Source organism: Rutidosis leptorrhynchoides, chromosome 11 (assembly GCF_046630445.1).
Source record: "Rutidosis leptorrhynchoides isolate AG116_Rl617_1_P2 chromosome 11, CSIRO_AGI_Rlap_v1, whole genome shotgun sequence".
Lineage (NCBI taxonomy): Eukaryota > Viridiplantae > Streptophyta > Magnoliopsida > Asterales > Asteraceae > Rutidosis > Rutidosis leptorrhynchoides.
The window spans coordinates 319,699,823-319,771,911 of NC_092343.1; the positions used below are offsets into that span (position 1 = coordinate 319,699,823).

The 72,089-nt window shown below is 35.7% G+C and overlaps 1 pseudogene; it reads right to left on the bottom strand.

Annotated features, from left to right (window-relative positions):
- Positions 1-25,039: 25,039 nt before the first annotated feature.
- LOC139878086 (5S ribosomal RNA) lies at positions 25,040-25,162 on the bottom strand (annotated as a pseudogene).
- Between the last annotated feature and the right edge of the window lie 46,927 nt (positions 25,163-72,089).

Genomic DNA, 72,089 nt, shown 5'->3' on the forward strand with positions numbered 1-72,089 from the left:
AAGGCAAATGTGGTAGCCGATGCCTTGAGCAGGAAGGACAGAGAACCCATTCGAGTAAAATCTATGAATATAATGATTCATAATAACCTTACTACTCAAATAAAAGAGGCGCAACAAGGAGTTTTAAAAGAGGGAAATTTAAAGGATGAAATACCCAAAGGATCGGAGAAGCATCTTAATATTCGGGAAGACGGAACCCGGTATAGGGCTGAAAGGATTTGGGTACCAAAATTTGGAGATATGAGAGAAATGGTACTTAGAGAAGCTCATAAAACCAGATACTCAATACATCCTGGAACGGGGAAGATGTATAAGGATCTCAAGAAACATTTTTGGTGGCCGGGTATGAAAACCGATGTTGCTAAATACGTAGGAGAATGTTTGACGTGTTCTAAGGTCAAAGCTGAGCATCAGAAACCATCAGGTCTACTTCAACAACCCGAAATCCCAGAATGGAAATGGGAAAACATTACCATGGATTTCATCACTAAATTGCCAAGGACTGCAAGTGGTTTTGATACTATTTGGGTAATAGTTGATCGTCTCACCAAATCAGCACACTTCCTGCCAATAAGAGAAGATGACAAGATGGAGAAGTTAGCACGACTGTATTTGAAGGAAGTCGTCTCCAGACATGGAATACCAATCTCTATTATCTCTGATAGGGATGGCAGATTTATTTCAAGATTCTGGCAGACATTACAGTAAGCATTAGGAACTCGTCTAGACATGAGTACTACCTATCATCCACAAACTGATGGGCAGAGCGAAAGGACGATACAAACGCTTGAAGACATGCTACGAGCATGTGTTATTGATTTCGGAAACAGTTGGGATCGACATCTACCGTTAGCAGAATTTTCCTACAACAACAGCTACCATTCAAGCATTGAGATGGCGCCGTTTGAAGCACTTTATGGTGGAAAGTGCAGGTCTCCGATTTGTTGGAGTGAAGTGGGGGATAGACAGATTACGGGTCCGGAGATTATACAAGAAACTACCGAGAAGATCATCCAAATTCAACAACGGTTGAAAACCGCCCAAAGTCGACAAAAGAGCTACGCTGACATTAAAAGAAAAGATATAGAATTTGAAATTGGAGAGATGGTCATGCTTAAAGTTGCACCTTGGAAAGGCGTTGTTCGATTTGGTAAACGAGGGAAATTAAATCCAAGGTATATTGGACCATTCAAGATTATTGATCGTGTCGGACCAGTAGCTTACCGACTTGAGTTACCTCAACAACTCGCGGCTGTACATAACACTTTCCACGTCTCAAATTTGAAGAAATGTTTTGCTAAAGAAGATCTCACTATTCCGTTAGATGAAATCCAAATCAACGAAAAACTTCAATTCATCGAAGAACCCGTCGAAATAATGGATCGTGAGGTTAAAAGACTTAAGCAAAACAAGATACCAATTGCTAAGGTTCGATGGAATGCTCGTAGAGGACCCGAGTTCACCTGGGAGCGTGAAGATCAGATGAAGAAGAAATACCCGCATCTATTTCCAGAAGATTCGTCAACACCTTCAACAGCTTAAAATTTCGGGACGAAATTTATTTAACGGGTAGGTACTGTAGTGACCCGAACTTTTCCATGTTTATATATATTAATTGAGATTGATATTTACATGATTAAATGTTTCCAACATGTTAAGCAATCAAACTTGTTAAGACTTGATTAATTGAAATATGTTTCATATAGACAATTGACCACCCAAGTTGACCGGTAATTCACGAACGTTAAAACTTGTAAAAACTATACGATGACATATATATGGTTATATATATAGTTAACATGTTTTTATTATAAGTATGTATCTCATTAGGTATTTTAACAATGAGTTATATACATAAAAATGAGACTATTAATTTAAGAAACTCGAAAATGATATATATAACGATTATCGTTATAACAACGTCTTACTAGGTACATATGAATCATATTAAGATATTGATACACTTGGTTAATTATGTTAAATGATAAGTAAATATATTATTAAGTGTATTAACAATGAAATACATATGTAAAAATAAGACTACTAACTTAATGATTTCGAAACGAGACATATATGTAATGATTATCGTTGTAACGACATTTAACTGTATATACATCATACTGAGATATATTATATATCATAATATCATGATAATATAACAATTTAACATCTCATTTGTTATAATAAACAATGGGTTAACAACATTCAACAAGATCGTTAACCTAAAGGTTTCAAAACAACATTTACATGTAACGACTAACGATGACTTAACGACTCAATTAAAATGTATATACATGTAGTGTTTTAATATGTATTCATACACTTTTGAAAGACTTCAAGACACTTATCAAAATACTTTTACTTAACAAAAATGCTTACAATTACATCCTCGTTCAGTTTCATCAACAATTCTACTCGTATGCACCCGTATTCGTACTCGTACAATACACAGCTTTTAGATGTATGTACTATTGGTATATACACTCCAATGATCAGCTCTTAGCAGCCCATGTGAGTTACCTAACACATGTGGGAGCCATCATTTGGCAACTAGCATAAAATATCTCATAAAATTACAAAAATATGAGTAATCATTCATGACTTATTTACATGAAAACAAAATTACATATCCTTTATATCTAATCCATACACCAACGACCAAAAACACCTACAAACACTTTCATTCTTCAATTTTCTTCATCTAATTGATCTCTCTCAAGTTCTATCTTCAAGTTCTAAGTGTTCTTCATATATTCTACAAGTTCTAGTTACATAAAATCAAGAATACTTTCAAGTTTGCTAGCTCACTTCCAATCTTGTAAGGTGATCATCCAACCTCAAGAAATCTTTGTTTCTTACAGTAGGTTATCATTCTAATACAAGGTAATAATCATATTCAAACTTTGGTTCAATTTCTATAACTATAACAATCTTATTTCAAGTGATGATCTTACTTGAACTTGTTTTCGTGTCATGATTCTGCTTCAAGAACTTCGAGCCATCCAAGGATCCGTTGAAGCTAGATCCATTTTTCTCTTTTCCATTAGGTTTATCCAAGGAACTTAAGGTAGTAATGATGTTCATAACATCATTCGATTCATACATATAAAGCTATCTTATTCGAAGGTTTAAACTTGTAATCACTAGAACATAGTTTAGTTAATTCTAAACTTGTTCGCAAACAAAAGTTAATCCTTCTAACTTGACTTTTAAAATCAACTAAACACATGTTCTATATCTATATGATATGCTAACTTAATGATTTAAAACCTGAAAACACGAAAAACACCGTAAAACCGGATTTACGCCGTCGTAGTAACACCGCGGGCTGTTTTGGGTTAGTTAATTAAAAACTATGATAAACTTTGATTTAAATGTTGTTATTCTGAGAAAATGATTTTTATTATGAACATAAAACTATATCCAAAAATTATGGTTAAACTCAAAGTGGAAGTATGTTTTCTAAAATGGTCATCTAGACGTCGTTCTTTCGACTGAAATGACTACCTTTACAAAAATGACTTGTAACTTATTTTTCCGACTATAAACTTATACTTTTTCTGTTTAGATTCATAAAATAGAGTTCAATATGAAACCATAGCAATTTGATTCACTCAAAACGGATTTAAAATGAAGAAGTTACAGGTAAAACAAGATTGGATAATTTTTCTCATTTTAGCTACGTGAAAATTGGTAACAAATCTATTCCAACCATAACTTAATCAACTTGTATTGTATATTATGTAATCTTGAGATACCATAGACACGTATACAATGTTTCGACCTATCATGTCGACACATCTATATATATTTCGGAACAACCATAGACACTCTATATGTGAATGTTGGAGTTAGCTATACAGGGTTGAGGTTGATTCCAAAATATATATAGTTTGAGTTGTGATCAATATTGAGATACGTATACACTGGGTCGTGGATTGATTCAAGATAATATTTATCGATTTATTTCTGTACATCTAACTGTGGACAACTAGTTGTAGGTTACTAACGAGGACAGCTGACTTAATAAACTTAAAACATCAAAATATATTAAAAGTGTTGTAAATATATTTTGAACATACTTTGATATATATGTATATATTGTTATAGGTTCGTGAATCAACCAGTGGCCAAGTCTTAATTCCCGACGAAGTAAAAATCTGTGAAAGTGAGTTATAGTCCCACTTTTAAAATCTAATATTTTTGGGATGAGAATACATGCAGGTTTTATAAATGATTTACAAAATAGACACAAGTACGTGAAGCTACATTCTATGGTTGAATTATCGAAATCGAATATGCCCCTTTTTATTAAGTCTGGTAATCAAAGAATTAGGGAACAGACACCCTAATTGACGCGAATCCTACAGATAGATCTATCGGGCCTAACAAACCCCATCCAAAGTACCGGATGCTTTAGTACTTCGAAATTTATATCATATCCGAAGGGTGTCCCGGAATGATGGGGATATTCTTATATATGCATCTTGTTAATGTCGGTTACCAGGTGTTCACCATATGAATGATTATTATCTCTATGTATGGGGTGTGTATTAAAATATGAAATCTTGTGGTTTATTGTTATGATTTGATATATATAGGTTAAACCTATAACTCACCAACATTTTTGTTGACGTTTTAAGCATGTTTATTCTCAGGTGAATACTAAGAGCTTCCGCTGTCGCATACTTAAATAAGGACGAGATTTGGAGTCCATGCTTGTATGATATTGTGTAAAAACTGCATTCAAGAAACTTATTTTGTTGTAACATATTTGTATTGTAAACCATTATGTAATGGTCGTGTGTAAACAGGATATTTTAGATTATCATTATTTGATAATCTACGTAAAGCTTTTTAAACCTTTATTGATGAAATAAAGGTTATGGTTTGTTTTAAAATGAATGCAGTCTTTGAAAAACGTCTCATATAGAGGTCAAAACCTCGCAACGAAATCAATTAATATGGAACGTTTTTAATCAATAAGAACGGGACATTTCAATGTGGTCTCATCCCCCTAACCATAGCTGATAAATAATAACCCACACAATAAGGTATACTTACAGCGCTTTGTGGGTCTCGAATACACATATGGTAAAACAAATCATGTTCATTTACCTTTTCCTTGTTCTTACCTCTTTGTGTAATTGAATTAGCTAAAAACCTATGAATTACTCTTAATTCAGCTCTATCTATATCCAAATAAGAGTAATTTCCCCCTTTGAATCGGTGATGGCTTGTCATTTGACTCCATACACCATGTGTATCAAAATTTTCATCTATCTTTCTACCATTTAGTATCAACCCTCTACAATCGGCAGATGCTAACTCCTCAGGCGTATATATACGTAAAGCCTGAGCCATGTCTAGTAAAGACATGTGGCGCATCGAACCTCCTAACAAAAATCTAATAAAATATCGATCGGTTAAACTAGCTACCAGATCATTTAATTCTATACTACACAACAATTCTTCACACCATACTTTATATACAGGTCTACGCATGGTGAATAAACGTACCCAGTCGTTAAAAGTAGAATTACCATACCTCTGTGCAAGTAATTTCCTAATTGGCCCGGCCAAATCTACAGCTTCTAATGGTCCCCATTCTATGACCCTAGGTACCTCAACAACTTTAGAATGAAGAGTATGCAAACCCCTTTGGTATTTTGGATAATCAATCCAAAGTCTGTCAAATCTCAGGTTCGGGTGTAAATCTTCCAAGTGCATATCAGAAAATGTCATGACTGGATGAGGTATATCTTGTTTATAGTAGTTATCCACCTCCTGTTGTTCCGCATTCTCAGCAGGAGCATTGCGAGCTTGGGATGAAGATTCACCCCTTTCAGTCTACAAAACACATCAAACACAATTTTTGTGCATCCAAATATGCATTAGTGTCAGCAAAATCATCAATCAAAATAATTACAATGACATGATCAATTTATATCAAACTTAATCTCATTTTCATATTTTCATCAAATCTACACTTTTTCAAATAAGCATATACGAAAATGTTCGCCAAGTTCATAAGCATTCAACTCAAATAACATGTCAAAATAATCATCACTAGCAATTAAACAAGTTTCAAATGGCATTATCTCTCAAAAATCAAGTTCATGAATTTTTAGACTTGAAAAAGTCCACTTTAATTCTCAAAATCATGTTTAGGCTCAAAGTTTGGATCATTTAACTACCTAAACATGTTACACTACTTAATTTAGCAACAATTCATGACAAAAATCGGCCATAACCTGTTTATATCAAAAAGCCCCAAATTTGCTCAAGAACACAAACCCTAGATTACTCAAAATTTGAAGTTTAAGGCTTCTAATCATGTTAAATAGCATCAATCTAGGTTATACAAGCATAATACATAAACAATTTAAGCATAATTGCACTAAAAAGCATCAAAATCAAATTGGGTATAAAATTGCTCAAGAACACTAATTTTCGGATTAAATGGTGTTTAGGTGTAGAAATTTACCGTTTTTCTTGAGTAATTCCTTGATAGCATCCTTCTTAACATGATTTTAGTAAAAGATTTGATGATTAACGGTTAAAAATTGTGATTTTGGGAGGTTTTTTTCGGGTTTTTCGGGTTTATTTTTGCAGAATTTGTGGGTGGTAGTGTGGACTGATCTGTACTGGCCCTTTTATTTTTTTCTGTATTTTTGGAACTCCGCGAGTCGCGGTGTTTTTCCCTTTCAAACTCCGCGAGTCGCGGAGTTTGTATTTTTTTTTTTATATATCTTATACTAATTAAAACAATTAAGTAATTAATTTTAAATTTTGTTTCCCTTGTTATTTAGGACGAGGTCGTTTTGGATCGATGTCCTAGTCCGTCCTTCGACAAAATTTTAAAATTTGTCTTTTGTAGCGATTGTTTTAAAAGCTAAGATTTTTGGGGTTTTTTTTTTTGTTTTTGGCATACTTTAATTCAATAAGATTAAAAATAATGATAATAAAAGTTCTCGTCCCTCCCTTGGGTAAAGCAATTTCGGTTCAAAGACCTAGTCTTCAACTTACGACGAATTTTAAAAATCATATTTTTAACTTAATGAGATAAAGTAAATTTTTGTTTTTAAATTCACACAATTTAAATATAAAATTCAAAATTAATATTAAAAATTCACACCAAACTTAAAATTTAAAATGCATAAAAATAAAATTCATATTTTAAAAATTAAAAATTCACACCAAACTTAATTTAAAAATTCATATTATAAATTCACACCAAGCTTATATTAATTTTTTAAATATTTACAATTTTAACTATTTTGTTTTTACAAAGTTTACAATATTAATTTAAGATTTATATATTAATTTTAAAAACATGGTAAAAATAAAATTAAAAATCTTTTTGGCTTTTTATCTCACTTTAATCAATCAAATATTATCAAAAATATGCGCCCCTCTTTTCGGTAAAGTAATTTCGGTTCCAAAACCTAATTTAACTCATGACGAATTTTTGAAATATTTTGGGTTGATTGTTTAAAGATATTTATACCTTAAGAATAAACGTTAAATTTCGCAGTGATGTAATAAATTTTTGAATGATATCAATAATTTCGGTCGCCAAACCTAATTTTATTCAATACCAATTTAATACTTTATAGCGAACAAATTAGCGTTTATTATCAAAAGGTTAAAAATAAAAATAAAAAATAAAAACTGTACAAACATACCTGTGAAATAGATTTCTTAGTTATATGATCTATCCCATTCATAAGATAGTCAATTTAATTGGTTTTCTATGGCTACATAGGCGTAACCTCGAGCATTCAGTGTTTTTTCTTCTAAACATATGAACGGTCCGTCTCTGCATAAAGTAACAAATTCGGTGTTTGAATAGGTTTGATTATTTGAACATTTACCTCCATGTGACCATTTTCTGCATTTGTGACATCTTTCTAGGTGTCGTGCTCTTCTTTTTGCTGCGGATTTTGATTTTCCTTTACCAAATTGTCACTTATTATCTTCGCATCTGGATTCTTTTCTAACTCCGTCCAATCTTTCTCTGATTACTGATACTATTTCACTCGGTAGTGTGTCATTATTACGTTTAGTGATCAAAGCGTGTAGCATTAGACCATGGTTTAGTTCACAGGCAGTCTTCATTTTGTAAAAACCTAAAAAAAATAAAAATTCAGAATGGGGGGAGAAGACTAGTTCTTTAGGGTCTGCTAGGGAAAGACCATTCGGGTTCCATTTTCGAGAACTACACGAAAACAGACAATCTAACTCTAATAGAAATACATAAACCCCCTATACTTAGTTGAAATTGTGATTAACATTATTTTCAATTGAATCTTCAACAACTTGTATATCTTTGACTTTTACTTCAATCCATTTGTTGATTTCCTCCGTAACTTTCACAAATTCAACTAACATATCCTTTTCTTTTGACGATAAATTGGATATTAATCGGTTATATAACTTAAAGTTTCCTTTAATCTTAGCATCGTGAATCCGTTTATAAAGTTTCTTCGTTGAACTGTTAAAAATGGGTTCTTCTAATTTCGTATCATCAACGGCATTCTTTGTGATTGGATCATCATTAAGTGTTTCTTCATCTTCCCCACACTTATGCATTTTTATTGGTCTAACAGTTTTGGTTTGTGGAGATCTAAACTTTCGGTTCACAAAGGTGATCGATGTATCACCATCCCTAAGTGTCATTCTACCTTCTCTTACATCAATGAATGCCTCGGTGGTTGCTAAAAATGGGCGACCTAGAATTAGAGGAATATCAAGGTTTTCCTCCATATTAATCACTATGAAGTTTGCAACAAAGGTCAAACTTCCCACGTTAACAAGTAAATTATTTGCTATTCCAACCGGGTGTTTAATGGTTTGGTCAAATGATTGAACACCTATTTTGGTTGGTTTTAATTTACCCATGCCTAATCTTTTGTATAAGGAAAGAGGCATAATATTTGCACTTGCTCCTAAATCTACGAGTCCATTATATACAGCACCATCATTAAGTAAGCAAGAAATGATAAATTCACCCGGGTCTCCTGCTTTAGTAAGTCGAGTTGGTTTGTAAACCTTTTTCGGGTGTTCTTTCCTTGGTTCTTTCATTTCTATTTGAATTTCTTGTTCACATTTTTCTTCGTTTCTTGGAATGGGAGGTTTGTATAGGAATTCTTCTTCATCACTCAAATTTGAATCCTCCCTATATTCCAATTTTGATTTTTCATATGTTGTTGATAACATATTTATGTTTTCATTTTGAAGGTTTTCTTGGGAGGTGAAATTATGATTAACTTCATTGTCAACTTCCATCGGACCATGTATGTAATGTTTAACTCTGTGACCATTAACTTTAAATTCAATCCCATTTGAATTTATTAATTCTATCGTTCCGTATGGGAAAACTCTTTTGACTATGAATGGTCCAGACCATCTTGATTTCAATTTTCCAGGAAATAGCTTGAATCGTGAATTGAAAAGAAGAACTCTGTCTCCTTCTTTAAATTCTTTTGAACTTCTGATTCTTTTATCATGCCATTTCTTCGTTCTTTCTTTATAGATTAACGAATTTTCGTATGCTTCATGTCTTAATTCTTCTAATTCGTTTAGTTGATTTAATCGTAGACGTCCATCTTCATGTAAATCAAGATTACATGTCTTCAAAGCCCAAAATGCTTTGTGTTCAATTTCTACTGGAAGATGACATGCTTTTCCATAAACAAGTCTAAAAGGTGTGATTCCAATTGGAGTTCTGTAGGCTGTTCTAAAAGCCCAGAGTGCATCCTCCAATTTAATGGACCATTCCTTCGGATTTGATCCTACGATTTTCTCTAGAATACGTTTTAAAGCTCGGTTGGTATTTTCAACTTGTCCACTTGTTTGTGGATGATATGCGGTGGAGATTTTATGAGTTACTCCATATCTTTTAAGAACTTTCTCAAGTTGATTATTACATAAATGAGTACCCCGATCACTTATTAAAGCTTTCGGTGTTCCAAACCTTGCAAAAAGACGTTTTAAAAAGTTGACTACAACTCGTGCATCGTTAGTTGGGAGAGCTTGTGCTTCCGCCCATTTAGATACATAATCAATGGCTACGAGTATATATAGATTATTATGAGATTTTGGAAATGGACCCATAAAGTCAATACCCCAAATGTCAAATACTTCACATACTTGTATGACATTTTGTGGCATTTCATCACGTTGACTTATTTTTCCGGCCCTTTGACAAGCATCATAGGATTTGCAAAGAAGGTGTGAGTCTTTGTAAATTGTAGGCCAATAGAATCCAGCATCATAAACTTTTCTTGCTGTTAGTTGAGGCCCATAATGCCCTCCTGTTAGTCCTGTGTGACAATGGTTTAAAATTTTACTAGCTTCATCTCCGAATACACATCGGCGTATTATTCCATCTGGACAACTTTTAAACAAATGTGGATCTTCCCAGAAATAGTTTTTTATATCACTGAAGAATTTCTTTCGTTTTTGGTACGATAATCCTTTTTCAAGGAATCCACATACTAAATAGTTTGCATAGTCTGCAAACCATGGGATTTCATTATAATCTATCTTCAATAGATATTCATCAGGAAAGTTGTCTTGTATGGCTGATTCATTTAGAACTGCTAATTCGGGATTTTCAAGACGAGAAAGATGATCAGCGGCGAGATTTTCTGCTCCTCTTTTATCTCGGATTTCAATATCAAACTCTTGTAAGAGTAAGATCCAATGGATTAATCTTGGTTTAGCATATTGTTTCGAAAATAGGTATCTAAGAGAAGAATCGTCGGTATAGACCACCGTTTTTGCTAGAACGAGATATGATCGAAATTTGTCAAAAGCAAAGACAATAGCAAGGAGTTCTTTTTCAGTAGTTGTATAGTTCGTTTGTGCTCCTTGTAACGTCTTACTAGCATAATATATAGGTTGAAATCGTTTTTCAATCCTTTGTCCTAAAACGGCTCCCATTGCAAAATCACTTGCATCGCACATTAGTTCAAATGGTAGATTCCAATTTGGTGTTATCATGATCGGCGCATTAGTGAGTTTCTCTTTAAGAATATTAAAAGATTTGATACACTCATCTGAAAAGATCAATGGAGCATCCTTTTCTAGGAGTTTATTCATAGGAGTGGCAATTTTAGAAAAATCTTTTATGAAACGTCGGTAAAAACCGGCATGCCCTAGAAAACTCCTAACTCCTCTAACATTGGTGGGATGTGGAAGTTTAGCAATTACATCTACTTTAGCTCTATCCACTTCAATTCCTTCTTTTGAAATTTTATGTCCAAGAACGATGCCCTCTTTAACCATGAAATGGCATTTCTCCCAATTAAGTACTAGATTTGATTGTTCATATCTAATAAGCATTCGTTCCAGATTAACTAGACATGATTCAAATGTATCACCGAAGACTGAAAAGTCATCCATGAAAACTTCCATGCATTCTTCTATCATGTCGTGAAAAATCGCCATCATACACCTTTGAAAGGTTGCTGGGGCGTTACAAAGTCCAAATGGCATGCGTTTGTAAGCAAAAGTACCATAAGGGCACGTGAATGTGGTTTTCTCTTGATCTTCGGGTGCTATTGGAATTTGAAAATATCCGGAAAATCCATCTAGAAAACAATAGTAACTATTTCCGGCTAATCTTTCCAACATTTGATCTATGAAAGGTAAGGGAAAGTGATCTTTTCTGGTGGCGTCATTTAATTTTCTATAATCAATACATACACGCCATCCTGTTACAGTCCTAGTAGGAATAAGCTCATTTTTTCATTTGTAATGACAGTCAGGCCACCCTTCTTAGGCACGCATTGAACTGGGCTTACCCATAGACTATCAGAGATTGGATAAATTAGACCTGCATCTAGCAGTTTAATAATTTCTTTTTTAACTACATCTTGCATATTAGGATTTAGTCTTCGTTGGCGTTGCACATACGTTTTATGACCTTCTTCCATAAGGATTTTATGTGTGCAATACGAAGGACTTATTCCTTTAATATCATGAATCTTCCATGCAATGGCTGGTTTATGAGCTTTCAACACAGAAATGAGTTGTGATTTCTCATTTTCAGTAAGAGAAGACGATATTATTACAGGTAATTCAGATTCACCATGTAAATAATCGTATTCCAAATGGTTTGGAAGTGGCTTTAACTCTAATTTTAGAGGTTCTTCTATCGATGATTTATATCGATATCTGTCTTCTTCTTTTAGCATTTGAATTTCTTCTGTTGTTGGTTCATATCCATTAGCTATAAGTGTAGTTAACATTTCAGCTTCATCAATTTGTTCTGTTCCTTCTCCTAAAGAACATTCTCCTGTTCCTTGTAATTCTGGAAATTCTTCTAATAATTCTGCATGTGAATCTATAGTTTGAATATAATAACATGTATCATTTGCAGATTGTGGTTGTTGCATTGCTCTATAAACTGAAAAGGTAACACTCTCATCCTCTATACTTAGGGTCAGTTTCTTACTGAACACGTCTATCATTGCTATAGACGTGTTTAAGAATGGTCTTCCTAATATGAGAGGAACTTGAGAATCTTCTTCCATGTCCAGAACAACAAAATCTACTGGAAATACTAAAGTACCAACTTTAACTAGCATGTTCTCCATTATCCCTCTAGGATATTTTAGTGATCGATCGGCTAGTTGTATGCTTATTCTGGTTGGTTTCAATTCTCCAAGGTCTAGTTTAGCGTATAGTGAATATGGCATTAGATTTATACTAGCACCTAAGTCTGCCAATGCTTCTATTGAACTAAGACTACCCAGAAAACATGGAATTGTGAAACTTCCTGGATCAGATAGTTTTTCTGGTATCTTATTCAACAGCACTGCTGAACAATTAGCATTCATGGTAACAGCCGAGAGTTCTTCAATTTTCTTTCTATTTGAGATTAGATCTTTCAAGAATTTAGCATATCTAGGCATTCCTGAAATTACATCAATGAAAGGAAGATTTACATTTATCTGTTTAAACATATCCAAGAATTTGGATTGCTCGGCTTCAAGTTTCTCTTTCTTCATTTTACTCGGGTAAGGAAGTGGTGGTTGGTATGGTTTAACATAAGGTTTAGCCTTAACTGTGTTATCTTCATTAACCTTCTCAACTACCGGTTCTTTTTCCTTATCTTGATCAGGTTGTGGTTCTTGTGGAGTAGGAATAGCTTCATCAGAAGTTACAGGTATTTCAGGTGGTTTAAGTGTTGTACCACTTCTTGTGGTAATGGCTTTAGCTGTTTCATTCCGGGGGTTAGCATTTGTATCACTAGGTAGACTTCCCGGTTTTCTTTCACCTATTAACCTTGCTAGGTTACTTACTTCTTGTTCCAGATTTTGAATAGAAGCTTGTTGATTTCTAAATGCTTGAGCATTTTGTTCATTAGTTTGTTTCTGAGATGTGAAAAACTGCGTTTGAGTTTCAACTAGCTTCATCATCATATCTTCTAAATTCGGCTTTTTATCATCGGTTTGTTGTGGTGGTTTGTTTTGAAAATTAGGTCATTGCTGGTTGTAAGTATTATTGGATACTTGTTGATTGCTAGGACCTTGTTGGTTGTTGTATGGAATATTTCTGTTATAGTTCTGGTTTTGATTGTAAATAGGTCTTGGCGGTTGATAATTATTCTGATAATTATTTCCAGGCCTTTGGTTTATGTATGAAATATTCTCTCTTTGTTCCATTGTTAATTCAATACTGAGACAATCTTTTGTCAAATGTGATCCTCCACACTGCTCACAACTAATTCGTATTGAGTGAATATCTTTAGTCATCTTTTCCATTCGTCTCTCCACAGCATCTATCTTTGCGAAAATGGAATCTAAGTCATGGCTAGAATCGGCTCTAGCTGCTTTAGATGATCTAACGATATCTTTTTCTTGGTGCCACTCATGTGAGTGGGAAGCAGTGTTATCAATAATTTTGTAAGCATCAGTTTCGGTTTTCTTCATAATAGAACCACCAGCTGCTATATCTATGTCTTTCCTTGTAGTGATGTCGCATCCTTGGTAGAATATTTGTACTATTTGATAGGTGTCTAAACCATGTTGCGGACATCCTCTTAATAACTTTCCAAATCTTGTCCACGCCTCATATAGAGTTTCATTCGGCTTCTGTGTGAATGTAACAATTTCTCCTTGAAGTCTTACGGCTTTAGATGCAGGAAAGAATTGTTTAAGAAATTTTTCAACTAAAACGTCCCATGTATCAATCGCTCCATCAGGTAACGATTCCAACCAATCTTTGGCTTCTCCCTTTAAAGTCCAGGGAAATAACATGAGATATATCTGTTCATCCTCCACTTCTCAGATTTTAAATAGTGTGCAGATCCTATTAAAGGTACGTAGATGTTCATTTGGATCTTCCTTCGGCGCACCACTAAATTGGCATTGATTAGTCACCATGTGTAGAATTTGTCCTTTGATTTCATAATCTGGCTTATTAATGTCTGGATGAGTAATTGTGTGACCTTGGCCAGTGCGTTTAGCTCTCATTCGGTCTTCCATACTTAAAGGTTCTGTTACTTCCATAATTGAATTTGTTGAATCGGAATCACTAGAGGATTCTGATTTAATGGTTCGTTTCTCAACAATCTCTGTTTGAATGATTGGAGGTTCTGGAGGAAAATTTAATGGTTCAGGATCTATGAATCGTTCCTGAATATTCTCCGGATTCTCAATTGTGAGGTCGGGTTCAAAAAATGGATTATCGGAAATTTGAACTGGAGTACTTGGTCGACTGGATGACGATTCTAAAGAAAAATCAACGGCGGTAATATTTGCTAAATGTCTTGATCTAGTTACAGGTGGTGAACGTACAAAAGGTGATGAACGTCTTGCTCGGTGCATTCACTGAATATCTTATTAGTTTTTAAAAGGAAAGAAAAATTATAATAAGTTATCCAATCAATAGACTTTTCTGATTTTGCCCACGTTTCGAATAGCCAAAAGATGCAGCAGAGGGGCAGGATTCGTTTGGTCTCAATATAATTGAGGACTGTTTGGCTCCAATAACCCGATCCACGTACAAATCCAACTATTACTATGAACCAGAAAATTTTGATGTCTATCAATTTAACCACTTAAAATAAATTTTCGTAATTTTAAGAAATTTAGATAAGAAGTAGAAAAAATTCTAAGTCCAAAAAACTAGAATAGCGAGAAATAAGAAAGAAAAAGAGTTCGTCGAAAAAGGTCGAAAAAGAAAAATGGTTGAAAAATAAAAGGTGACGGAAAAATAAAAGAAACTTATAACACTTAAAAACACTTGACTAACCTAACCTTATTACTACAACCAACTTAAAATTATAATCGCAAATTGAGATTACTAATTGGAATGATAATTGATACATAGGTAAAAGGTGTCTAAAAATATTAAAGCTTACAGGAAAAACTATATCCCAAATGGAAATAACTTAAAAAGATAGTGTTAGGAAATTTATTGAATGCATTTGACCTTGTTGACCTCGGCTAGTTAACTTTAAGAAATTGTATTCTCATGAGAAAAGAAAGGATGAAAATGAGATCCCATTGTTGTATTCTAGGTAACATGAATGATAAAGAAACACTTTAGGATTTTCTTTTTAAACCATTTTTTTTATTTTGCAGCCAGTCTACCCAGGTCGTTGGTACACAATTGTGTACTAGAATCAATTAGTTACCATTAGCAGCATGTACCTTTAGAATTAAACCAAAGAAAAACCAATTTCCCATTCCTAACCTTATTTTTGGTTATTAATGTCGAATTTAATCAAACTTTATCTTGTTTAGATTTAGTAACATTAAGTGGCAACACAACTCATTTTTACTAAGACATAATTGGTTTAAATTAGCATAGAAACTATAACTAGCTATCATGCTATAGTGTTGTGGCTTTTTAACTAGTTTGACTCAGAGTGGTTTCCTAGGTTCCACAATGGATTCCATGATTTACTCACTAGTATGAAAGTGCATAATAATGATGATAGTCACCAATGCAACACTTATAGAGTTTACTCTTCCCTAGGCAAAGGTCGAAAGGGGGTACTTTATATCACAAGCTATGACAATGATATTCACCACACCCAACAACCATCATCTACATTACATACATATATCTATATATCATTGTCGCCATCACCACACATTCACCATTACATCCCAAATGTTCTTAATATGTTATATGCTGTGTGCTATCATGAAGAAAAGAAAGAAAGAAAAAAAGGAAGAAGTGAAAGAGACGAATTTAAAAAATATATGCCAAAAATTGTGAAACGATTGCCCTAAAAAGCATGGACCACTGAGGCATAGAAAAAAAATGATGAAAAAAGAGAGTAGAAGAAGAGTATGCCAAAAATTGTGAAACGAGTGCCTTATAAAGCATGGACCACTGAGGCATAAAATTCGTTCTCGTTGAAATGTCAAGTCGAAAATGCAAGACTCCTTATAACTTCACAAAAGTACCTACACCTTTCATGTGATGCCTCGTACAAATGGGCAATGTAACCAAAATTCACTTCACCGAGCTTGTGGTATGGGGTATTTTCAATTAGACTTAGGGGGTTTATTGGTGTCGAGACTTAGAAGCTATGCACTTAGTACTAGTGTAGACAAGGGCATGAGTTTGGTTAGTTGAAAAGTTAAGGAGGAGAAAAACACAAACATATGCACGATTCTAGTTATAGTTGACATTCCGATTTAAGTTAATTTATCTTTGTACGAATGAGGGTCACGTTAAAATTTCTAAACCTTATAAAGTTTGATTGGTTCGACATTCGTAATCGCTTTACACCCATTTTTAATTGAGTCATGGCTAACCCAATGAAATCACTCCGGATGTAATTGAACCTATTTTGTGTTTCTTTTGACATGCTACCTAGATACTTTTGTATTTATTGATTAGAAGATTAAGTATGGATCATGAAAAAGTTGTGAAGGATATTTGTTTCACTTAGTCCTAAGTGTTGCTCCATTTGTTAATTGGGAAAATGATTGAAGCTCATAATGTTATGCATAGTGCTGGAATTAGTAAATTAAGGAAGTGTGTTATGAGAAGCATTTTGTGGTTTGACGTAGTTAAGGTGAAAAATTGTTTGAGGTATTGAATGATTGACCTAAGTTGCCTTTACATCTCAATTAATAGTTAAAATTGTTTTACGAAAAGTTATTTGATTTAAGATCACCTAAGTATTGTTGTCTTATAGTTAAAAAACAGATTTGCTTGAGGACAAGCAAAAGCCAAATGTGGGGGGTTTGATCGGTCCTTATTTGACACGATCGTTTATGCTTAACAACGTGAAAGTAACCATATTTGAGTGAAAAATGAGATACTTTGATGTTGTTTTGTGTTTTATAGGTGAGAAAAGAAGTTAGTGCAAAAAGGTGCGAAAAACGGCATTTGAAGTCGAGTTGTGAATAAAGTTGAAAAAATCAGAATTTTTACACTGGAGTAAAATACGCCAGCTTTCAAGTTTTTTACGCCAGCTTTTACGCCAGTGTTAATATGGGCGTAAATTACGCCAAACCCGGCGTAAATTACGCCAATGCAAGTTTCAAAATCAGGGAAAAAATCACTTTTGGGCGTAAAATTACGCCAAGTTTTTACGCCAATGTAAATATGGGCGTAAATTACGCCAGGAATGGGGTAAATTACGCCAATGCAATTTCGCTGATGCCGGATTTTGAGATATTTTTGCTTTGGAAACAAGTTATTCACTCCCTATATAAGGGAAACTCTTAGCCACGATTTGGGGATCCTTTTCCTCAGTTTTTAGAGCCCTAATCACATACAAAAACATCACAAAACATCATCAATCAAGGATTCAAGTCAAGATCAAAGGCGCGTTCATCATGATTCATCCTTCTATCATCGTGTTCATCATCATCAACATGCAAGGCTAATCTCCTTACTTTATTCCTTCCATTGAACAATTGTGTATTTATGATTTCATTCAAGTATTATTGTGATTCATAATTTGTATTGAAAATGTCTTTTGATTTATGAATTGTTCAAGTTATCGTTTAATGCAAATTTATCGAATTTCATTATTGCAAGACTTATTATTGTGAATTGATAGTTGTTCTAAGTCCACTTAGTGTTAATTTAGTTAAGGATAAAGACAAGCTATATGATGTTTATGCGAGGTGTATATAAAATAGCTATTAAATTTTAGCAGAAAAATACTATTAAATACGATACAATTTTACACAAGATATTTATTTATTTATAGAATGGATATACTTAAACCTTGCTACAACACTTATAGGCAGTGTACCTAATCGTACAGTAGTGTAGTTTTTAGTAAGTCCGGTTCGTTCCACAGGGAAAATCTTTAAACAAAGCTTAATGCTATATTAGTTTACTTTTATAAAAATACAAATATATATATATATAAGTAATATTATTATTATAAAGGGGGGTTTTTACCGTTTAATGACCGGTTTGTCGATTTTAAAACTTTAGTCGCAGTTAAAACCAAATGTAAAATAATAAATAAATACAAGACTTAATTTAAAGCGTAAAGTAAATAACGATAATGAAATTGCGAATAATAAAAGTGCGATAAAATAAACTTGCGATAATTAAAAAGTACGATAATTAAAAGTGCAATTAAATATAATAACAATAAATAAAAGTGCTATAATAAGAAGTGCAATTAAATATAAAATAAAGGAAATTAAATATGAAATAAAAGAATTATGCTTATTTAAACTTCCGTAATCATGATGTTTGACGTGTTGATTTTAGTTTTATGCCCATGGGTTAATTGTCCTTTGTCCTGGATTATTTAATATGTCCATACGGATTTTGTCCATAATAGTCCATCAGTCATAAATATAAAGAGCGAAATCCTTCGTCAAATTATTCTTATTCCCGAAGTCAAATATTCCAACTAATTGGGGATTCGAATTGTAACAAGGTTTTAATACTTTGTTTAATGAATACACCAGGTTATCGACTGCGTGTAAACCAAGGTTTTACTACTTTGTTAACAATTACACCAATTACCCTTGAATGTAATTCACCCCTGTTTCAACAAGTCTATTAACTATTAATCCAGTTCCGTATCCGGTAAAATGAATAATTATTGGTATTTATAGATATCCCGCCCACCGTACCCAGTCAAGCGTGTGTGGTTATATATAAATACGTCGAATTATAAGTTTGTATATTAAATTAACAAGGTATTGTTTAGTTAATATAAAACCCATTAATAACCCATAGTCTAATTTCCACAAGTGTCGTTCTTTTATCCAAACCCCAATTATGGTACAAAGCCCAATTACCCAATTTTAGTAATTAACCCAACATCATGATTACTTCGGTATTAAATAAGCATAATAATAACTTAGCTAAGAGACATTAAATTAAAAAGGTTGAACATAACTTACAATGATTAAAAATAGCGTAGCGTTACACGGACAGAATTTCGACTTACACCCTTACAACATTCGCTAACATACCCTTATTATTAAAATTAAAATTAAAATTAAAATTAAAATTAAAATTAAAATTAAAATTAAAATATAAATATTTACGTATAGATATAGAGAGGATGGATATATGATGATTTTTGCGATCATAATTCGTTTGCTTTTATAGGGAGTTTCAGTTTTTGGGGCTCCGCGACTCGCGGCATTTTTGCTCTTCAAACTCCGCGAGTCGCGGAGTTTGAAATTCCAGCTCACTCCAAATTGGATCTTAGTCTGCCGACGGTTTATTATATAATATAATATATATATAATTTATATAATTAATTATATATTATATTATATTTATATACATAGTTAACTTGTAATTTTTAGTTCGTTGCGTCGAGCGTTGAGAGTTAACTCATGTCCCGGTTCCGGATTTTCGAACGTCCTTGCGTACAATTTTATATTTTGTACTTTGCGTTTTGAATCTTGCACTCTTGAAATTTCGAGACGTTTCTTATCAACAATTGGAACCTCTTTGATTGTATTTTGTACTTTTGAGCTTTTTGGTCGTTTGCGTCTTCAATTCGTTGAATCTGTCTTTTGTCTTCACCTTTTATTATTTAAACGAATATCACTTGTAAATAGAACAATTGCAACTAAAAGCTTGTCTTTCTTGAGGAATAATGCTATGAAATATATGTTCGTTTTTAGCATTATCACTATATAATTTACATGAAAGTGCCCAAGATAGTGTTTTTGATAAATTGAAGAACTTATGTCTATGTAAGTTACATGAAAACTTGATAAAGTTTAATACTTGTTTGAATGAATTGTACCAATTGGGATTTGAAAGGGATAAAGCTTTTAATCCATTGATAACAACTTTACATTTTTAATCTTTTGCTTATGCCTTTTGCTTTAAACCATTAAAGCTTAAGTTTTCTTGTTTAATCTTCTCAATTAGTAAACGTGCTTTAGTTTAATCAAATCAACTCCTGAAAATTGCTTGCTTTTAACCACAATCTCCCGTGGAACGAACCTTACTTGCCCTAAGTTGTTTAAGGTAATTAAGTTATTTTTGGTTGGCCCTTCGACACCGATCACTCGCATCGTCCGGTGCATCTTGAGACCATTATGGCTGATGATGACCTTCTTTGCTCCCGAACTTGGGGGGTTTTCATTTAGTTGTGTGGTTTCAGGGATGTCTACCGTAAAGGTGCATGAGTGGTGTTTGGCCTGTTACGGGTGGTTGGCTCTTGCTTGCGCAACAACTTCCACCTAGCATGCCTTTTCAGCTTTCGTCCCAATGCTTGTAATTACAGTGTCTGGCTCTATTAATTGAGGCAACAGCAAGCGTCGATTTATTGGCGACTTCGCAGCCGCTTAGAGCCTAAATCGAATTCCAGGCAGTCTCTATGACCCATGGAAATTTGATTATACCATTTTCATGGCGTCGTGTTTTTTCTTTCTCCGTTTTCTCGCGCCGGTTTTTTTTTTGGCCGGAGGACCCACGGAAGCAATCTCTCTATCCTGGAGTAGAGAGAGGGATGACTTTCTCTTTCTGCGGGTGGAGATTTTTTTTTTTCTCGACTTGTGGTTAGAGGGACGACTTCTCTTCTACTCTAGGGTAGAGGAAGGATTGTCTACATCTCACCTCCCTCATACCTCGCATATGCGGGATTGGGTATTGTTGTTGTTGTTGTTGTTGTTGTATATTTTCATAAAGATTGTAATTAAAAATTCTTTCGTATAAACTGTTAATGATGAAAATATTTTAACGGGTAGGTAATACCCGAGGAATATTTAGATTTCACATTAATAAGTTACATTGTACATTCATCGAATCTGATTCAACAGTCATTTACTATCCTACTTACATCTATAGATATATGTATCCGTTCACCGCAGAATAACCATTTTTATTCAAATTCATATTTGGATTTTGATTTATCAGAATCCAATAAGTGGCATAATGAAGAAAACATTGGACAAAATAAAATTTGTTAGAAACAAACAAATTAACTATGAGAAATTTTGTTAAGAATCCACGCTAACTGTTTCCAGCTAACTGTTCCTAGCTAACTGATTACATTTTATTTATCGCAATTTATTTTATCGCAATTTAATTCTCGCAATTTTATTTATTGTCATTTAATTTATGTTATTTATTTTACGCACTTTAAATATCGGGACACGTATACAAGGTTTTGACAAATCATATCGACGCATCTATATATATTATTTGGAATAACCATAGACACTCTATATGCAGTAATGCTGGAGTTAGCTATACACGGTTGAGGTTGATTCTACAATAATATATATAGTTTGAGTTGTGATCGAGTCTGAGACATGTACACGGGTCACGATACGTATTAATTAATTCGAATTTTATATATTAAACTATATATGAATTATTGGACTGTTAACTGTGGACTATCAACTGTGGACTAATAACATTAGACAATTAAAATGAATTAAAATATTGATTATAACATATGAAACTAAACATCTCTTCAAGTTTACCACTTGATTTCGTCTTAAACCTCATTTGTATCTTGACGATTACAATCTGCGTTCAAACATTTCATGATTCTTGAAAACACCTCAATCGAGAGGATGAACCAACCACACTTCATCTACGGAAGAAAAGATTGATGCATATAGTTATGCACCTGAAAACACCCGGAACCTGAGTAAACATTTAACACGTATCTGTGCTAATTCCTTTAGTGTTACTATTACCCAAAATAACTTGGTGATTCCTTTCAAAGTAGCAAATTTTGTCACAGCTTCAGCAAATCAACTTCGACTTTCGTTCGAAACAACCTATTAACACCTTGATATATATATATATATATATATATATATATATATATATATATATATATATATATACTCTTTTATTGTTACCGGGGAACCCTTTTATATTTCACCATATTACCATCAGCGTTTAATCATCTAAAAACACAATTCTCCTTAAACCACCTCGGATTGATAACCGATGATTCAAGTATCGTGGCATTAAATGCAGAGGAAACAGAAAAATTGTAGATGGTCTAAATGGACAAAAGTTTGATGATAAAGAAGAGAGTGTTAGGAACGCTCGGTAGAAAAATTGGTATTGAAAAACAGATTGAGCAAACCATGAAGGAGACCAAGGACAAATACAAGGACCATACCATATATTCAAAGAATTCAGGTAATTCTGGATCCGATGAAACCTTCAACGAATATCTTGCTCCGTACTCATGTTAAAATCTTACGAAAAATCTTTCTTCATCAACCATTGAACTTAGAAATTCCAAAATATCATCATAAATATCTTCGATATTTCTGAGGATATTTTCATAAATATTCTCGTCCGAAATTATTTATCTCGTCGTACTATTACATCATAAAGGAAACTACTTCAGTTTCTAAATTTCTTTAAAATTCGAGTTTAAATTATGAATGTTTTTGAAGTAGTGTTGGAAATTGATGCATGAGTTAATATAATATAATGACACTTGATCAACGTGATTATATTACAGTAAGTCATGCTGAGTTTCTAATGGAACGTGATGATTCACAGATCATAACGTCATCACGTGCCATGTTACATAACTCTTTCATTCTACTTAACTTCTGAACATATCAAGAAAGTATATCCTTGATAGTTCTATTGTAACATCCCACCTTATCGCGACCACAATATTGTCCGCTTTGCCCGTAGGCGCACGGCTTTTTCTTGGTGACCACACGAGGATTTTCCAAGAGGTCACCCATCCTAGTACTACTCCCGCTCGAGCACGCTTAATTGCAGAGTTCTTATGGGATCTGCTGTGCTTGTAGCCCTAAAACGCGTTGTGTATGGTAAGGATGGAAGTTACCTTATAAGGGACTCAAACAATCATACACAATCCGATGTGGGACGGGTTATTACAAACTCCCCCACTTAGAATCCTGACGTCCGCGTCAGGCCGAAACAATTTGATAGCCAGGATCTATACCTCAGGAGATGCACGAGCCGAGTGCCCGTCACACCCCGATAGGCTAGTGCTCTGATACCATCTGCAACATCCCACCTTACCACGACCACAATATTGTCCGCTTTGCCCACAGGCGCACGACTTTTTCTTGGTGACCACACGAGGTCTTCCCAGGAGGTCACCCATCCTAGTACTACTCCCGCCCGAGCACGCTTAACTGCAGAGTTCTCATGGGATCTGCTGTGCTTGTAGCCCCAAAACGCGTTGTGTCTGGTAAGGACAAGAGTTACCTTATAAGGGACTCAATCTTACTTATGCAAATCAATGTGGGATGGGGTATTACGAACTCCCCCACTTAGTCATCGTCAGGCCGAAACAAATTGATACCCAAGATCTATACCTCAGGAGATGCACGGGTCGAGTGCCCGTGACACCTCGAGAGGCTAGTGGCTCTGATACCATCTGTAACATCCCTCCTTATCGAGACCACAATATTGTCCGCTTTTCCCATAGGCGCACGACTTTTTCTTGGTGACCACACGAGGATTTCCCAGGAGGTCACCCATCCTAGTACTACTCCCGCTCGAGCACGCTTAACTGCAGAGTTCTCATGGGATCTGCTGTGCTTGTAGCACCAAAACGCGTTGTGTCTGGTAAGGACAAGAGTTACCTTATAAAGGACTCAAACTTACTTATGCAAATCAATGTGGGATGGGGTATTACAAACTCCCCCACTTAGTCCTCGTCAGGCCGAAACAAATTGATACCCAATATCTATACCTCAGGAGATGCACGAGTCGAGTGCCCGTCACACCTCAAGAGGCTAGTGGCTCTATACCATCTGTAACATCCCGCCTTACCACGATCACAATATTGTCCACTTTGCCCGCAGGCGCACGACTTTTTCTTGGTGACCACACGAGGTCTTCCCAGGAGGTCACCCATCCTAGTACTACTCCGGCTCGAGCACGCTTAACTGCAGAGTTCTGACGGGATCTGCTATGCTTGTAGCCCCAAAATGCGTTGTGTCTAGTAAGGACGGGAGCTACCTTATAAGGGACTCAAACTTACTTATTCAAACCGATGTGGGATGGGGTGTTACAAACTCCCCCACTTAGAATCCTGACGTCCTCGTCAGGCTGAAACAAATTGATAACCAGGATCTATACCTCAGGAGATGCACGAGCCGTGTGCCCGTCACACCCCGAGAGGCTAGTGCTCTGATAGCATCTGTAACATCCCTCCTTACCGAGACCACAATATTGTCTGCTTTGCCCGTAGGCGCACGGCTTTTTCTTGGTGACCACACGAGGATTTCCAAGGAGGTCACCCATCCTAGTACTACTCCCGCTCGAGCACACTTAACTGCAGAGTTCTCATGGGATCTGCTGTGCTTGTAGCCCCAAAACGCGTTGTATCTGGTAAGGACAAGAGTTACCTTATAAGGGACTCAAACTTACTTATGCAAATCAATGTGGGATGGGGTATTACAAACTCCCCCACTTAGTCCTCGTCAGGCCGAAACAAATTGATACCCAAGATCTATACCTCAGGAGATGCACGAGTCGAGTGCCCGTCACACCTCGAGAGGCTAGTGGCTCTGATACCATCTGTAACATCCCGCCTTACCACGACCACAATATTGTCCGCTTTGCCCGCAGGCGCACGGCTTTTTCTTGGTGACCACACGAGGTCTTCCCAGGAGGTCACCCATCCTAGTACTACTCCCGCTCGAGCACGCTTAACTGCAGAGTTCTGACGGGATCTGCTGTGCTTGTAGTCCCAAAACGCGTTGTGTCTAGTAAGGACGGAAGCTACCTTATAAGGGACTCAAACTTACTTATTCAAACCGATGTGGGATGGGGTGTTACAAACTCCCCCACTTAGAATCCTGACATCCTCGTCAAGCCGAAACAAATTGATAACCAGGATCTATACCTCAGGAGATGCACGAGCCGAGTGCCCGTCACACCCCGAGAGGCTAGTGCTCTGATAGCATCTGTAACATCCCTCCTTACCGAGACCCCAATATTGTCCGCTTTGCCCGTAGGCGCACGGCTTTTTCTTGGTGACCACACGAGGATTTCCCAGGAGGTCACCCATCCTAGTACTACTCCCGCTCGAGCACGCTTAACTGCAGAGTTCTCATGGGATCTGCTGTGCTTGTAGCCCCAAAACGCGTTGTGTCTGGTAAGGACAAGAGTTACCTTATAAGGGACTCAAACTTACTTATGCAAATCAATGTGGGATGGGGTATTACAAACTCCCCCACTTAGTCCTTGTCAGGCCAAAACAAATTGATACCCAATATCTATACCTCAGGAGATGCACGAGTCGAGTGCCCGTCACACCTCGAGAGGCTAGTGGCTCTGATACCATCTGTAACATCCCGCCTTACCACGACCACAATATTGTCCGCTTTGCCCGCAGGCACACGGCTTTTTCTTGGTGACCACACGAGGTCTTCCTAGGAGGTCACCCATCCTAGTACTACTCCCGCTCGAGCACACTTAACTGCAGAGTTCTGACGGGATCTGCTGTGCTTGTAGCCCCAAAACGCGTTGTGTCTAGTAAGGACGGAAGCTACCTTATAAGGGACTCAAACTTACTTATTCAAACCGATGTGGGATGGGGTGTTACAAACTCCCCCACTTAGAATCCTGACGTCCTCGTCAGGCCGAAACAAATTGATAACCAGGATCTATACCTCAGGAGATGCACGAGCCGAGTGCCCGTCACACCCCGAGAGGCTAGTGCTCTGATAGCATATGTAACATCCCTCCTTACCGAGACCACAATATTGTCCGCTTTGCCCGTAGGCGCACGGCTTTTTCTTGGTGACCACACGAGGATTTCCCAGGAGGTCACCCATCCTAGTCCTACTCCCGCTCGAGCACGCTTAACTGCAGAGTTCTCATGGGATCTGCTGTGCTTGTAGCCCCAAAACGCGTTGTGTCTGGTAAGGACAAGAGTTACCTTATAAGGGACTCAAACTTACTTATGCAAATCAATGTGGGATGGGGTATTACAAACTCCCCCACTTAGTCCTCGTCAGGCCTAAACAAATTGATACCCAATATCTATACCTCAGGAGATGCACGAGTCGAGTGCCCGTCACACCTCGAGAGGCTAGTGGCTCTGATACCATCTGTAACATCCCTCCTTACCGAGACCACAATATTGTCCGCTTTGCCCGTAGGCGCACGGCTTTTTCTTGGTGACCACACGAGGATTTCCCAGGAGGTCACCCATCCTAGTACTACTCCCATCCTAGTACCAAGAAAAAGCCGTGCGCCTACGGGCAAAGCGGAAAATATTGTGGTCTCGGTAAGGAGGGATGTTACATCTATTCTCAGTGATTCAGGTAATTCAACAAATCAAATCGTTCGATTACGTTCTTTCTTGTTTGGAACATTAATTTCATTCGAAACACCATACCTACGAATTCTGGACCATTACTTGTTGTATTTAGAGTCGAGAAGAGAATAAAAAGGCAAAGAGCTTCGGTATATAAGCGAAAAATATAAAGCCCAATGACAACACCGAAATTACAAATCGTGGATATTAATACGAATAGCAATACAAAGACACAGTATAATTAAGAATAGAATCACCCCATGGTAATAGTAGAAGTAAACATACTTTTCTGATGGAAGATTGAAAAGAAGGATGACAGAAATGATAATTAGAAAAATATCAAGGATTAGAACTGGATTAAGCGTTTTCACAATCTTTTGGATGTATGAACTAAGAAAGAAAGTATAGGAATGGTGAGAATAATGGAACGGAAGAATATAATTTATAGTGGAAATATCAGACAGAGTAATCGAGGCAGATCACCGTATTTAATTATAGAGATCTTAATTTCCTTACTCGTGGAAGAATCAAATCTTTTAGATTCCGAAGATTTTCTTTAAATTCCTTGAATTTCGGAATTCAAACCAGACTACGTCAAAAGTTAAGACGCACCATATTTTCTAGATTCAACCCTGACTCTGTCAAAAGTTAAGACAAATCTTTACTTTTCCTATTTCAATCTTTTGTGGTAGCTTCATCCATACGCTTCGGGTAAACGAATTGATTTATCCATATTTATCAATAATGATAAAATCCTATTTATCAACTCATATTCGTCATGGAAACATTTTTATTGCTAGCCATGACCACCTCACTCAAATTTCGGGACAAAATTTCTTTAACGGGTAGATACTGTGACGACCAGAAAATTTTCGACCAAATTTAAACTTGATCTTTATATGTTTCCGACACGATAAGCAAAGTCTATAATGTTGAGTCTCGAAAACTTTGAAACTATGTTCATGTATTCAATTACCCTTTGACTATTCTCGACGATTCACGAACAATTGTTTATAATTAAATGTGTGTATATATATAAATAAACATAAACAAAAGTATACATAATAGTTTGAAATAATAAATACAATTTAATTGATTGGAATTAAAAAATATATATATAAAATAATAAATTAAGTAGATAAGTTACTATCATATATATAACTATATACTATTACGAATTTATATATATAATCCTAGTTATAATTAAAATATTGTATTATATATAAAATTCATAAATAATAAATATTTAATAAAAGTTATTATATATAGTTTTTATTTAAATATTACATAAGTAAAAGTATATATATATATATATATATATATATATATATATATATATATATATATATATATATATATATATATATATATATATATATTAAAACAAGATAAAATATAGTTGTCATAATAATTATTATTAGAATAAATATCAGTATTAATAATATTATGATATGAATATGAAAGTTGATGTATATATATATATATATACATATATAAATTGTTATATTATTATTAATATTACTATTATCATTAATAATATTAATATAATTAATATTATTATTAGTATTACGAATAATATTATTATTACATTTTATTTATTTATTAATATTACTATAATTATTAATAAATAACCATTAGTGCTATTATTAATATTTGTTAGAAAATAATATCTTTTATTGTCATTAACATTAATAATATGATTATTATCATTTTTATTAGTATCATTATCTTTATTATATATCATTATTATTAATATAATTATTAATATTAATAATACATTTAATAATTATTAAAATTTATTTTTTTTATAAACCATAAAATAAGCAAGAAAGTCAGAATCTGTTCCTGGTAGCTATCAAACTATTTTTGATTTTAAAAAAAATCGTACAATCAGATTCTATAGCATCCAAAAATCTATTTGAAGTCGTACAAATCTGATACAGATGGATAACAACTCTTCAATATTTTATTTATTTATTCTGTCCATGAGATTGATCCTGTCGACTCCCTATTCTCCTTATAATTGATCGTTATCTCACACTGTTAGTGACAAACACCATTCAATTCTTATTATCCAATATCAACTATAACCACCTGCAATTTACAATAGCTGTTAAAGAAATAAATTTTTTTTAGCCGACACCTCTGTTCTTAATATTCAAATCCAAAACCTCGAATTCGAATAAAATTTCAAAATGTATAAATGGAGTCTTGTTAGGAATACTATAAAAGATCTCTCTGCAAAATTTAAGGTTTCAATTCATCTTCTTGATCGAGAATTATTGAGTCAAAGTTTTTTTTTAAAATCAACCGATTGATCTTTAATCAAATTCGAAATTCCTGTTATGTTTTAAGTATAATTGATGATTTAGAAAGTTTAAAGTCACGATTTAGAAATTTTTTCATGTAGAGGTCATTAGCTAAAACGTTCTAGAAATCAAAAAGCTATAAAAAAAATTTTTGTTTCTTCAAGCGACGAACAGCAGCAGCAAGGGTGCTGTGTTTTTTTTTTTTTTTTTTCTCTTCTTATTTTCGTTTTAATCTAAACCTAATCTAAATATTTCTGTTTTAAAGCCTAAATAATTTTGGTAACTCAATTTGATGGGTACTGAATTGAATTGGATCGATTGATTTTGAAGAAGGAGAAGGAACACATCTAATAACTCGGGTTAAATGATATTAGGTTCTGTAATATTTCAAAAAATGGGCGGTATCCCAGCCGGTCTAGATGTGTTGACGGTATTCGAGAGATCTTAGGTTCGATCCCCGCAGGAGGCAACTATTTTTTTAAAGCAATATTGAGGTAGTTTTTCAAAACTAAAATTTATTATTATTATTATCATTATTATTATTATTATTATTATTATTATTATTATTATTATTATTATTATTATTATTGTTAATATTATTATTGTTATAATTATTAACAATTGTATTATTATTAATTTGATCATTATCATTATTAGAAGTATTATAGCTACTAGTATCATTAATTAACACTGATTATTATTAGTATGATTATTACTACTAAATATTATTATATTTGTTACTAGTATTGTTAATATTAGATATTATTATTATTACAAGTAATATAGTTATTAGTAGTAATGCTAATATAAGTATTTAGTATCATTAAATTTACCATTTTAGTGTTATTATTAAGTAGGATGGTTATTGATAGTATCACTAATAATAAAATTGTTATTGTTATGATTTTTAATATGTTAATAACATAGATATTATAAAGTTGGTAATAAAAGTTAATATGGTAAAACTATAGAAAATAATGATGAATTATATGAATACAGGTTCAATTATAAATTTGATTGGGAAATTAAGTTATAGGAATTAAAATTATAAGTTGAGAAATTAAAAACAAAGTTTATAATAACTCCGATTATTATTATTACCACTATTATTATTATTATTATTATTATTATTATTATTATTATTATTATTATTATTATTATTATTATTATTATTATTATCATGAGTACTATTTAATGAACTAATACTAAAATTATTGTTATTAGTAATAAAATGGTTATTTTTATAGTTATTAATAATATCAATATTATTACTGTTATTAAAAACTAGTAGTATCATTATTATTAACATTATAAGTATTATTAAAATTATCATCTTATATAAAATTTGCATTATTATTATTATTATTATTATTATTATTATTATTATTATTAAATCTAATAAGTATTAATACCCTTATCTTAATATTTGCATTAAATTAACTAACAAATGATATCCATATAACAATATATTTTATACACATAAGTAAACTATATTAATACCTTAATTATTAAAACGTATAAATTGAATATATAATATAATATATAAGTTAGTGATATAAAAACTTATATACACATAAGTAAAAACTTTATACACATAAGTAAACTTATATTACTAATAATATATATTGATCGATTACAAGGATATGTATTAATATATATACAAATGATATAGGTTCTTGAATCCGAGGCCAACCCTGCATGGTTCAATATCGTCATATGTATTTTTACTACAAAATACAGTATTGTGAGTTTCATTTGCCTTTTTACCCTTTATATTTTTGGGCTGAGAATACATGCGCAATTTTTATAAATGTTTTACGAAATAGACACAAGTAATCGAAATTACATTATATGGGTGAATGATAGAAGCCGAATATGCCCCTTTTTACTTGGTAACCTAAGAATTAGTAAACCAGTCTACTAATTGATGCGAATCCTAAAGATAGATCTATTGGGCCTAACGAACCCCATCCGTTGTAGCGGATGCTTTAGTACTTCGATGTTATTTTATATCATGTCCGAAGAATTTCCCGGAATGATAGGGAATATTCTTATATGCATCTTGTTAATGTCGGTTACCAGGTGTTCAATCCATATGAATGATTTTTGTCTCTATGCATGGGACGTATATTTATGAGAACTGAAAATGAAATTCTTGTGGTCTACTAAAATGATGGAAATGATTATTTATGTTAAACTAATGAACTCACCAACCTTTTGGTTGACACTTTAAAGCATGTTTATTCTCAGGTACGAAAGAAATCTTTCGCTGTGCAGTTGCTCATTTTAGAGATATTACTTGGAGTCATTCATGACATATTTCAAAAGAAGTTGCATTCGAGTCGTTGAGTTCATCAAGATTATTATTAAGTCGTTGATAGTTTGATATATTACGAAATGTGATGCATGCCTGTCAACTTTCGATGTAATTAAAGTTTGTCTTTTAAAAACGAATGCAATGTTTGTAAAATGTATCATATAGAGGTCAAGTACCTCGCGATGTAATCAACTATTGTGAATCGTTTATAATCGATATGGACTTCGTTCTGATGGATTAGGACGGGTCATGAAACCGATCATTTCGTGGGACGAACATTATAGTCCCACCGCCATTAGAAGGAAATCCCACTGCGAATTTACACGGGCATTGCGTGTTGTAAACCCTTCGAGTAAGGCTCGATCGCAAAATGCCCGCAAAGGTGAGTGTTTTTGTTCAAATGTATACCGTCTAACTAGGCTATTAGTGACCATATTCAACTTTGTCGCTGGTCACCCAAAAATATATTGTTAGTAAATTTTGAAACTGAGACTTTCTACGAGAATATCACGATGCCAACCAATAGATAAATTTATTATGTGTAAAATGGATAAACGTATGAGGTTTACCCCATTCAAATTACTCGGGAGAGTAAATATTATACTAAAATGTATGCCACTATGTGACCGTTTTTTTACTAATTTCCTATTGTCACTTTAAATTCAACTACAAATAAAATTTAAACATGTGATTCTAAATATATCATGGCGTAAATTTTTAATGTACACCTTGTGATAGTTAAAAAGTTATATTTAACTTATCTAAGACTGCTCTCAACAGGACTGTCGTTGGCCCGTCGTACATGCCGTCCTTCAACGGCGACGTTACTAGCATGCGTGCTAGCGGCCGCTGTTGAACCCCCCATGGTTCAATGCGATGTGCTTTGACTTGTACTACGACGATGGAAAATGGCATTTTTGATTAAAAAATAATAATAACTAAATTTTAAAAACTATCTGCTAAACCCCAACGACTTGTTTTTTATTTTCTTTTTATTTTAAACTTATTTACTTATTTCCTGTATATAATATATATACACTACTCCATTTTAAACATTACACACACTACATTATCACTAAATCATACGCTACAAACATTATCTTAAACACTCCAAATACTACATTATCACAAAATGTCTTCATCAAAAAGAACTTTCAAACAAAAACAAACACCCGAACAAAATTCATCGGATGTCGATCGTGATATGTGGAATACACTTCTACAAAATACCGTGCAACATAATATTATCATTTCGAGACCCGCATCATCTTCTATCCCCCAACAACATTTCACCCGACCACAAGGCGGCTTCGGAACGCCTCAACAAAATTTTGGTTACGGATACGGATCTCCACAAAATTTCGGTTTCGGTCATCCACAAGGAGGTTTTGGTCATCCATAAGGCGGTTTAGGGGGCTACGGACCGCCACAACATTTCGGAAACCCCCACCAAAACGTGTATCAAGCACAAGTTAAAACACCAATTAAACCTCCGTCAAAGAATTCACAACCGAAATTGATGCAGTTCAAGAAGCTCAATTTGATACCGAAGAAGTTGTAGAAACACAAACACACGATTCGCGTGGAAAAGGAAAACGAGCAAAGGTTACGTGGTCCGATGATGAAAGTCAAATTTTAGCTGTGTGTTGGGCGCGAGCTTCTGAAAACAACATTATCGGGAACTCGTAAACTACCAGGACAGTTTGGGCCACCGTACGAGTAGAGTACAACAGTTTGGTTAATGAGCCTCGCCGACAAGATCAATTAACGAGAAAGTAGAGTAAGATGTGTAAAGACATCAAGATCTTCATTGGAATTTACGAAAAGCTTTCAAAACATTGGAAAAGTGGAGAGTCGGAGCGGATATTATGAAACATGCTAAAAAAGGCTTCAAACTTCAAACGAACAAGACATTCGTATATGAAGATGCTTGGAATAGTATAAAAGAGTGCCGAATGTTTTTAACTTATAAAGGCTTCAATAATAAACGCTCTCAACCCGACTCAATTAATGTTGAAGATCCCGACCCAACACCGACACCGACCACGAATGTACCAAATTTGGAGCCTTTCTTCCGAGGAGATCCTATCCTTCATCCTCAAGGTCGTGATAGTTCAAAAAGTGATCGAAGTTCCGGTTCTTCGGATGCGGCTTCTCGGCGGGACCAATTCCATACCCAAACACCATTTACGAATTTATTAGCAACAAGGACATCTTGATTATGGTCCAAATGACAAAGAAGATTATAACAAACATATAACGGACCTACACCTGTCCACGTATCATGCCAGAAACTTATTAATCCATCGTTACCGAGCTTCATTTTAAAAGCATCACCTCGTAATAACAACTTGGGCGTCCGCATTACTACAACATTTAACTATGTTATTTCATACTCCATTGCTAGCAGTACGCGCAAAAACAGACGTGTGTATAGCTTTTATGACATTCGACCATAACGAGTGTTGAGATGAAAAAAAACTCCGTTTCCACTTAATCAATAACGTCATATTAAAAACTTTCAAGCTACCTATATTGAGGCCACCTTTCTCATATGACGTCATAACGTTATCACATTTAACCAAATTAATTTTCTTGTTATCCAATACACTACCCTAAAAGAAATTTCCATGAATCGACTCTAACTCCTTAATAACCTATAACGGGCAATGAAAAGTTGGAAAAGAAGTACAAACCAAGCGAATCCGTAACGGATTTAATCAAAGTGAGATGGGCACCTACCGATAACAGAGGCACTTTCTAAGTAGCAAGTCTAGATCGAAACTTATCAACAAGATCGTTCCAATATCTCGAATGGTTCATGTTAGCTCCAATTTCAACAATCCAAGGTATTTGGTAGGATTATTTCATACTTTACAACATGCCTCCAATGTAAAAGAATCGATGTCTTCCTGCAGCACCCATATACCAGATAAATGCGGTTTACCAATATTTATACGAAGACCGGAAGATAAATAAAACATATATGGAACTCGAATAATGTTGCCTAGAGATTGATCGTTCTAATCCGCTAAAACAACCACATCGTCCACATATATAAGATGGAAAATCACCAAACTCGAGTCTCCCACATTTACACCTTTAAATAATCGAAGCTCTTGCGCCTTCTTCAATAAATTGTGCAAACTCTCTATAACCATAATAAAAACAAACGGGCTAAGCGGTCCTATTATCGTAACCCTTTTTGAATTTGAAATTCTCACGTCGTACTATCATTAATTAAAATAGAAGTGCGGAAACATCCTTTTATCCAGCTCCTCCACCGAACGCCAAAATAAAGACAATTAAGAATATGATCCAAGTAAGCCTAATCGATGGAGTCATTGGCTTTCTCAAAAATAATCTTCAACAACATCATATTCTTCTTTTTAACTTTTAACTCTAAAACATTCTTACCGAAAATAATTGGCCCATCTAAAATCCGTCTTCCTTTAATAATTGTCGATTGTTATTACATCAAATTATATTAATATAGGTTATTTACAAATAGGTATTTGCATTAATAATTATTACTTTACAAGTTTATTACATCAACCATCATCTACTAGCTTTCTTGAAAGTCGTAATGTGTTTTATACAGGCCCGGATATTGGGCTGTCGATTGCACAGGGCCCCAGTCCGGTTTGGACCCAAATAATTAAGTCCAGTAAAGCATACCTAGGACTAGTAGGATCCATAATCTATTCTATTTATGTATTGAAATTTTAATATTAGAAAATAAAACCGTCTCCTTGTCCACGTCGACTTCTCAATTCTGATATATGATCTGACTTTTTTCGCCTCGAAAATTACGTTCACCTCTCCATCGATTTACCAAAAAGGTACTGTATTAAATATTTGACTATTAAAGTATTTAATTTATATTTATTATAGATATTGTTTATATGTATTTTATCAATTTAAAAACTAAAATCTATTATCTAATTATTAAAAAGGTAAAGTAATACGTTGAATTGTCATTGATATTGTGCCTCCGATTCGATTACTTCGTATCATCGTTAGAATTCGTCAATTTGGGTATGAATTAATAATTATTATTTTACTTTTTAATTATAATTATTTATTATTATAATTATATTAATTAATATTAATGATTTAAGAATAATAATTATTATATTATGAAAAAATTATGTCATATATAAGTTTACTCATTATTATATAGTTCATATAATTAATGAGGAATGGCGGTGATTTTTTTTTTTTTTTTTTTTTTATCTAGGTGGTTTAAATAAGGTATGAGGGAGTGTCGTTTAGAGGGTTTTTGTGGAGCGGACGACAGGATCCCGGGTAGCTAATAGTATATAAGGTTAATTAACAATGTTATAATTTTATATAAAATAAATTGTATATAAAAGGCCCACTTTTATTTTTTGAACAGGGCCCTTAGAATTTACAGGACGACCCTGATTTTATATGTAAGATAAAAGGTATAAGGTTTTCGGGCTAACTGTGAAAACGAGTAATCTGGTCCCATACTCTAATGTATGCAACCCAACAGAATATCAAATTATATTAATATAGGTTATTTACAAATACTTATTTGTACAACCATCATCTACTCTATTTATTAAGGTCATAATGCATGTGTTTTATATGTAAGGTATAAGGTTCTTTCTGTTCGGGCTATTCGGGAGGGCGAGTAATCCGACCCAAATCTTCGATGTACGCAGCTCACTTCCTGGCTGTTTCCAACCCACCCCTGGCCACCACTAAATATTCGTTATATACGAGATTCGAACATGAGATCTTTTGCAAAGAACTCGGGACCTCAACCACTGAGCTATGTAGTGATGGTTTGTATTTTATATGTAAGCTTTTACATAAATTTTAAAAACTTGGTTCTATGTCAAATCTACACTATCGTCATCATTTGCTTAAACCCCGACTAGAAACCATTATATAACGACTTTAGTTGATTTGTTTGTTAAAAAATGCTCTCTCCTTCTCCGGTAACCTATCCGACTAAAATCTCCGGTAACATATAAATCATCTCTTTTTGAATACAATCTCATTCCACCTACTTTTAATCTTCTGTTAATCAATTCAATCATGTTTTCTTTTCCTACTTCACCTTTCACCCCAAATCCTCACAAGTCTTGCACCGTCAAACCTAATTTCAACAAACCCGACAGCGATGGATGATTTCGTGCCGAGAGAAAACACACAAAAAAAAAAAAAAAAAACAATTTCATCCTCAGAGATCTAATCAGAAAATACGGTAATCATTCCTACAATTCAAACCGATCACCTTCACCGAAAAATACCCGACGACCTTTCGTCTCCTTCCTAAATAACATTCCTATAGGAAATAATGCTTTCTCAACACAACCGGTAAACTCATCTTCAGTCACGTTCTTTAATTACCCTGAACACTGGAACGAATTGGATCTCAGGACTTTTTTCAAAAGGTATGGTAAGGTTTCTGATGTTTATATTCCTATTGGTAAAAAATTAAGGAATGGGAAACAATTTGGTTTTGTTCGTTTTGATAATATCCCTGATTTCGATTACCTGCTCAAGAGATTAAACACAATTTATTTGGATGGTAATTGGCTCAGGGCTTATAAAGCTCATGAAAGAAACCCAAAACAGAATTTGAACTACTTCTCAAAATCCGATCACCATAATTCACACCCTTCGAAACACAATTCACACCCTCCAAATCAACTCAACAATCCCCCTTCTGCTTTCCAGCAAACAACAACCACCAGAACCCACATCCCTACCAAAACACCTCAGCCTCAAAAGTTTTACTAACCCAAGTCGACACATAGAACAAATGAACCCCCACCAAAACAACCATTTACCACTAACGAGCAAAACACCTCTAACACTCAATGTGACCTTCCCAACAACATCATCCCAGCCGACCACCCAAGCCTTAAACCCCGTCAAATTTTGATGGAAGAAGATGAATCAAATAAGAAAATTTTGAGTAAAGCTATAATTGGTGAGATAATCAACATTGACCTAATCGAAGACTTCCCAACACTCTGCTCCGCAGAAGGTCTTTCAAAATTCAATATTAAATATTTAGGGGGTCTTGAATTATGCCTTACTTTCGAAGATGAAGACACAATTGTTAACATCATGAACGATAATCAACATATCTTATATCAATGGCTCAGAAACATTAGAAGAGTAGAAGACAAGTGTTTCCAATCGGCAAGGTTATCATGGCTAACAATAAGGGGTGTACCTATTTCATGTTGGTCAGAAAATAATTTTAAAAAATTTGCAAGCTGGTATGGGACCATAATCGACACGCATAATTGCAGTTTCAATGGAAACCAGAACCTTGTTGCTGGAAAAGTCTTGATAAAGTTAATGGGGAACAAACTGATCAATACTATTGTCCAAGTTAGAACTAAAGATGGTATTTTTTATGTTCAAGTAATTGAAGATGTTCAAAGCCTGGTGGAAATTGAAATGGATGAAGTAGAACCCAATGATGACAATTTCAAATCCAATAACAATTATGATGGTGACTACGAAACAGAAGAATTCGGCAAAGACTCTGATGACGATGAAGATGAAAACGATGACCCACCACCGAATACCGTCCATCACGATAGAGGAGACGAAGGGTCCAGGTTCGTTGCCACGTCAGCTGACCTAGAAGACTTAAACGTTCAAAATTCCAACGGTTGTGATAATCACTCCGACATTAATGCTAATCCTTCGTTATCCGATGCAAACTGTCAAAATATCGGTTGTTCCAAAGCTAATTTATTTAATGAAAATGGTTCCCATGTAAACGTTTTCCCAGATCCCAACCCCCCATCTGACGATTCACCTATTGGTTCAAATTCCATACCAGACACCTTTAGCCCAACAAAACCCAACTCTAGCCCATCCCATGTTTCCAGCCCATCCCATGTTTCCAGCCCATCTCCCACTGAACAATTAAATGCGGCCCACTCCCAACAAAAATCCACCACGCTTGAGCACATTAATTTATCTACCCAGCCCATTAACCACACTGATCCATTAGATGATAACCTGGGTTTATCCAATCCTTGTTTCTCTTCTAATGAAGCCGATAACCAACCTCCAATTGCAAAGCGAAATCTCAGTGATTCGGTACAAAATCCTACTGCTCCTTTCACCTTCATCGCAAAGAAATCCGTTGAAAAAAAACCACTAAATTCAGCAGCTCCTACTGCCAACTAATGATACGCATAATGATCCGTCTCAAAATAGGCAAGCATCTCGACAAAAATCATAGCCGGCACTACGCGTCCCGGATTGCCAACTCCTACATCCGTCTGACGTCTTCCCAGATATTCTACCATGACGGACAAATGGCAAGACCAAGAACCCGGATGACATACACGCAACCGGCACCGTACAACCGGTCAAGATAATCACAACTACGCACCGTAAAGCCAATCATCATAATCATGACCGTGAAGAAACACTTGGAACAAATGTTTGGCGAGACCTACCCGGCTAGACTGAGAGCACCGTGATGCCTTAGCCGGAATCAACCCGCTGACACTACCGTCTCGGCATTCCAAACCGACATGAAGACATTCTCCCGGGACAAGCGCGTTGTCCCGGGAGAAAGTGCATTACCCCGGAGCGGACACCCTGTCCCGGAATGACCACTTGATAACGGAACGAGCATGGAAGCAAGTTGCATGCCACATCAGCCCGCAAATCTAAGAAAGTTCGTTAGGATCTGTTATTCCTCACGAAAGGGACAGGTGCCACGTCACCCCTCGGGATTGACAAAGTTCGTTACAACCATGAAAGGGACATGTGCCACGTCATCATTCCCTCTATAACATCTATAAATACACAAATGAGATCCTTCATTTGAACAACACTGGATGCATTAATGTTACTCTGCCAAAATCAATTACGATAACGTTACTCCAGTCGTTAACTTAATTCCGATCGGTGCTCTGACCACCGTCCGAGTTAATCCACACTAAGATATTAACTTATTCGATCCTAATCGAATAAGGTTAATTCAATTGGTTGTTTTACGCCCTTGGAATCCAGATTCCAAATCGGGGTTTGCACAATTATTGGAGTTAAAACAATCAACCCACTCTTTTTCCCAAAGCAAGCACTCAAAACCCGAAATACGATTTTGGTTTGATCAAATGGCGCCACCTAAAGGTACGAACAACACAGTGAAACCAGGTAGCGAAACGGCAAGCAAGAAAGGTACGAACGACGACGTTCAGCCACCTCCGAACAAAGGAAGCTCACCACCGGTGGAGCCACCTCAACTTCAAAAGCAGTCGATCGCTCACATTCACTCCGGTGACGCGTCGGGAGACGAAATGAATGTCTCCGACGATGATGAGGATACACATGAGGGGTCACCGCTCGGTGGAGATAGGTTGAAGCTCGGCACGCTTGGTCTCAAAACTGGTGGATCAAGCGGCATCGGATCGTCCCACAACGACACCGACATGATCACTAAAATGATCTCAGCCGACGTTGAGAAACAAGTGATTGAAAAGCTAAAGTTCATGCTGAACGATAACAGTCTAGCAGAGAAACAGCAATCGCAAACTCTAGACGTTCTGAAAACCAATCCAATGCTAAGCATCAGTGCAGGAAGCGAGGGCGCTAGCAAAGCTGCCGCAAACGCGTGGTTGACCGAGCTCCTCGTGCAGGCTGCACCGCCAGCGTACAAACATTCCCTGCCGCAACCTGCCGTCCAGGGGACAGCACTTGAAAATCTCTTCGCATTAATCATCGGTAACAAAGCAAAGCGACCGGTTGAGACGTCAGCTACTAGCCAGAAATTGTGCGAACGAATCGCTAGCTGCATACTCCCCGCTAACATCGTCATACCGGTCACTTTGGGGGTATATAATGGCACCACGGACCCAGACGATTTTTTGCAAATCTTTGAAGGTGCCATGAAAACCCAGCACTGGAGTGACGAGGTGGCGTGTCATCTATTTCCGACGGTACTACAGTCGGCCGCCAGGGAGTGGTTTGCAAAGTTACCACCTAATGGAATCACTTGCTTCGTGTACTTGCGAGAAAAGTTCCTCATGCAATATCAGAACCTCCGCCGACACACGTATACACACCTGTATGCTCACGAAATCCCAATGTACCGGGGAGAGAAGATCGAGAGCTTCATCACAAGGTATATACAGGAATGTCAGAAAATCCCAGGACTCCCGGAAACACAACAGATTTTCGGATTTATCACGTGCCTGGACAAAGACGCACACCCGTCACTTGTCTCAGAACTCCGTTGGAACATCCCGGGTACATTTGCAGATGCCGTAACGGTAGCCAGGCAGTACCAACACTCGGGAAGGGAGAGACAAACTGAGTATTATCGAGAAGAGAGGAAAAGAGAAGAAGAGAGGAGAAGCGACAGCGGGCATCGCCATGATAATAGCAGGCGCAGTGAAAGCCACAGCAAACATCACAACAGTCACGGTAAGAGCCATGACAGCCATAGGCATGACAAGAGCAGCCGGAAGCCGTATGATAAAGGGTCCCTAATCGACAGCCTCTCCAAAACTCTAAGGGAGATACTGTTAACAGAACCCGTGAAGGCAAAGTTTACTCCGCCGGCACCACTGGAAAAGCGTGACGGCCAAAAGTCAGACAAGTATTGCGAGTTCCATGAAGACAACGGTCATGACACCGATGAGTGCAAGGCGCTGATACGCGAAATCATCGCCAAGATCAAAGCAAGTGAACTCAACCACTTGTTGTCAGGACGGAAGTTTTCAAAAAGGCTGACCCCAACAAAACATTCAGCTGTCAGAAGGAAGACGGTAAGAAGCGAGAGAAAGCGAAGGATAAAGTTGTTATCAATATGATCAATGTTCAGAAGGACGAGTTTGTCCCACAGAATTCCTAGAAAGATGCTACCATCACTTTCCCGGGAATACCGACACGGTGTTCGTGGGATGAACCGGTAGTCATTATCGGACTGATAGATGGATTCCCGGTGAACGAGATGTACACCGACACGGGAAGCGAAGTCGAAGTGTTGTACGCTCATTGCATTTCCCGGCTCCCGAAGCGTGCCGGAAGGAAGATGAGACAATCTAATGCCATTATCTATGGATTCTCTGGTTGCACTGAAGAAACAATTGGTAGGTTCAAGGCAACGGTCACGACACTCGACCCTACCTTCGCAGCGAAGTAATCGACTTTTATGTCGTTAAATCCGTGACTGCCACGAACGTGATACTAGGAACACAATTCTTCAAAAAGTTTGGTGCCATAGCGTCCACTGCTCATGGCATACTCAAGCTCCCAACCCGGCAAGGCGTGGTAACGGTTCAATCCACCCGACACCCTTTTCCCGGTAATGAAGGCATTCGAGACAGGCAAAACACCGAACCATAAGGGACACCGCACGTCATGGAGGAAGAGCGTGTTTCTTTTCTTAAAAGGCTACCCTTTTTCTCCCCGGCAGCACATCCCGGGAGCAGAAGTTCAGACATGCCTCATAAGGCGGAAAAGGCGATTGTCGGCCGACGTCGCCGGTCAGAGTGGAAAAAATCATTTAATGGTTTGCGTGAGAAGGCTAAAACCCTTAATCCAACACTCAAATGTTCAAGGACCGAACGTCGTGAGAGTTCCAACCGAGACAAAATAGCGGTTCAGGAAAACGAAAGTGGCTGAATGAAGTAACTGAGATTTCGATAGATACCGTGATTGAATTTGATCACCTCAATCCACGGTTATCTTTATTTTTTGTCTTTTTTCTCGTAATAAAAGAACTGATGTATGTTTTTCCTTTTCAAGGAATTAATAAAAAGCTTTTTACCATTTGCAATAACTTTGTCATTATGTTATTCACAACAATGTTTAAACAACTATAAACGACTAACGGTAAAACGGATTCTGACATCCACATAAGTCCCATGCACGTCGTTTTGTACCCCCTTAAGAGGTGATTGCCTAACCCTCATCAGTACAAGTTTATACTGATAAACGACCAATGAGTAGATGGCATAAACACGCGTGACTGCACGGTGTACACGCCAAAACTAACACAAATGTATTTCTAGGCATACATACGAAGATATGAACTAGTTCAACTCAAGAAAAATCGACAAAATACTTGAAATTAACATTTCATTAACTGTACGTGATTCATTACAAGTTTACCAAAAAAATGCACAACTGTGCAATACAAATTTTCAGAAATTAAAATCTAAAAGCTGCTGAACGGTTGTATCATCATTGGCGCAAAGATCCTCAAAGCTACCAAAACGAATCTCCTTTAGAGCCTTTGCAGCAGCCTGAACCGACTCCAGAGCAGCTGGATTCACCTTCCCAACAATTTCGGGATGCAAGGAGATAACCCCACCAACATGATACTTCTGCAACAACCTAACGGCATGGGTGAAATTGGCCGACCCAACACTGTCCGAGTAGTCCTGAAAGGGCAATTTCACGATGGGGGAATTGATGGCTTTCTTCAAAATAGTGGGAAGATTGCCCCGCAGACGTCTACACTCCTCTCGGGCAGTAACAACCTCCCTCTCCCTTTGGCCGAGTTCCTCCCTGGCAGCCCTTAGCTGATTTTCCAAACTTGTGACAGCTTCCCGAGCAAGGGGAGCCTGAGACAACTCAAAACGGGCTGCTTTCAACTGGCACTCCAGGTCTGCCGCCTGCTTCTCCCCGTCAAACCCATCCAGAATAAGCGTATTCATCGCCATCAGCGCCCGGGCTCGAATAGCCAAAGAGTCCTCCGAGAAAGGGCAGATGCCGATTGGCGAAGGGAGGAAGAAACCCCCTTTTCCAAAAAACTTGTGCAACCAGGATAGTCAATATCCAGCTGAGAAAAGGAGCGAACAAGATCATCACCAGCAGACACCCGGAAGTGCATGTCATCAATGCTCTCCAGGTCAAACTGTTCAGCATCGCCTATATTTAGAGGCTCCGTCTCGGTTACAGATGGCTCATCAACGGCTGCAAAGTAAAATAATCAAAGATAAGCACAAGACAAATCAAAATGTTTACCCTAAAAAAAAGAGAGAGAGATTTTTGTTTTGCCAAAACAAGAATCACCTTTGGCTTTCTTCCGAAGTTGAGGAAGGTCATGAATCCTCCTCTTCACCGCAGCATGCTCACCCGGTACATCGGGACCGGGAAAAACCAAATCAGTCCCGTCACCATCATTGTGCTCCAAGTCCTGAGGCACAACATCCGGCTGCTCTCCCGGATTGACCGGGATACTCTCCACCCGGATTTCTGTAAGGTCACAAAAACCCAACGCGGTAGCAAACTCCATCGCTGTTGTATAAACACCAAACATAAACAAGATTAGCATACGATCAATTAGCCTAATGACATAACAGTTGGCTGGGATCAGTCTTCACCTGCCCCATTAAAACGAAGAACAGGCGTGGTACTCGGGTCTGGCCATTGGTGGCTAACTCCCCCCAACACAAGCATAGCCTTCGGGTATGGCCGCTGTGGAAACCTAAACCCCCGAATAGCTTCTATACACGCCCTCTCGTCAGCATTTAAAATCAGGACTTTGTTGGCCCTCTTCTTGACATCAGTTGCCCATTCGCAGAGCCTAACAAATCGTGGCGACAGTCCTTTTCTATCAACAAAAAAGAAAGACTCCCGCCACTCCTTCAACGACGTGTCCATATCTCTAGTAAAATTAATTTCCGCTCTCCGTTTGATGGTAAACCATCCAACCTCGGACTTCGAGACGGAAAAACAAAATCGGAACATACGGACGGTAGGAAGAATGTGATAGTGATTAAGGTACATCTCCCACATCACCAATTTTTGGTACGCATGAGGATGCACCTGCGCAGGCGCTATGCCATAGTGCTCGAAAAACTGATACATAAATTCAGAATAGGGCAATCGAAAGTTACCCACACTAATGACATGGTCATAAAAGGTAACCATGCCTGAAGGAGGCTTATGGGCCCTATGGATGGCATCGGGCACCCTCAATGAATAACGGGACAAAAACGGGTACTTTGGTACCATCTCGTCAAGATACCCATCGCATACTTGACTCATGATTCCATTAACATTTACAGAAGGTCTACCAGAAGTTTCGGGAACACCTACGCTAATAGAAGTGGAAGACTGATCCGCCATATGAACGAAAACACAAAAAGAAAAATAGTAAAGAAGAAGGAAGTAGAAAAGGTACCTTTTTTCGTAAGAAAACTGTTGGTTTTTTGAAGAAGAAGTGTTTAGGGCACAAAGGCTGTAAAAAGTAGAAATATTGGAAAAGGGAAGCTATTTATAGGTTTTAAGAAAACTGATCCAACGGCTCAGATCAAAAGATGGATCAACAAAAGTAATGACTAAAAGGGCAAAAGGAAATCTCTCGAACGCCGTTCCAAAAAGTTGGAAAATGGAAAGAACACGAAAAGGGAGGCGCATTTGCAGAAAATGTCTTTTCACGCTGACAAACATTAAATGCACATCCAATCAGGAGGCTTGGCCTTATCTCAGAAGTTTGATGACGGTAACCGTTCCGGCTACCCTCATCAAACTGGGGGGACTTAATGATACGCATAATGATCCGTCTCAAAATAGGAAAGCATCTCGGCAAAAATCATACCCAGCACTACGTGTCCCGGATTGCCAACTCCTTTTCTCGACATCCGTCTGACGTCTTCCCGGATATTCTACCATGACGGACAAATGGCAAGACCAAGAACCCGGATGACATACACACAACCGGCACCGTACAGCCGGTCAAGATAATCACAACTAGGCACCGTAAAGCCAATAATCATAATCATGACCGTGAAGAAACACTTGGAACAAATGTTTGGCGAGACCTATCCGGCTAGACTGAGAGCACCGTGATGCCTTAGCCGGAATCAACCCGCCGACACTACCGTCTCGGCATTCCAAACCGACATGAAGACATTCTCCCGGGACAAGCGTGTTGTCCTGGGAGAAAGTGCATTACCCCGGAGCGGGCACCCTGTCCCGGAATGACCACTTGATAACGGAACGAGCATGCAAACAAGTTGCATGCCACATCAGCCCGCAAATCTAGGAAAGTTCGTTAGGATATGTTATTCCCCACGAAAGGGACAGGTGCCACGTCACCTCTCTGGATTGACAAAGTTCGTTACAACCATGAAAGGGACATGTGCCACGTCATCATTCCCTCCATAACATCTATAAATACACAAATGAGATCCTTCATTTGAACAACACTGGATGCATTAATGTTACTCTGCCAAAATCAATTACGGTAACGTTACTCCAGTCGTTAACTTAATTCCGATCGGTGCTTCGACTACCGTCCGAGTTAATCCACACTAAGATATTAATTTATTTGATCCTAATCGAATAAGGTTAATTCAATTGGTTGTTTTACGCACTTGGAATCCAGATTCCAAATCGGGGTTTGCACAATTATTGGAGTTAAAACAATCAACCCACTCTTTTTTCCAAATCAAGCACTCAAACCCGAAATCTAATTACACTTAACGATTTTGGTTTGATTACCAACCAAAATAAAAAACTCAAGTTATCGAGCAAGTGTTCATCCGAATCAATCTGGACAAACATACGTAGATGGAATTCCTCCTCTAAAATTTTACGGGCCAAAAGCCAAGCCAGAAACATTAAGAAGAAACGGATCATCAGAATCACCCCTCCAAATTCAAAGCCGCTCTTCCAAATCAAAAGACACACAATCATTCTCAGGTAAGTCCTTAAACTGTGATCAAATGGGATTTAATTTGGGACTGTTAAAAAAGAAACGCACTGTTTTAACATAATCACAGGTTCCATTTTATCGAGTCTCTGTTTTATATATAAACTATAATCATGAAGATTTTATCACTGAACATTAGAGGATTAGGGTTGGACGATAATAAGAAATTCAGATGGTTTAAAAAAGTGTGTCTTCAACAAAAACCGAACATTATCGCTTTACAAGAAACGAAAGCTGAAAAGATTTCAAAACAATGGATCGAAAAGATTTGGGGAAGTTGTGATTATAAATATGCATTTAAAAAATCAAAGGGTAAATCGGGTGGGATCCTAACGGTTTGGGATCCTAATATTTTTGTTACTAACCGTGTTGTTGAACGAGATTCCTTTATTGCGGTAAGAGGACATTGGAAAGATGTAGGTACGGAACTCATTTTAGTTTAACACATACGGGCCTCAAAATGACACCGAAAAAAAGAAAATGTGGTCCGACTTATCCGATATTCTGAGATATCCAGATGCAATATGGGCCATATTCGGGGATTTCAATGAACTTAGATTTAACTCTGAAAGAAAAAATACCAAATTTTGTGAAAGAAGTGCAAAGGTATTTAACGACTTTATCAAAGACAACTCCCTTCTTGACCTTCCGTTAGGGGGAAGAACCTACACACGAATCAGTGATAACGGTAGAAAATTTAGCAAGCTCGACCGTTTTTTAGTCTCTGAAAATTTCCTAAAATAATAGACGAATGCAAATGTGTTGGTACCCGACAAAAAACATACGGATCACTGCCCCATAATCTTAAAGGACAGAGACATTGATTTCAGGCCCAAACCGGTTAAAGTTTTCGACGAATGGCTGAAACATAAAGAGTTACATAACATCATCAACTCAGCATGGAATGTACACGTTAATAGCAACAGACCCGACATCATCTTTCGAGAAAAACTGAAAAAGGTGAAACAAGAGCTTAAAAATGGTATTCCACGTCCCACGGTAAATTAAAAACTGAAATTGACGAACTCTCAAAAACCGTGAATGATTGGGAACGAAAAGCCGAAGTTTGCAATCTCAGCAAAGAACAACATCAGAATTGGGCGAAAGACCGAGAACTTCTTTTCCAAAAAGAAAAAACGCAAGTCGAAATGCTTAAGCAAAAAGCAAGATATAAATGGGCACTCGAGGGAGATGAAAACAGCAAATTCTTTCACTCCTATATCCGTCGGAGACATCAAAAAACAACATCCACGGGATCAAAGCGTGGATCAAAGCTGCAGGTATTTGGACTTCAGACCCTCAAAAAATAAAAACTGAGGCATTTAACTTTTTCAGGGACTTTTCGAAAAGAACAATTCAGATGGTTGGATGCTAAATGACTGGAATGGTTCGAAACTGGAAGATCATATGGCAGAAGCATTAGAAGCCCCTTTTTCAGAAAGTGAAGTAATTAAGGCCAACCGCCAAGACCCGACGGTTTCAACATCAAGTTTTATTTGAAATTCTGAGACATCGTTAAAGACGATCTTTTAGCAGCTATCAATTGGTTTTGGGATACGGGACAAATCTCAAATGGATGTAATGCTTCTTTCATCACTCTCATCCCTAAGGTTAAAGATCCACTAAACTTTTCAAACTATCGCCCAATTAGCCTCATCGGAAGCTACTACAAAATTCTTTCTAAAATGCTTTCAAACCGAATTAGAAAAATAATCCCGAGGCTAATTGGCGATGAACAAAGCGCTTTTATTTCGAATAGATATATCCTAGATGGCGTACTCATTGCTCTTGAAACTATTGACGATCTCAAATCTAGAAATCAAAAAAGTTTTATTTTTAACGTTGATTTTGAAAAAGCTTTTGATTGTCTAGATTGGGATTTCCTTAGTTCCATTATGAAATTTATGGGGTTCGGGCCAAAATGGGTAAAATGGATCCAATCGTGTTTAACCTCGACTTCAATTTCGGTTTTAATTAACGGTTCACCAATCGATCATTTTTTCCCAAAAAGAGGTGTAAGGCAAGGAGACCCGCTATCTCCTTTCCTTTTCATCATTGCGGGTGAAGGTTTAAATCATATTTTAAAAGTTGCAACCGATAAAAGTTTTATAAATGGGGTAAAAATTGAAAACGATAAAGTTGTTGTCTCTCACCTTCAATATGCGGACGACACCTTGGTAATTGGAATAAGATAGAAGTTAGGAATATTTTGAAAATCCTAAAATGTTTTGAAGAACTTTCGGGCCTTAAAATCAATCTTTGCAAAAGTTGTGTATATGGAATCGGCACTTCAAATATTGAATTAAATAATTTAGCCTCATGGTTCGGTTGTAAAGAAGGCACCTTTCCTTTCAACTATCTAGGCTTACCAATTGGTGCTAACCTAAAACGTCACAATAATTGGTCACCTATTTTTGATAAGTTTAAAAAACGACTCGCCAATTGGAAAGCAAAAACCATTTCTTATGGGGGAAGATTAACCCTCATCAAAGCGATATTAAGTAGCCTCCCACAATATTATTTCTCCCTCTTCAAGGCTCCATCGAGCGTTATAAAAGATCTTGAAGGTTTGCGTCGCGATTTCTTTTGGGGCGGGTCTTGTGATGAAAGGAAAATGGCTTGCGTCAAATGGAGTCAAATACTTTTACCATTGGAATTTGGTGGTCTAAACGTTTGTTCTCTAAAATTAAAAAAATCTTTCTCTCCTATCCAAATGGTGGTGGAGATTTCTTTCAAATGAAAATTCCTTTTGGGTTCGTGTAATCAAAAGCATCTACGGGAATCATGGCGGGTTGGGTTGTTTTACAAATGTTGACAAATGTAAACTAAAAAAATCTCGGGTCGCACTTGGTTTAATATCATTAATATCGAACAATCCCTAATCAAGTTAGGGTGTAATATTTCTAACTCGTTTGTTAAGGATGTAGGTTCGGGCAGGGACACTTCCTTTTGGCTAGATAAATGGATCGGAGACACTCCCTTATGTGACAAATTTCTGAGGTTGTTTAGATTGGAGTTGGATAAAGCTGCCACAGTTGAAAACCGTATCATTAAGGATCCTGCCCCTGCTCCAAATATTGTTCTTCCTACTGATTCAATCGCTGCTGTTTCTGTTCCCTTAGCAGGACCTGGCTCGCCCCTGATACAGCTTTTGCACATCAGCAGGTAAATGCCGGTTCTCCATCTGTCCTTATGACAGCTTCCGGTTTGCCAGTAATCCCCAACTGGGCTTGGTCTTCGCAACCCAAATGGCGGGCTGAGGATGAACTTGTTTCTCTCACTAATTTAATCAAACATCACACTTTCTCGAACAATGTTAACCCCTCATGGTCTTGGAAACACAACGTCAACGGTATTTTCACCACTTATTCGTGTATGCATCTACTAAATTCGCTCTCAATTCCTTCCCAATCTTCCGTGAATCCCACTGTCCAAAATCCTTTTGTCCCGAAAAAATCGAGATATTCATATGGAGAGCGAAACTAAACAAGCTTCCCGTAAGATTTGAACTTGACAAAAAAAGGCATTGAATTACATTCAACAAGATGCCCGATGTGTGATAACGACATTAAAACACTTTTTCACACTCTCGTAACGTGTAACAATTCTTTAGATATTTGGAATGGTATTCGAAACTGGTGGAATTTAGATAATATAAATTTCTCGTGTCTCCACGACCTCGAATCATGCCATAACAACCAATTAAACTCCACCTTTGGGAAGACAATTTGGCAAGCTATCGTTTGGATCACTTGCTACTGTATTTGGCTATATCGTAACGATCGAGTCTTTAGTAAAAACAATTCTAGTTCCTCCAAGATTATTTCAGACATTCAAACAAAAAGCTTCGAATGGATTAATAGCAGGTGGAAGAAAGGAAATCTAGTTTGGCTAAAGTGGTATTCGAACCCGAGATTTTATGATGGTCTCCATACTAAAGAAGGAATCGGTTAAGAGCAGGTTTTTTATGCAGGGTTCTCCCGACCTCTTCGTGTCTCGGGGCTAAGTGGGGCATGGCATGGATGCTTTGTCGCTAGCATGGATCAGTACTGTGTTCAGTTTCATTCCCCGACTCGTTTTTCACAAGTTGTCTCCGTTTCAGGCTAGAGGTAGAGAGACAATGGCTTTTTCCTTCAAAATATTTCATCTTCTTAACCACTCCCTCTTGTAAAGCATACTTTCCACGCTTTCTTCCTCGAGTTTGTATGTAGTTGTCTAGATTGTCGAGTAGTTGTATCTTCATTGCTTTTCGAGTTTCTTTTTGCTCATTGTAAATTGTTCCACAAGATGTACTCTATTTTTTGTTTCTAATAAAATTTTATTGGCCTTTCAAAAAAAAAAAGAAAAAAGAAACCATTATATATTTGGTTATGGTTTACTTGTTTTAGCAATACTTGCCGCCCATAATTAACATAAACTAGTAAGGTAGCGCGGGTATCCCGCGCTACGCTGCGGACTCTAGACAATCATAAAACGGGCAGCCAAATATAAGATTTCGTTTTATAAAATTTGAGGTAAAGTCATTTCTTTCATCTCCTTAAATATAACAAACAATGAATACAACGAAAATAAAAGGTACTAATTATATTAGATAAAGTTCAATAACAGTTGTTGAAGCGATAAAACACAAAAGTACTGCAAATACAAACCTGCTAGTCAACGGGAAGAAAAATGTTAACTTATCTAAACGCCTAAACAAATTTATAAACAATCAATAAGCACAAAGGGGTCAATGTCAACAGAAGTAAATAATTTATAAAGAAAATTACCAAGAACCGGTAACTTGAGATGTTTGGGTAGTATTAAGAATTGTTCCCACATAATCAATAACATAGTTTAAGGAAGTTTTTACATTTAATGGATCAAACATGAAAATCTATGAAATATATAAAACCATAATTAGCAGGTTAACATCAATTGAGACTAAAATAGTACATTTGACATAGGATCAAACATGTTCATGACGGTTCTGTTGGAACATAAGTTCCAAAAACATAGAGAGAATCTACTAATTAAAAAGGAAAAAAATCACATAACATATATCATATAACTATCAGAATCTCAAATGAAGATCACAACTCCACCTAAACTCCACATAATACTTGAAATCTACAATGCTTTAGATAATGTCAATATAAAAAACTGAAATCGAACATATAACAAACCTGATTCACAGCCTCCTTTTCAGACTTGTTTCTGATATTCAGGGGACTATTACAGCTGATCGGATTTCGCACCGAACTGCACGGCATGGATTTAATCAAATTGAATATATGATTATATGATGAACTATATCATATTTAACACAAAGAACATAGACACGGTTGACTGCTGAGCACAATTTAAGATTCAGCATAATATCTTCTTTCAGACAATTTCACAAACACCTTATGTGCATCAACACTTAAACCAAATGGCTCCCAGAATTTTCAATACGTACACCTTGCTTGACTATAAACATTCAATATTTATTTGTATGCAAAGCCAAATAAAGTATAACTAACCATTCAATATTTACTTGACTAAACATAGATTACATCTAGTCGTGGTGTGTCGGTTCCCTAAATGTCGTGTGCTTTTATGTCTCCTTTAGTTTCGAGTTTTTGTGTGGTTTGCGTTTTTTAATTGTACGTTGGGATGTGGTCTCGTGTCTTTTGTCTAGCTTCTTGCTAGCTTGTTTAGTGTATTTTTGTATATATTTAAAAAACTTACTTGCCTTTCAAAAAAAAATAACTAACCATATCATGTCACATAATGTATGTATGGATTTGACAATAACTTACAAAATAAAAGAGAAATTATTGTGTTTTAATGCCACTAACTGTCCATGACTTACATCAAACACTTTGAATGCTCTACGTCAACTCTGTAATGACCAAAAACAACTATCAATCTGAAAAAAAAACACGAAATAGATTAGCAAAAGCATACCACTTTTTTGTTTCAAGCGTTTCATCGAGCACCTTTCACGCATCACAAAAATCACCATTTGGCCAAAATTTTCCAACCTACAGGCATTCCAAATAAAGAGTGTAAACAACTTAATCTTAAAATTACTAAGAAATTAGCCTCTAAACAAAATCCCCAAAAATAATACAAACCATAGGAGATGCATCATAAAGAAAAGAAATGAACAATACAAACCCTAGGAGAGGCATCATCTTCATCGTCAAGTGTGACGGTGTAACACTCGGAGAGGCATCATCTTCATCGTGAAGTGTAATGTTGTTGGGAGGCGGTGACGACGGAAGTCGAAAATAAGCGAGGATGGTGAATGGAAGAAGCTGGAGCACCTGTGGGTTTAAGATAGACACTGTGCGAGCAGAAAATATATCGGGTCATCGGCAGGGGCGAAAGTGTTAAGGGGCGGGGGCCGCCGCTGTGCTTTAAGGGTAAAAATTTTGGGTTTTTCGACTTTGTCCCGGTAGATTTTATTTTTTACCCTCAAATCTACATATTTTGCTTCAAAACCTTCAAATTTTGCCCCAATTCTCTAACTTTTGCCTGAAAATTTTCAAATTTTGCCCCAAAATATCCAACTTTTATCCCAAAATCTTCAAATTTTGTCAAAAAAATTGCTACGATTAAAAAAAAAAAATTTTGCCCGGTGAAAGAAATCCTAGTGGGGAAGTCGTGTTGCTGTGGGTACAAATTTGAATGCGTGGGTTACAAATGGCTTAAGCTTTAAGTGGGGACTGGTCATTGATTGATTTTGGGTTTACTGTTAACGCAGGTAGTAACCAATCAATTTTTGACACCATTTACCACAATTTACATATATATATATATATATATATATATATATATATATATATATATATATATATATATATATATATATATATTTGGTCTTTTTCATGGTTCCATTAACGGCTCTTTGACATCATATTTCTTGATTATATGTGGTACTTCAATTATTGAACTTAAATTTATTAATTATAAAAATATATAAAGATTCATACTATAGAATGAATTCACCGTAAGAGATTATGTTTTATTGATACACTATTTATAGAGATTACAAACTCTAAAAACATAATTAAACCCTAATGGACTCAAGCCCATAAACGAAATAATCCGTCTAACACTCCCCGTAATCCGAGAGGCGAAAGAACGAAAGTTCGGACTGAAATAAAACTCTAATAATGAAAAAAACAATAACAAATAAACAAAACTAATTTTTTTCCCTCTTATTTGCCGCATTAAATAAACTGATATTCGTTGATGCAGTTGCAGATTTCTTGACGACATCTCCTTTTCCGTAGCATTTTTTTTTCTTTTACGTCGTGGCTTGCTGCGCCTAAGGATTAAGTGCCGCTTTGATATGCTACTTTTGTCAACAATAACGATATTCTTTAACGCGGCAAACAAGAATTTTGACTATGTTCTCTTTTTTTTTTCGGAGTTTGGAATCTAATCAAGCTAGGCGGTCCAACCTCACGCCGATTGATTTATTTATTTATAATCTTTTTATAGGAAAGCAAGATGAAAATACAATAATGAAATAATAAAGAGGCGGATACTTTGCTGTCCGCATATCCAAGAGAGGAGAAAAAAAAGTAATAGGCTAATAATAATAAGAAATAATGAAAACAAAAAAAATTATATATATGATGCTCGGTTGTGAACATGTGGATCCGGGGACATTCAAGCCACATCAACTTGTTATTCGACGGCCGTATATTATTTTTGGTAGGGGTTTGAAAAAGAGAAAAAGAAGAAGATAAATGATGGAAAGATTTGACGAGGCGGTAAAGAAACAGCGGCTCAAGGCGGCTGACTAGGCCTCGGAATCAGACCTAAGCTCTGATTATCATGTTAAAGAATGAATTTTTCGTACGATATTATGTTTTATTGATACGCTATTTATAAAGATTACAAACCCTAAACACATAATTAACACTAATGGATTCAAGCCCACAAACGGACTTGAACCCAACATAATCCCTATAACAATTCAAGTATAGTTAGGGTTGGTCAGTTGTATTGTTGTTCTCCGTCGAGTTTCTTTTACGACCTTTTGCGTGGTTTAAATTTGTGATGAGGCGAGGGGTGTGCAGATAGCATTTTTAGTAAGGTTTTTTTGTTTTGGTCGATTTTTCCATTGTACGTTTTCAAGTCTCGATGCTCGCCGGGCTTTCTTTTGTATTGATTTTTGATAGGTTCTTTTATCTTTTAATAATGTTTCATAATTTATCTCGTTTCATTTTTTTTGCATATATATATATATATATATATATATATATATATATATATATATATATATATATATATATATATATATATATATATATATATAGGGATAGGATCAAGAGGGAAGTAACTATTCGGGGGGAAGCGGGGGGAAGCAAAAACTTTTTTTTTTTTTCATTTTTTGAAATAACTTTGTTCACGAACATTATAGATGAGATGAAAATATGAACATTTAGTAGAGATACTTTGTGATAAATGTTTTTATTTTGGCGAAAAAACGCTCGAAGAAGTAATATATAACAATTATCGTGTTTTTCGAGCATATGTTGAGGTTTTAGCTATTGGGGTTTAGATATTAGGGTTTAGATATTAGGGTTTATAGGGTTTAGATATTAGGGTTTAGAAATTTAGGGTTTAGGGTTTAGATTTAGGGTTTAGATTTAGGATTTAGATTGAGTTTTTAACACGAACGGTTTAGAGTTTAGGGTTTAGGGTTTAGGGTTTGGTGTTTTGGGTTTATGGAATAAACCCAAAACACCAAACCCTAAACCCTAAACTCTAAATCGGGCTAAATTTTACTTCACAAAACATGAAAAAAAGACGTTCATATTCTTCACGAACAATATTATCTTGAATGTTATTTTTGTCGATCGTTTTCCCGCCTAAATAATGACATTCATCACGAATTGTCTCTTCTAAATGTTCATATTTTCGTGTGATCTTGATGCCGGAAAAAAAATTCCAAAAAAACGAAAAAAAAAAATTTTTGCTTTCCCCCGCTTCCCCCCGATTGGTTACTTCCCCATTGATCATGCCCTTATATATATATATATATATATATATATATATATATATATATATATATATATATATATATATATATATATATATATATATATATATATATATATATATATATATATATATATATATTGTTATGACTATTTGCCTAGCGCACCCACATCAGCGGAAGCGAGGATATAATTTGTTTTAGACAAACTTGCGAGAAATAATAGAAAGCAAATAAATTAACTGATAACACGACGATTTAACGTGATTCGGCAAAACCCTGCCTACGTCCACCCCAAGAATCTCCTTTATTCTTATAATATAAAAGAACCCGTTACAAGAAAAAATAAACTATGAGTTAAATCCAAACCCAAGCCCCTTAGATTTTAGTATAAAATTTAAGTTTCTCGTACACCCTTTTACACTCCTTACAAGAATAAAACTCTCGACCTCACAAATAAACATACTCCGTTGATAAACCCTATCAACTATGTTTTTCTCTCATTTGTGATGTTGTGATCCTCACTTGGATGGATCTTTCTACTTTGCATGAACACATATTTATATATGAACCATACGTGCATATATTTTGCTCTATCAATTCTCAACCACATATAAGTAAACCCATGTGAAAAACACTACCAACCTTCTTTGACTTCACAAATGGAGAACCGACATTTCTTCAACAAAGTTGGCCAATTACTAATTGAAAATAGAAACCCACATGTTTTTCATGCAAATATGTTTTCAACCGATAAATGTTTGTCATCTATTGAACAACCGTCCAACATATATATATATATATATATATATATATATATATATATATATATATATATATATATATATATAGTAGAGGGATCAAATGAGAATCTTTTTTGTGTGAGAACCATGAGAACCAAAAAATACACTGAAATTCGAGTAAAAAATAGAAATTCGAGCAAAAAAGGTGAAATTCGAGCAAAAATGGGACACGGGCGAACAAAAAACGTGATATTCAAACAAAAAACATGATATTCGAACAAGAAAAATGGCGGGCGAACAATTTGTGTTCTACATTTTTGATAGTCGGACAAAAAAATGTAGATCACATTGATATTCGAACAAAAAATGCGATATTCGAACAATTTGTGTTCTACATTTTGGTATTAGAACAAAAAAAAAAAAAAAAAATTTTTGCTCGACTATGATTTTTTTGTTCGTCCGTGTTTTAAATTTTTGCTCGACTTCCCTTTTTTTTGCTCGAATTCCCCTTTTTTGCTCGAATTTTGGTGTATTGGGGTGTATTTTGGAGTTCATAGAGTTCTCACACTAAAAAAGTTCTCACTGGATCCTCTCCCTATATATATATATATATATATATATATATATATATATATATATATATATATATATATATATATATATATATATACACTAGGTTTAAGAGTCTGTGCGTTGCACGTTGGAATTAATATTATTTCAAAGATAGCGTACGTATAATATTAGTAACATCACATTAAAACATATACTATTTTTCATATATCTGATATGAATGAAACATACTTAAAAAATATATTATAGTTGGTGGAACTCATAATAATGTAACATAATTCAAATATTAAAAAAAAAACATTACACATACATAATAGTTCATAGATATCATACAAATGAAAATTTATTAAAACGTTTCTTCAATTAATTCTATAAGTGTTGTAAGACTTCTTTGTATACCACATTTTTTGTTGTGTTGGATAGTTTGTTGTCCCTGTCTAAGATTAATATCTTGATTCCTTGGCGATTAGTAACCGGAGATAGTGCAACGTATAGTTGTCCATGACTAAAGATCAGTTTTGGAAGAAATAAACCGACACGCGATAGTGATTGTCCCTGACTTTTATTTATTGTCGTTTCAAAGCACATCCACAATGGATATTGTCTTCTTTGAAATCTGAAAGGTATTCTCTTATCCGTCGGTACGATAAGCATATGTGATAAAGCTGTAATCTTCCCCACGTTTGACCCGTTTAAAATTTTTGCTTTGATGATTTTATCTCCTAAGTGAACAATTTGTAAAAATGTACCGTTACACAAACCTCCTGCCTGATCTATATTTCGAAGTAACATAACTGGTACACCAATTTTGAGCCTCAGATTGTGCTTTGGTAAGCCACTAACTTCAATACTATTTAGGAAATCGGTAGTGTATAGTTCATTATTGAAGTCAGCGTCTCTCTGTGACGCACATATACTGTCTAAGCTTAAATATGACATTTCTTCTCCTGCCAAATTCATCATCATTCTATCATTAATGATGTTAACTACTTCATGAGTTGGAGCAAGAATTGCACGTTGCTGATAATATTATGGATTGACAAGATTAAGAAGATAATCTAGATAAATAGTTGAGATGATAGAACCAATTGGATCATCAAGATCTGTTATTAAAAGATCTTGTGGAATTTCAATATCAAAAACTTCGTCTTCAGATTCACCGACATCACCGTTGCCTATGTCAAGTATCCATTGAGCAAAACTTCTAGTATCGGAATCAGTTTCAATACCAGATAATCCCATGTTAATTGTAAGTTTTAAAACAGTAACATAATCCCACAAATAGGAAGAATTTAGAGATGCATATACTATATCTTCTCTTTTACCTTTTTGAATAACAGGTAATATTTGTCTAAAGTCACCACCAAACACAAATGTTTTACCCCCAAAGAGAGTATCTATACTATCAGGATTTGATTGACGTTATATATCACCTATAGAACGATCCAGTGCTTCAACACACATCTTGTTAACCATCGGGGCCTCATCCCAAATAAGTAGTTTTGTCCTCCGAATGAGCTCACCCAATTTGCTGCTTGGAGAAATAGTATAAAATGACTCATCTGTAAGATGAAGCGGTATGTGAAAACGTGAATGAGCCGTCCGACCTCCAGATAATAGCAAAGTTGCTATCCCACTTGACGCAACATTTAAAACAATTTCTCCTTTACTACGCAATGCATCTGAGAGTGTTTTCCAAAGGAAGGTTTTTCTAGTACCACCATAAGCGTACAAAAAGAACACAGCTCCTTTGCCGTGAACAACAGCTTTTATTATCTGATCGTATGCCTCCTTTTGTTCTGATGTTAACTTTGTAATGAAATCTGAATGTTCATTTGTAAGTGTACTTTTGTCATAGGAGAGCTCATCTATAATAAGATGGCTTTCTAAAATATTCCTTGTATGATTCGATGGGCATGGCATTGAACTAAAACTTCTCAATGAACTACTATTGCGTTGAAGTAGTTTGTCAATCTCTTGTAAAGTCAAATCTTTTAATAGGTCAATCTCAATTTGTATCCCTGCAATGAATTAAATTTAATTTAATAATATAGTAAATATGACAATTGAAGTATAATATAATTTAAATATCCTTACCTGTTCTGTGGGGATGAACGATATCCATCGACAAATATCGAAGTGTTTTCTCAAATACAACTTCAGGTCGACTCATAGTGGTAGATAATAGTAATTGTGTGTGACGATCGCTCCAAATCCATATGGACGAATACGTCATTCATCGATTTCATTGCGAGGTATTTGACCTCTATATGATACGTTTTATAAACATTGCATTCTTTTAAAAAGGTATACCATAAATGAATACTTATATCCAAGGTTTTCGACATCTGATGATTTTTACATATAGACAATCACCGTAAATAATAGGTTACAATAATACTTCTGTTGACAATGCAGTCAAAATAGATACATGGTGATGATTTTGTGAATGCAACGTTTCCTTAAAAAATATGCCATGTAAGACTCCATGCACATAGCTTGTATAACATATAAGCAAACAACGGAAGACTTCTAGGAAACCTGAGAATAAACATGCTAACAAGTGTCAACAAAAAGGTTGGTGAGTTCATAGTTTTAATGTTTCGCATAGTCTGTATATAAAGGTGGACCACAATATTTCAGTTATTTCATCCGAAACGTTTATCAAAATTTTATCAATAGATTCTACGTAACAGAGCACCCTGGTAACTAAACTTAAGGCTATATCAATAATAACCCTTGTTGTTTTAATATACGCAAACCAACGTGTCATAAACTTAAATAACATACGTCCGTTAAAAGGCTAGCGCTCTAGCTCGGACGGGGATGTCAAGCCCTATGGATCCATATACTGTTATTCGTGCCCACCAGTTCACATCCTATGTACTGGCAGCTACTAGTTACCAAAGCTAGGGATTTTCGGTTTAACTCAGTGTAAAATTAAGTATGTACTTGTGTCCATTGCGTTTAAAATAAATTGCATGTATTCTCAGCCCAAAAATATATTGCAAAAGCAATTAAAAAGGGAGCAATGAAACTCACCTTAACAGCACATAAAGTCGTTCACCGAAATGTGATCGAAACTCGGAATACCAAATAACCGTAGATCTCAACCTAGAGAACATATGTTGGTCAATAAATGTCTATTAAGCTATGTCAGGTCATAGTGTATCACAGTCCTAATGCTCGAGACCGACATACAAAAGTTATCAAAAGTCGTTTCAAAAAGTCAATCTGACTCAATACAATAGTTGAATGATCATGGCAATCGAAACATTTTAACATTTCACATAGTTTCCCAATTCTTGTAAAATTAAACTATAGTTTTTATAAGGCTTTAAAATATGATAAAACAATCAATTTGGACAATTGCTAACAAGACGAGACGTGCCTTATATAGAAATTCATTTACTCGATTAGTAATATTTGAAAATCCAATTTATCAATCTTATAAACAAGTTGTTTAAATATCAATTGCAGATTCAAAAGCAATTCCAATTAATGTTAATCATAATTAGTTGACCATATATTTAAATTCGTTCATCAAAATTACGTAATTTCTAGATGAAAAGTTATTGATTTTTTGCCAGCTTTTCAAAAACATGCATATCATATACCTTTTATCAGTAATATATGTATTTAATTCGTGATTCATCATAAACTGTTTAACGATGAAATTTAGCATACAAGCATGCATAAACATATATACTCGAGCACTAGACATGGTTACACTATTAATATATAAAAGATAAGATATAAATGCTCACGTATCAATATTGTGATTCAATATTTCAGGAAAGTACGTAGACACAACGGAGATGATAAACACTAGGTTTGAATTGCGAACAATACCCATGAACATTACCCATAACCTCCATAGCTATAACCCATAATTTCCTTAGCTTTGACTCATTTGAAAACTCGGTTTGAAATCATTTGAGCAGTACTTCGTCGTAGTATTTTATGTATAATACTAATAATAATAATATTAATACTACTGATAATAATAATAAGATTAATAATAATATTAATCTTAATAATAATAATAATAATAATAATAATAATAATAATAATAATAATAATAATAATAATAATATAAATATAAATATAAATATAATACAGAGTAAGTAATATATGTGTGTGTGTGTCGAAGGAGAAATGTGGGAGCTTTATAGATTACTCGAAGCGTATGAGGGAAGTTATCGTAATAGAGTGAAATGAAGGAATAGAGATTCGTTTTAACTCATGGTGGGAATTCCGGAATTTAAGGAATAGAACATCTTCATAATCTAAATAAGATTTGATTCTTCGAAATTTAAGGAAATTAAGATTTCCTTTGATTAAATGCGTAATCTACCTCGATTGCTATGTCTGATATTTTGCTATAAATTGACCTCTTCCGTTTCATTATTTTCACCACTCCTACATCTTCTTCCTCATTTCATACTTCCAAAAGATTGTGAAAATGCTTAATCCAGTTCTGATTCTTGATATTTTCCTGGCTATCGTATCCTTCATTCTTCTTTTTCATCTACCACCGGAGGAATTTATCTTCTTCTACTATTACCTTGGGGTTATAGTGTTTTTCATTCTCCCGTGTCTTTATATTGCTATACGCATTGATATACACGGTTTGTAAATTCCGGGGTTGTTATCGAGCTTTATATTCTCCATTATATTTCGGAGCTTCATGCTTTCGTTTTCTCTTCCCGACCTTAAGTCAAGCGGATAATGGTTCAGAATTCGTAGGTATGAAGTTTTGGATGAACATAACTAATGGTCTAAGAAAGAAATTGTAATGGCACGATCTTGATTTGTCAAATTACCAGAATATCCAGAAAAGACCGAATCATCAAGAAAATTATTTTCTTGATATGTTTAGAGGTTAAATAGAATGAAAGAGTTATGTAACATGGTTCATGATGAGGGTGTGACCTGTGAACCTTTATCACGTTCCATTAGAAACTCAGCATGACTTACTGTAATATAATCACGTTGATCAAATGTCATTATATTATACTAACTCATGCTTCAATTCCCAACACTACTTCAAAACATCCATTTTTCAAAATTTTTAGAATTTAGAAACTAAAATAGTTTCTTTTATGATGTAACTCAGATAGCGCGAAGAGATAAATAATTTCGGATAATAATAGTTATGAAGATATCTTCAGAAATATCGAAGATATTTATAATGAAAGATATGATTTTATCTTAGAATTTCTAATATCGAAGGATGATGAAGAATATTTGTTCGTAAAGGTTTAGAGTCAGGAGCAAGGTATTCGTTAATGACTTCAACAGATACTGAATCATTTGTATTCTTTGAAGGCAGGTTTAGTCTTTGTGATTTGTCCACAGCCTCCTTCATGATTTGCTCAATCCGTTCTTCAGTACCAAATTTTCTCATCTTCTGAGCTTTTTCAGCACTCTACTCTTTATCATCAAGCTTTCGAATGTTAAGTTCGTTCACAGTTTTTGCTGCTTCATCCGCCAAGACTCACATTCCCTCTAGAAGACCAAGATCACAACCATCAGCGAGGAATGTTTGCTTTTTAAAGCATCACTACGGTCGAGCCAACGACCTTAAACAAAAGCGCTTCTCGGGAGGCAACCCGTGCAATAAAGTAGAGTAGAAGAATAAAGGATGACAAATGAGCCGATAAAGATGCAAGGATTGGAAGTCAGCAGCATCTGCTAGGGGTATTTCTTTCTTTTCGCTACTAGCTCAAGGTTCAAACTATGCCACATCCTAGCTTATCACTAAGTGTGGGATAACACTCAAGAAAAACACTAGACAAATACTCCCAAATCTTCAACTAAACCTCTTAAGTGTGGGATACACTAGGAACATTGGGGACAATGTTCGTCTAAGTGTGGGATGTTGGTATAATCTTTTTATGCTGTATTAAAATAACCCATTACGAAGATTCCAAGTCCTTAAGCCAAATTTCAAAATTTTTGCAAAAGAAAGCCTTTTCGAAAAAGTATTTTTGAAAACCTATAATATTTGTCAATAAAAATAAGGCTTAAGTAAGGTGGAAATCTTGTTAGGTTGAACCAAATCTCTTATAGAGCATTGCATGACTAAGGCATTATCGACCTAAATTGATTATGGTGAGGCACCCCAAATAAGACCAGCATTCATCTTTAATGCTTCACTATTTTTCGTTGAGAGTGCCGATGTCTGTGCTTGGAATCAGAACTTGCTTTAGATCTACATTTCCAAGCAACGAAACGTGATTCGGTTGTAATCAAAAGAGCTAGCCATTTTCCAAAAATAAGCCTTCCGCACCTCCACTACTTCTACTCCACCACCACATCCACATCACCTTTACTATTACTCGAAAAATCCAGAAAAACGAGATTCCTTCCAAAAACCCGATGTTATAAACCTCTCAAGTATCATGGCAAAGGTCTTGAAAAGGTTTACCGGCAAAAAATATCTCGAGATGAAGTCTCCAAAAAAAAAAAGTTCTGAAAAAAGGAGCAGAACTCAATAAGAGAAATGCCGAAGAAGAACTTGACCGAAAATGATTATCAAATGAAGAAAAGTTCAAAAGTGCTTCTCAAAATGCTTCAGCACTCCTATCTATCCGAATAAAAGTCTGTATAAAGACTACATTACCCTTTTATCTCACCCCTCAAAAACAACTTCACTACCACTCCAAAATTCCTTTTCCATCATTGACAAATGACCTATAAAGCTGAGATTACTACCGTTCTCACATTAGCGGCAAAGATTTGAGTCTTTATCAAGCCTATGACGATGGGTGCAGCATGACTGGCTATGAGTGTATTCATTTCTTAGATCTATAGGGAACTCTAAATACTTGAGTGATTTGAGTGACCCGTGAAAGCTAGCCTATGTCATGTAACCTTTTCGCATGCTTGCAGAGATAATTTCAATCCTAACATAGATGACTCACCTTATCTTTTTGCTCTTATAATAAAAGTAAACCGCTAAGGCTATTAGAAAAGAAACGCTGAAAAGATTCTTAAGAAAATGAGAGTTTGCTTGAGGACAAGCAAAGTCTAAGTGTGGGATATTTGATATCGGCTAAAAAGTCACGTTTTCACCCCGATATTAAGGCCCAAAAACAAGAAAGATTCAAACTTTATTAGCAAAATACCTACTTCATCGGTTAGAATTGAAGAACAAGTAATTACGAAGGCGGTGCAAAAAGAATCAAGAGAATCGGAGCTAAAACGAAGATTCTAGAGCGAAAACGGTGAAAGACAAGATATCAAGTTATGATCCAGGGAAATCAGGCTGACCAGGCTTCCAAATGGCCTGCCATACGGCTTGCCAAACGGCCTGCCAAACGGTCAGTGTAAACGAGCTCGATAAATGGCTTGCCTGTCAAATGGCTTGCCAAAAACGGCCTGCCAAACGGCTTGCCAGCCGTTTGCAGGCAAAAATCTTGTTTATTTAAAGGGTCTTTGTTATTCATTCCAACATACACTTCAATTCACTTCTTTCTCTCTCTTGTACAATATTAGTCATACTCTCAAGGCCTTCGACTCCGTGCGGGAAACCTAGTTAAATGTCCCGTTCTTATTGATTAAAAACGTTCCATATTAATTGATTTCGTTGCGAGGTTTTGACCTCTATATGAGACGTTTTTCAAAGACTGCATTCATTTTTAAAACAAACCATAACCTTTATTTTATAAATGAAGGTTTAAAAAGCTTTACGTAGATTATCAAATAATGATAATCTAAAATATCCTGTTTACACATGACCATTACATAATGGTTTACAATACAAATATGTTACATCGAAATCAGTTTCTTGAATGCAGTTTTTACACAATATCATACAAACATGGACTCCAAATCTTGTCCTTATTTTAGTATGCAACAGCGGAAGCTCTTAATATTCACCTGAGAATAAACATGCTTTAAACGTCAACAAAAATGTTGGTGAGTTATAGGTTTAACCTATATATATCAAATCGTAACAATAGACCTCAAGATTTCATATTTCAATACACATCCCATACATAGAGATAAAAATCATTCATATGGTGAACACCTGGTAACCGACATTAACAAGATGCATATTTAAGAATATCCCCATCATTCCGGGACACCCTTCGGATATGATATAAATTTCGAAGTACTAAAGCATCCGATACTTTGGATGGGGTTTGTTAGGCCCAATAGATCTATCTTTAGGATTCGCGTCAATTAGGGTGTCTGTTCCCTAATTCTTAGATTACCAGACTTAATAAAAAGGGGCATATTTGATTTCGATAATTCAACCATAGAATGTAGTTTCACGTACTTGTGTCTATTTTGTAAATCATTTATAAAACCTGCATGTATTCTCATCCCAAAAATATTAGATTTTAAAAGTGGGACTATAACTCACTTTCACAGATTTTTACTTCGTCGAGAAGTACGACTTGGCCACTGGTTGATTCACGAACCTATAACAATATATAAATATATATCAAAGTATGTTCAAAATATATTTACAACACTTTTAATATATTTTGATGTTTTAAGTTTATTTAGGTCAGCTGTCCTCGTTAGTAACCTACAACTAGTTGTCCACAGTTAGATATACAGAAATAAATCGATAAATATTATCTTGAATCAATCCACGACCCAGTGTATACGTATCTCAGTATTGATCACAAATCAAACTATACATATTTTGGAATCAACCTCAACCCTGTATAGCTAACTCCAACATTCACATATAGAGTGTCTATGGTTGTTCCGAAATATATATAGATGTGTCGACATGATAGGTCGAAACATTGTATACGTGTCTATGGTATCTCAAGATTACATAATATACAATACAAGTTGATTACGTTATGGTTGGAATAGATTTGTTACCAATTTTCACGTAGCTAAAATGAGAAAAATTATCCAATCTTGTTTTACCCATAACTTCTTCATTTTAAATCCGTTTTGAGGGAATCAAATTGGTATGGTTTCATATTGAACTCTATTTTATGAATTTAAATAGAAAAAGTATAGGTTTATAGTCGGAAAAATAAGTTACAAGTCGTTTTTGTAAAGGTAGTCATTTCAGTTGAAAGAACGACGTCTAGATGACCATTTTAGAAAACATACTTCCACTTTGAGTTTAACCATAATTTTTGGATATAGTTTCATGTTAATAATAAAAATCATTTTCTCAGAATAACAACTTTTAAATCAAAGTTTATCATAGTTTTTAATTAACTAACCCAAAACAGCCCGCGGTGTTACTACGACGGCGTAAATCCGGTTTTACGATATTTTTCGTGTTTCCAGGTTTTAAATCATTAAGTTAGCATATCATATAGATATAGAACATGTGTTTAGTTAATTTTAAAAGTCAAGTTAGAAGGATTAACTTTTGTTTGCGAACAAGTTTAGAATTAACTAAACTACGTTCTAGTGATTACGAGTTTAAACCTTCGAATAAGATAGTTTTATATATATGAATCGAATGATGTTATGAACATCATTACTACCTCAAGTTTAGTAGGTAAACCTACTGAAAGTGACAAGAAATGATCTAGCTTCAAAGGATCTTGGATGGCTTGAAAGTTCTTGAAGTAGGATCATGACACAAAAACAAGTTCAAGTAAGATTTTTACTCGAATTAAGATAGTTTATAGTTATAGAAATTGAATCAAAGTTTGAATATGAATATTACCTTGAATAAGTAAGATAACCTACTATATATAATAAAGGTTTCTTGATCTTAGATAATTACTTGGAATGGATTAGAAAGCTTGGAAGTAAATTAGTAAACTTGATGGGATTTTTGAAGTGTTCTTCCTATGATGATTATAGCTTGATTTTTGAAGTGATTTTTGATGAAGATGATGATTAACTACTGGAAAAATACGTTCATAATAGTGTGTGTGTGTGTGTTGAGAGAGAATTAGAAAGAGAATTGGAAGTGAAATGGAGTGAATGATTAGTGGTAATTGGTGAGTGGTGAGTGGGGTTAAAAGGAGTTCTAGTTAGTTGACTAGCTCATGGTAGAAGTTAAAATTGATTAGTCATACATGACATAATCAAGAGTGGAATCCCATGCTAGTTCCTATTGGTATATACCCATAGTAAGTACGTTTTGAAGCTGTGTATAATACGGGTAAGAATACGACTAGAATTCTTGATGAAAGAAAAGAATGGGAAAGTAACTGTAACCATTTTCGTTAAGTATGAGTGTTTTGATATATGTCTTGAAGTCTTCCAAAAGTATTTTAATACATCTAAATACACTACATGTATATACATTTTAACCGAGTCGTTAAGTCATCGTTAGTCGTTACATGTAAGTGTTGTTTTGAAACCTTTAAGTTAACGATCTCAATTTATGTTGTTAACCTATTGTTTATTATATCTAATGAGATGTTAAATTATTATATTATCATGATATTATGATATATTAATATATCTTAATATGATATATATACATTTAAATGTCGTTACAACGATAATCGTTACATATATGTCTCGTTTCGAAATCCTTAAGTTAGTAGTCTTGTTTATATGTATATAACTCATTGTTAATATACTTATGGAGATACTTAATTATCATAATCTCATGTTAACCATATGTATATCCATATATATATCGTCATGTCGTTTTTACAAGTTTTAACGTTCGTGAATCGCCGGTCAACTTGGGTGGTCAATTGTCTATATGAAACATATTTCAATTAATCAATTCTTAACAAGTTTGATTGCTTAACATGTTGGAAACATTTAATCATGTAAATATCAATCTCAATTAATATATATAAACATGGAAAAGTTCGGGTCACTACAGTACCTACCCGTTAAATAAATTTCGTCCTGAAATTTTAAGCTGTTGAAGGTGTTGACGAATCTTCTGGAAATAGATGCGGGTATTTCTTCTTCATCTGATCTTCACGCTCCCAGGTGAACTCGGGTCCTCTACGAGCATTCCATCGAACCTTAACAATTGGTATCTTGTTTTGCTTAAGTCTTTTAACCTCACGATCCATTATTTCGACGGGTTCTTCGATGAATTGTAGTTTTTCGTTGATTTGGATTTCATCTAACGGAATAGTGAGATCTTCTTTAGAAAAACATTTCTTCAAATTCGAGACTTGGAAAGTGTTATGTACAGCCGCGAGTTGTTGAGGTAACTCAAGTCGGTAAGCTACTGGTCCGACACGATCAATAATCTTGAATGGTCCAATATACCTTGGATTTAATTTCCCTCGTTTACCAAATCGAACAACACCTTTCCAAGGTGCAACTTTAAGCATGACCATCTCTCCAATTTCAAATTCTATATCTTTTCTTTTAATGTCAGCGTAGCTCTTTTGTCGACTTTGGGCGGTTTTCAACCGTTGTTGAATTTGGATGATCTTCTCGGTAGTTTCTTGTAAAATCTTCGGACCCGTAATCTGTCTATCCCCCACTTCACTCCAACAAATCGGAGACCTGCACTTTCTACCATAAAGTGCTTCAAACGGCGCCATCTCAATGCTTGAATGGTAGCTGTTGTTGTAGGAAAATTCTGCTAACGGTAGATGTCGATCCCAACTGTTTCCGAAATCAATAACACATGCTCGTAGCATGTCTTCAAGCGTTTGTATCGTCCTTTCACTCTGCCCATCAGTTTGTGGATGATAGGCAGTACTCATGTCTAGACGAGTTCCTAATGCTTGCTGTAATGTCTGACAGAATCTTGAAATAAATCTGCCATCCCTATCAGAGATAATAGAGATTGGTATTCCATGTCTGGAGATGACTTCCTTCAAATACATTCGTGCTAACTTCTCCATCTTGTCATCTTCTCTTATTGGCAGGAAGTGTGCTGATTTGGTGAGACGATCAACTATTACCCAAATAGTATCAAAACCACTTGCAGTCCTTGGCAATTTAGTGATGAAATCCATGGTAATGTTTTCCCATTTCCATTCTGGGATTTCGGGTTGTTGAAGTAGACCTGATGGTTTCTGATGCTCAGCTTTGACCTTAGAACACGTCAAACATTCTCCTACGTATTTAGCAACATCGGCTTTCATACCCGGCCACCAAAAATGTTTCTTGAGATCCTTGTACATCTTCCCTGTTCCAGGATGTATTGAGTATCTGGTTTTATGAGCTTCTCTAAGTACCATTTCTCTCATATCTCCAAATTTTGGTACCCAAATCCTTTCAGCCCTATACCGGGTTCCGTCTTCCCGAATATTAAGATGCTGCTCCGATCCTTTGGGTATTTCATCCTTTAAATTTCTTTCTTTTAAAACTCCTTGTTGTGCCTCCTTTATTTGAGTAGTAAGGTTATTATGAATCATTATATTCATAGATTTTACTCGAATGGGTTCTCTGTCCTTCCTGCTCAAGGCATCGGCTACCACATTTGCCTTCCCCGGGTGGTAACGAATCTCAAATTCGTAATCATTCAACAATTCAATCCACCTACGCTGCCTCATATTCAGTTGTTTCTGATTAAATATGTGTTGAAGACTTTTGTGGTCTGTATATATAATACTTTTGACCCCATATAAGTAGTGCCTCCAAGTCTTTAATGCAAAAACAACCGCGCCTAATTCCAAATCATGCGTCGTATAATTTTGCTCGTGAATCTTCAATTGTCTAGACGCATAAGCAATCACCTTCGTTCGTTGCATTAATACACAACCGAGACCTTGCTTTGATGCGTCACAATAAATCACAAAATCATCATTCCCTTCAGGCAATGACAATATAGGTGCCGTAGTTAGCTTTTTCTTCAATAACTGAAACGCTTTCTCTTGTTCATCCTTCCATTCAAATTTCTTCCCTTTATGCGTTAATGCAGTCAAGGGTTTTGCTATTCTGGAAAAGTCTTGGATGAACCTTCTGTAGTAACCAGCTAGTCCTAAAAACTGGCGTATGTGTTTCGGAGTTTTCGGGGTTTTCCACTTTTCAACAGTTTCTATCTTTGCCGGATCCACCTTAATACCTTTTTTGTTCACTATGTGACCGAGGAATTGAACTTCTTCCAACCAAAATGCACACTTTGAAAATTTAGCGTACAATTCTTCCTTCCTCAATACTTCTAACACCTTTCTCAAATGTTCACCGTGTTCTTGGCCATTCTTTGAGTAAATAAGTATGTCATCAATGAAAACAATGACAAACTTGTCAAGGTATGGTCCACAAACTCAGTTCATAAGGTCCATGAACACAGCTGGTGCATTAGTTAAACCAAACGGCATGCCCATAAACTCGTAATGACCGTAACGTGTTCTGAAAGCAGTCTTTGGAATATCATCTTCTTTCACCCGCATTTGATGATACCCGGAACGTAAGTCAATCTTTGAATAAACAGACGAGCCTTGTAGTTGATCAAATAAGTCGTCGATTCTCGGTAGTGGGTAGCGGTTCTTGATGGTAAGTTTGTTCAACTCTCGGTAGTCGATACACAACCTGAATGTACCATCTTTCTTCTTGACAAACAAAACAGGAGCTCCCCACGGTGATGTGCTTGGTCGAATGAAACCACGCTCTAAAAGTTCTTGTAATTGGCTTTGCAGTTCTTTCATCTCGCTGGGTGCGAGTCTGTAAGGAGCACAAGCTATTGGTGCAGCTCCTGGTACAAGATCTATTTGAAATTCAACGGATCGATGTGGGGGTAATCCCGGTAATTCTTTCGGAAATACATCGGGAAATTCTTTTGCAATGGGAACATCATTGATGCTCTTTTCTTCAGTTTGTACTTTTTCGACGTGTGCTAGAACAGCATAGCAACCTTTTCTTATTAGTTTTTGTGCCTTCAAATTACTAATAAGATGTAGCTTCGTGTTGCCCTTTTCTCCGTACACCATTAAGGGTTTTCCTTTTTCTCGTATAATGCGAATTGCATTTTTGTAACAAACGATCTCTGCTTTCACTTCTTTCAACCAGTCCATACCGATTATCACATCAAATCTCCCTAACTCTACTGGTATCAAATCAATCTTAAATGTTTCGCTAACCAGTTTAATTTCTTGATTCCGACATATATTATATGCTGAAATTAATTTACCATTTGCTAATTCGAGTAAAAATTTACTATCCAAAGTTGTCAATGGACAACTTAATTTAGCACAAAAATCTCTACTCATATAGCTTCTATCCGCACCCGAATCAAATAAAACGTAAGCAGATTTATTGTCAATAAGAAACGTACCCGTAACAAGCTCCGGGTCTTCTTGTGCCTCTGCCGCATTAATATTGAAAACTCTTCCGCGGCCTTGTCCATTCGTGTTCTCCTGGTTCGGGCAATTTCTAATAATGTGGCCCGGTTTTCCACATTTATAACAAACTACATTGGCATAACTTGCTCCGACACTACTTGCTCCGCCATTACTCGTTCCGACACCATTTGTTCCTTTCGTTCTATTAATCCCTGGTCCGTAGACCTCACACTTCGCCGCGCTATGACCATTTCTTTTACACTTGTTGCAAAATTTGGTGCAGAACCCCGAGTGATACTTTTCACACCTTTGGCATAGCTGCTTCTGATTGTTGTTGTTGTTGTTGTTGCGGTTATTATTGTTGTTGGGATGATTGTTGTAGTTGCTGTTGTTGTTGTTGTTGTTGTTATTGTTGTTGGGCCGTTTGTTGTAGTTGCGATTGTTGGGATAATTGTTGCGATTATTGTTGTAATTGCTGTTGTTGTTGTATTGGTGATGCTTATCACCGTTTTCCTCCCACTTTCTTTTGACTTGCTTCACATTGGCCTCTTCAGCAGTCTGTTCTTTAATTCTTTCTTCAATCTGGTTCACTAGTTTGTGAGCCATTCTACATGCATGTTGTATGGAGGCGGGCTCGTGTGAACTTATATCTTCTTGGATTCTTTCCGGTAATCCTTTCACAAACGCGTCGATCTTCTCTTCCTCATCTTCGAATGCTCCCGGACACAATAGGCACAATTCTGTGAATCGTCTTTCGTACGTGGTAATATCAAATCCTTGGGTTCGTAACCCTCTAAGTTCTGTCTTGAGCTTATTGACCTCGGTTCTGGGACGGTACTTCTCGTTCATCAAGTGCTTGAATACTGACCACGGTAGTGCGTACGCATCGTCTTGTCCCACTTGCTCTAGATAGGTATTCCACCATGTTAACGCAGAACCTGTGAAGGTATGTGTAGCGTACTTTACTTTATCCTCTTCAGTACACTTACTTATGGCAAACACCGATTCGACCTTCTCGGTCCACCGTTTCAATCCGATTGGTCCTTCGGTTCCATCAAATTCCAAAGGTTTGCAGGCAGTGAATTCTTTGTAGGTGCATCCTACACGATTTCCTGTACTGCTAGATCCAAGGTTATTGTTGGTATGTAGCGCAGCCTGTACCGCGGCTATGTTTGAAGCTAGAAAAGTACGGAATTCCTCTTCATTCATATTCACGGTGTGTCGAGTAGTCGGTGCCATTTCCTTCAAAATAGTCAAATGGAAAAAGTTAATCATACAGAATATTAAGAGTAGTTAATAGTATTTCGTACCATAATATGAACTCATTTATAAAAGCTTTTTCTTCATATTAGCGTTTTATAAGTTTAAATTCGGGTAGTACCTACCCGTTAAGTTCATACTTAGTAGCTAATATACAATTCAACTACTACAATTCTATATGAAAAACTGATTATAATAATATTTCGCGTTCAAACTTTTATACAATATTTTACAAACTTACAATACCGCTTATTTTACATAAAGCATGAAATATAGCACACAATAACTTTGATACAAGATAGTTGTGAAGATAATTCTAGCTAGTACACAAGTCATTCAG